This window comes from Bufo bufo, chromosome 1, assembly GCF_905171765.1.
Source record: "Bufo bufo chromosome 1, aBufBuf1.1, whole genome shotgun sequence".
In the NCBI taxonomy this organism is placed as follows: Eukaryota; Metazoa; Chordata; class Amphibia; order Anura; family Bufonidae; genus Bufo; species Bufo bufo.
This window is the reverse complement of record NC_053389.1, coordinates 145,065,017-145,137,105: the sequence shown is the minus strand read 5'-3', so window position 1 is coordinate 145,137,105 and position 72,089 is coordinate 145,065,017. Positions and strand designations below refer to the sequence as shown.

Here is a 72,089-nt window from a genome sequence, read left to right as displayed (position 1 = left end):
GTGGCAGCTTGTGCTGGCGCACCACAAAATGGCCGCCGGTCACCCCAGAAAAAAGTGACAGAAAAACGCTCTGGGCAGCCTAAAAACAGTGAGCAATTAACTAGCAGAAGTTGAATGATTCACAGCTGTAGATCGATCACTTCATTAAGTGTTTTTGCTGAGTTAATCCCTGACTAATCTCGCCCTAACAGCAGCTGCATCCTCTCCATACACTAATCAGAGCAGAGTGACGTGCGGCGCTATGTGACTCCAGCTTAAATAGAGGCTGGGTCACATGCTGCACTGGCCAATCACAGCCATGCCAATAGTAGGCATGGCTGTGATGTCCTCTTGGGGCAAGTAGTATGGCGCTTGTTGATTGGCTCCTTTGCAGGCTTTCAAAATGTGCCATAGAAATCGCTGAACAACGAACCCGAATTTTTACGTAAATGTTCGGGTCCGTGTCACGAACACCCCAAAATTCGGTACGAACCCGAACTATACAGTTCGGGTTCGCTCATCCCTACACTTGAATTCTCTAAAGACAGGAAAAGGATGCACCAGGCTTATTGAACATGTCCGCAATGCGCATGGTGGAAATCCGCAATGTATTTCCTTTTCTGAGATAGAGCAGGTGCCATTTATGCCCCGAAGTGGGGACAGGCACTGGGCTCTCCTGCAAAGGGAATCAAGATGGATAATGAGAGCCGATGCCTTAGGTCCTTTGGGACTAAATGATAGAAATGATCTGAGTGTTTTCATTTGACATATTCAATTCGCAACCTACTGGCCGCATAGATGCGATTTTATTCAGCTGTGATAGCGCATACTTATGGTTACAAGGGAGATTAGAGTCTGGGTTGCCTAGGTAACCGGACGCTTTGACGTGTATAAAGTGTGCTTGATAGCGCAATGAGGTCATTGGCCTGACGAAGCGCAAGTTAGCGCGAAACGGCCGTCGCCGCCAACTTCATCCGGGTATATCTGCACTGTATGCTCTAGCCCGAAGATTTTACACATGAAAGAATAAAGCATCGTTTTATCTACACTGGTGAGTGCCGCCTTTTTCTCGGTTGTTATACCTATTATTGAGGCTGTGCACCACTGTATGTGTTTTTAAAGAGACATGTAGTTGAGGACTTGGTGTATATGTCAGTGACGTCCGGCAGTGCCGCCTCATTTCTTGTTTCCTCTACAATTGGTGTTCCAATTACTAATGTATTGTTATTGTCCATATTGCCTCCTTTTCTCGCTAGACTGATTTTTCCATTACATTATACTCCTCATTTCCATGGTTACATGGTGACAAGCCCAAGATTATAGCACGAAGGGCAACTAACTTAAAAGATACACTAGTATGCAGTCGTTTCCAACGCCCGGTTACATCTACGGGCAGAGGTGTTGCTCTCAAAGTTACATATTCCTTTTGGGGATTGCAACATATGTCAATTTATGTTGAATTCCAACACTCTCCCCTACGGAGACAATTCCAGATTGTACTTAAAACATTACATTAACTGCCGTTCCAGGAACGTAGTATATGCCCTTCTTTGCCCCTGTGAGAAGATTTATGTGGGCCAGACCATGCAGGAGCTGAGGAAGAGAGTCCAGCAGCATACATCAAATATTCGGCTGGCAGCAAGAGATAGAAGCAAGGGTGAAAAACCACTTACATCAGTGGCAGCTCATTTCTTGGATTACCATAATGGCAGGTACGATGATCTACGGGTGGTGGGATTGGATCTGATTCGGGGCAACATCAGGGGTACACACATCTCCAGGTGTTTGCTCCGTTCTGAATCAAGGTGGATATTCAAACTTGGTTCACAATCCCCGGGGGGGCTTAATGAGGAACTCACTTTCACTGGTTTTTATATGTAGGCCCATTCTCAAATTTTATGGGCCTATGTATCACTTTGTTTGTTTTTCCTCACTTTTCCTTCTTTTTTCACAATAGCATACACTCATTGTATCTTTATTTTTAGGACCACAGGATTGGTGTTCACTGGGATACAGGACTTACCGCATCACGGATCTTCCCCTCCTGGATCTTCTCGTCTCCACGATTTTAAATACAGGGATGACTTATTAAAATGGTATTTTTAGCACTTTCACTGACCTCGGATCATTGGACTCGGTATGATTTTTATCGTGTGACTCCAATAACCCCGGGCCATGAATTCCCCAAAAAACACCCCCCAAACCCCCCCTCCCCCAAAACCCCCCCTCTCCCCCCCCCCCTCCCCTCCTTTTTTTGGTCCATCTTACGCCCTCTCTTTTTTGGGTGGCTAACCTGGCCTTCGTCTAATCATATATTTTTATATGTATGTTGTGGCTCACTCTTGCTAGTGTATGTATTGCTTGAGATTGGTTTTGATGTACAAACTACAGGACCTAACAATCTCTAATTGAGAATGTATCTATTGTTCACTTATAAGTGTCCTTGGTTTGCTCTCTTCCTTATATATGCGCCTGCGTTCTTCTGGCCGCTTGTCCCGGTGCATGGTCCACACCCTCTGGTTTGCAGAATGTATATGCGATTACTTTTTTACTATGAGATAGTCTTTATCTATAATATATATAATCTTTGTACATCTATCATGCAGAGTGATCATTGGTGGGTTTTTAGGTGTTATTGATTTACTGCTTAATACACTTCTTTTATATATTTTTTAATATATTTTTTATTTTTTATTTATTATAGTTTTATGCATGGGTGAAACACTAATATTGAAGATGATCCTTATATATGTACTGAAACAAATTTACTATTCCTTCCTTTTTTCACTTTTTTAGTATGGTTCATCTTATCTATATATTATTATTATATTTTTTCTATGAGAAAGCACTGACTCAGCACTTTATTAGATTATATTATGTCAATGGATATTATATATATGAATTGTGATCCCCCTTTTCTTGATCATGCATGAGAGGGTATATATTTTTAGGATTTATAAATTATACTGTTTATTGGACATGAATTGTGTTTTTGGGGTTTCATGATATCCGCAAATGTACTGTATTGGAATTGTATTATTATGCATATATATATATTTATTGTGGTATACAACAATCATGGAATTGGAATTGTATCCGCAAATGTACTGTATTTTAATTGTATTATTATGTAGATATATATATTTATTGTGGCATGCAACAATCATGGAATTAATCATGTTCAATAATGTGTACCCTCTGATCTAATACTCATTTTTGCTGCGCCTGTCTTTATTTACATTCTGCGCTCCATTGGGACTCAGCTGCGATGTGGCTCGTGGATATGACGTCGGACGCCTCACTGCGCTTCCGCTGTTTGGAACGCATCGTGGCGCTGGTGTCTGTTCCGGGAGCCATCTTGCGCATGCGCACCTGTTTAGTCAACACGCCGAAACATGTCGGGATGCAGGGTGTGTGAGAGTTAGCGTTTTTAGGCAGTGATACGCGGAAAAGCTCTAATAATAGCGTTAATAAAGATAACTTTATAGCAGCAGCGAACCATAGGGCTTAGACTTGAATGGATGCAGTCAGCCTAGAAGGCAGTAGCTACAAGGAGGGTATAGGAGATGGAGAGAGATTGAGTGTATATAGGCATATGATATGAAGTGAGAGGAGGAAGGTACATAGGAGATAGAGAGAGACTGACATGAAGTGAAAGGAGGAACGTATCAATAAGAAAAATAATAGGTGTTACTACCATTGCACCAGTGCACCAGCACGATATATGTCCCTATGTATAAGGGAATGGAAATAGTTAATAGATTGTGACGCTCCCATAACATATTGTCTCTCCAGTGAGGGTAATAAATAATGGAATAATTTCCCCTCACCCTCCCTCCTCTCCCCCCTTTTTCCCCCCCACTCCCTCCTCCTGTTCTCAATAGGTGCCACACATGAATAGGAGAAAAAGAGCCATACAATAAAAAGGTAAATGCTATATACTACTATAAGAATATATATTACTAAAAGCAAAGTATCTAGAGCCATCCCGCATCACTGATAGTTTTAAACACGTCTGTAGCATAGTAATAACACGAATATATGAATAAAAGGACAGTATTTATTAAAAAATAAAATAAAAGTGAAGTTTTAAAAGAAAAAACAGTACTTGATCCAAGAACGTAAATAGGTCCTTTGGGACCACCAGTTAGCAAATGTAAAGTCTAAAACGTTGACAAGTACTGTGAGGTCAAAAGCTCTAAAAATTTGACCATGCACTGGGACACATCTAGGTGACATTCATCGGCGGTTTCCCTCTGGCCTCCTTACCTAATGAGAGTTTTTTAACAGGTATGACCACAGCTGATCTATATTTACTTAATTAAATATTTGATTCTACTGACTACCGTATATAGGATGAGTTCCTAGGATTAAAATGTACATGGACCTCTGAGGAAGCTAGTCCAGGCACTAGCGATACGCGTCAGGCTTGAGTGCACTCCTCTTGGATGGGTTTTGTATGCTCTGTGTGTTACCACCACAGGATTGAGGGAGGTTTTTTTGCAGGGATTTGATTGTTCATCCGTTTATGCATTGCTCTCCCTGTGGGACACTACCACACACATATATAATTATTGCCATACTTCCATTGTACCATCCTTGGGGTTTGCCCCATGTAAATGTTGTTTTTAACCTTTGTATTTCAATAAATTGCATACTTTTTTGAGGTGCGGCCACTGTATGGTATTTCTTTGTCTAGCTTTATTCATTTCCATTGTTACGATCACCTTTCAATCCAGCATCGGTGCCCGTGCTTGTACACTATAGAAAAAATTGCCTATGTGCACTGCTATGGTCCTGGCCACCAGAGAGGCCAGTGCTTTATTTTATAGTGTGCAAGCACAGCCACCGATGCTGGATTGCAGGGTGGTCATAACCATTGAGATGAAAGGTGTATAATGTGATGTCTAGCCCTCAAAGGAAGCAAAATGGATAATAACAATACATTAGTAAGTGCCTTGTACTAACTTTCTCTATATAATAAATGCCACTTGCTGAAGTGAGACAACCCCTTTAATACGGACAAAGGAACATTACATAATTATCTGACTCCTTATGATTCCTTTGTCAATGGAGATAATGAATATTTTTGCTTAATGAAATCATCATCATCAAACAATGACTGTATTTGACGATCAGAAGAACAGATAAATTGCCAACAGCAAAGTAAACCTATAAAACAGTCACACGGTAAAGTACTTTTTATTTAAAGTCTGTCATTCTTGTTTTTTTTGTATTGAGTAGGGGCAGTGTTTCGGGCTATTTTTGTAATATACTTTATTACTGAAATCATACATTTCTATTAGAAAAATAGCTCTGAAAAGGCCCATTTCTTTAGAATTAGCATGAACTATGGAGACACACTCCACACTGACTACTACTGCCCTCATTGCCACTCTCCCACGTATATAGTCAGGTCCATAAATATTGTGACATCGACACAATTCTAATATTTTTGGCTCTATACACCACCACAATGGATTGGAAATGAAACAAACAAGATGTGCTTTAACTGCAGACTGTCAGCTTTAATTTGAGGGTATTTACATCCAAATCAGGACGTACAACAGTTTGCATATGTGCCTCCCACTTGTTAAGGGACGAAAAGTAATGGGACAGAATAATAATAATAAATCAAACTTTCACTTTTTTATACTTGGTTTCAAATCCTTTGCAGTCAATTACAGCCTGAAGTCTGGAACACATAGACATCACCAGACGCTGGGTTTCATCACTGGTGATGCTCTGCCAGGCCTCTACTGCAACTGTCTTCAGTTCCTGCTTGTTCTTGGGGCATTTTCCCTTCAGTTTTGTCTTCAGCAAGTGAAATGCATGCTCAATCGGATTCAGGTCAGGTGATTGACTTGGCCATTGCATAACATTCCACTTCTTTCCCTTAAAAAACTCTTTCGTTGCTTTTGCAGTATGCTTTGGGTCATTGTCCATCTGCACTATGAAGCGCCGTCCAATGAGTTCTGAAGCATTTGGCTGAATATAAGCAGATAATGTTGCCCGAAACACTTCAGAATTCATCCTGCTGCTTTTGTCAGCAGTCACATCATTAATAAATACAAGAGAACTAGTTCCATTGACAGTCATACATGCCCATGCCATGACACTACCACCACCATGCTTCACTGATGTGGTGGTATGCTTAGGATCAGGAGCAGTTCCTTTCCTTCTCCATACTCTTCTCTTCCCATCACTCTGGTACAAGTTGATTTTGGTCTCCTCTGTCCATAGGATGTTGTTCCAGAACTGTGAAGGCTTTTTTAGATGTTGTTTGGCAAACTCTAATCTGGCCTTCCTGTTTTTGAGGCTCACCAATGGATTACATCTTGTGGTGAACCCTCTGTATTCACTCTGGTGAAGTCTTCTCTTGATTGTTGACTTTGACACACATACACCTACCTCCTGGAGAGTGTTCTTGATCTGGCCAACTGTTGTGAAGGGTGTTTTCTTCACCAGGGAAAGAATTCTTCGGTCATCCACCACAGTTGTTTTGCGTGGTCTTCCGGGTCTTTTGGAGTTGCTGAGCTGACTGTTGCGTTCCTTCTTTTTAAGAATGTTCCAAACAGTTGTTTTGGCCACGCCTAATGTTTTTGCTATCTCTCTGATGGGTTTGTTTTGTTTTTTTCAGCCTAATGTTGGCTTGCTTCACTGATAGTGACAGCTCCTTGAATCTTATCTTGAGAGTTGACAGCAACAGATTCCAAATACAAATAGCACACTTGAAATGAACTCTGGACCTTTTATCTGCTTATTATAATTGGGATAACGAGGGAATAACACACACCTGGCCATGGAACAGCTAAGAAGCCAATCGTCCCATTTCTTTTGGTCCCTTAACAAGTGAGAGGCACATATGCAAACTGTTGTAATTCCTAAACCGTTCATCTGATTTAGATGTAAATACCCTCAAATTAAAGCTGACAGTCTGCAGTTAAAGCACATCTTGTTAGTTTTATTTCAAATCCATTGTGGTGGTGTATAGAGCCAACAATGTTAGAATTGTGTCAATGTCCCAATATTTATGGACCTGACTGTACATAGTTCCCTGCTTACTTCCATTTCTGTATTGTTGCTAAATAAAGCCTGTATGCCAGGAGCGATGTGTAACAAGTAGGCAACTACACTACACTGCGTGCAGAATTATTAGGCAAATGAGTATTTTGACCACATCATCCTCTTTATGCATGACTTGACCAGCTCAGAAAAGTCAAAAATAGTGAGATATCTTGCAGAGGGATGCAGCACTCTTAAAATTGCAAAGCTTCTGAAGCGTGATCATCGAACAATCAATCGTTTCATTCAAAATAGTCAACAGGGTCGCAAGAAGCGTGTGGAAAATCCAAGGCGCAAAATAACTGCCCATGAACTGAGAAAAGTCAAGCGTGCAGCTGCTAAGATGCCACTTGCCACCAGTTTGGCCATATTTCAGAGCTGCAACATCACTGGAGTGCCCAAAAGCACAAGGTGTGCAATACTCAGAGACATGGCTAAGGTAAGAAAGGCTGAAAGACGACCACCACTGAACAAGACACACAAGCTGAAACGTCAAGACTGATTTTTCTAAGGTTTTATGGACTGATGAAATGAGAGTGAGTCTTGATGGGCCAGATGGATGGGCCCGTGGCTGGATTGGTAAAGGGCAGAGAGCTCCAGTCCGACTCAGACGCCAGCAAGGTGGAGGTGGAGTACTGGTTTGGGCTGGTATCATCAAAGATGAGCTTGTGGGGCCTTTTCGGGTTGAGGATGGAGTCAAGCTCAACTCCCAGTCCTACTGCCAGTTTCTGGAAGACACCTTCTTCAAGCAGTGGTACAGGAAGAAGTCTGCATCCTTCAAGAAAAACATGATTTTCATGCAGGACAATGCGCCATCACACGCGTCCAAGTACTCCACAGCGTGGCTGGCAAGAAAGGGTATAAAAGAAGAAAATCTAATGACATGGCCTCCTTGTTCACCTGATCTGAACCCCATTGAGAACCTGTGGTCCATCATCAAATGTGAGATTTACAAGGAGGGAAAACAGTACACCTCTCTGAACAGTGTCTGGGAGGCTGTGGTTGCTGCTGCACGCAATGTTGATGGTGAACAGATCAAAAAACTGACAGAATCCATGGATGGCAGGCTTTTGAGTGTCCTTGCAAAGAAAGGTGGCTATATTGGTCACTGATTTGTTTTTGTTTTGTTTTTGTATGTCAGAAATGTATATTTGTGAATGTTGAGATGTTATATTGGTTTCACTGGTAAAAATAAATAATTGAAATGGGTATATATTTGTTTTTTGTTAAGTTGCCTAATAATTATGCACAGTAATAGTCACCTGCACACACAGATATCCCCCTAAAATAGCTAAAACTAAAAACAAACTAAAAACTACTTCCAAAAATATTCAGCTTTGATATTAATGAGTTTTTTCGGTTCATTGAGAACATGGTTGTTGTTCAATAATAAAATTAATCCTCAAAAATACAACTTGCCTAATAATTCTGCACTCCCTGTATTGCCTACTTGCATTACTACTGCTGCCCATAAGTTACTTACTCAGCCCACCCAAGACCTCTTTCCCCTAAATGCAGAATTCAGACTAGGTGAAAAAAATAAAAATACCCGCCTATCCGTCACACCGCAAGGTGCCACCACTCCAGCTCTTCCTGCACTGCAAGCCACTACTCTGTGCCCTGGTGCCAAGATTTGGTGAGGACTGCGGGCAGATTAAGTGTCCCAAAGGCCCTGGGCTGTTCCTCAAGCTGGGCCCACCAGTAAAAAACAAACAAACAAAAAAGACATATTTAGATGAACATTACATACAGTGCTATCACACATTCCGGGTAAAACCACACCACATACCTTTTACATTGTCTTTCCTCATCTTCTCCATTGAAGGCAGGCTGCCCTAATGACATCTGTCATCCACATCTCATCTCTGCAGAATTTGTCACACAGACGTGTTAGACTCCTCACTTTTCTATCCTCCTCCCCATCTTGGTGCCCCAATAGTCTGCCGCTGTGCCCCCAAATACTATACTGCAAAAATCATAGTGCCAGATAGATAGACTCTGATAGTAATTGTGCTCCCCAAAATCCCATCCATAGTAATAAGTATGTTCCACTCAGAGGGATGCATTGCACCCAGTCACAAGCAGAGCATTGCACCCAAATTACATATGCAGAGCATTATATTGCAGTTTACCCAGTCTACATGCAGAGCATTGCACCCAAAATCCACATGCAGAACATTATATTGCAGTTCAACAAGTTCACATGCAGACCTTTGCACCCACAGCTCACCTAAAAAGCACTGCATCCAGCATATCACAGTCCACACACACCATTACATCCCAGTGCACCCATTCCACATGCATAGCACTGTATAGCAGTGCACCCATAGTCCACATGCAGAGCATTGTAACTAGCCACAAGCAGAACACAGTCCCCATGCAGATCATTATACTTCACCTGACTGTACCACAGTCCATATCTGCAGTGATTGGGACCTCAGAGGCAATGTGTGAGTGTCGGGCATTTTTGACTGAGCAGCCCAATCACATGACCCGCAACAGGCCCCACCCCCTTGCAGTCTAGGGGCGGAGCCAAAATCGGAAGCATAATTGAGAGGCAGGGCCAGCCACTAGGAATGAGCGAACCCGAACTGTATAGTTCGGGTTCGTACCGAATTTTGGGGTGTCCGTGACACGGACCCGAACCCGAACATTTTCGTAAAAGTCGGGTTCGGTGTTCGGCGCTTTCTTGGCGCTTTTTGAAAGGCTGCAAAGCAGCCAATCAACAAGCGTCATACTACTTGGCCCAAGAGGCCATCACAGCCATGCCTACTATTGGCATGGCTGTGATTGGCCAGTGCACCATGTGACCCAGCCTCTATTTAAGCTGGAGTCACGTAGCGCCGCACGTCACTCTGCTATGATCAGTATAGGGAGAGGTTGCAGCTGCGACGTTAGGGCGAGATTAGGCAGATTAACTCCTCCAAAAGACTTCATTCTGTGATCGATTTGCAGCTATGGATCATTGAAGTGCTATTATTGACTTGCTCACTTTTTTGAGGCTGCCCAGAGCGTTTTTAGATCACTTTTTTTCTGGGTTGATCCGCGGCCATTTTGTGACTTGTGGTGCGCCAGCACGAGCTATCACCAAGTGTATTTAACCATCGATAGTGTGGTTATTTTGTGCTATATCCTACATCAGCTGCAGGCTGAGCCTGTGTCACCCAAGTGCATTTAACCATCAACAGTCTGATTATTTTTTGGCCATATACTACATCAGCTGCAGGCTGAGCCTGTGTCACCCAAGTGTATTAACCATCGATAGTGTGGTTATTTTGTGCTATATCCTACATCAGCTGCAGGCTGAGCCTGTGTCACCCAAGTGCATTTAACCATCAACAGTCTGATTATTTTTTGGCCATATACTACATCTGGTGCAGGCTGAGCCTGTGTCACCCAAGTGCATTTAACCATCAACAGTCTGATTATTTTTTGGCCATATACTACATCTGGTGCAGGCTGAGCCTGTGTCACCCAAGTGCATTTAACCATCAACAGTGTGGTTATTTTTTGGCCATATATTACATCAGGGGCAAGTTGAGCCTGTCACCCAGCGCCTAAAAAATAGACCTGACATTTCTATTCAACCAAATCTGCACAGTTTTAGCTGGTCAAGTTATTTGTAGTGACCGTAAAAGCAGACTTTTTGTTCTGGTTGAAAAAGCATTCCCAAATTTGCCATTCAGAAAATAACTAGTTTGTGGTATTTGAGGCCTACTTGAAATCTATCCCAAAAGAAAATCTTACATTGAAGGTATTGATAGTGTGATTCAGAAAAACCTAAGACACACGCTAGCGTGCTGATAGAAGTGTCATTCTGTGATTAAACCTATAACTGTCACACAGCGCAAAAAAAACAGGTCTCACATCTCTATTCAACCAAATCTGCACAGTTTTAGCTGGTCAAGTTATTTGTAGTGACCGTAAAAGCAGACTTTTTGTTCTGGGTTGAAAAAGCATTCCCAAATTTGCCATTCTCAAAATTGTTGTGAACGGGAACAATGAGGAAAACATCTAATAAGGGACGCGGACGTGGACATGGTCGTGGTGGTGTTAGTGGACCCTCTGGTGCTGGGAGAGGACGTGGCCGTTCTGCCACAGCGACACGTCCTAGTGAACCAACTACCTCAGGTCCCAGTAGCCAGCAGAATTTACAGCGATATTTGGTGGGGCCCAATGCCGTTCTAAGGATGGTAAGGCCTGAGCAGGTGCAGGCATTAGTCAATTGGGTGGCCGACAGTGGATCCAGCACGTTCACATTATCTCCCACCCAGTCTTCAGTAAGCGCACAGATGGCGCATGAAAACCAAGCCCATCGGTCTGTCACATCACACCCATGCATATCAGGGAAACTGTCTGAGCCTCAAGTTATGCAGCAGTCTCTTATGCTGTTTAAAGACTCTGCTGCCAGGGTTTCCCAAGGGCATCCACCTAGCCCTTCCCCAGGGGTGGAAGAGATAGAATGCACTAACGCACAACCACTTATTTTTCCTGATGATGAGGACATGGTAATACCACCTCAGCACGTCTCTGATGATGACGAAACACAGGTGCCAACTGCTGCGTCTTTCTGCAGTGTGCAGACTGAACAGGAGGTCAGGGGTCAAGACTGGGTGGAAGACGATGCAGGGGACGATGAGGTCCTAGACCCCACATGGAATGAAGGTCGTGCCACTGACTTTCACAGTTCGGAGGAAGAGGCAGTTGTGAGACCGAGCCAACAGCGTAGCAAAAGAGGGAGCAGTGGGCAAAATCAGAACACCCGCCGCCAAGAGACTTCGCCTGCTACTGATCGTCCCCATCTGGGACCGAGCACCCCAAAGGCAGCTTCAAGGAGTTCCCTGGCATGGCACTTCTTCAAACAATGTGCTGACGACAAGACCCGAGTGGTTTGCACGCTTTGCCATCAGAGCCTGAAGCGAGGCATTAACGTTCTGAACCTTAGCACAACCTGCATGACCAGGCACCTGCATGCAAAGCATGAACTGCAGTGAAGTAAACACCTTAAAAAACAAGGAAGTCACTCAGGCTCCCCCTGCTGCCTCTTCTGCTGCTGCCGCCTCGGCCTCTTCTGCTGCTGCCTCGGCCTCTTCTGCTGCTGCTGCCGCCGCCTCGGCCTCTTCCTCTGCCTCTGGAGGAACGTTGGCACCTGCCGCCCAGCAAACATGGGATGTACCACCAACACCACCACCTGCGTCACCAAGCATCTCAACCATGTCACACGGCAGCGTTCAGCTCTCCATCTCACAAACATTTTGAGAGAAAGCGTAAATTCCCACCTAGCCACCCTCGATCCCTGGCCCTGAATGCCAGCATTTCTAAACTAACTGGCCTATGAAATGCTGTCATTTAGGCTGGTGGACACACACAGCTTCAAACAGCTCATGTCACTTGCTGTCCCACAGTATGTTTGTTCCCAGCCGCCACTACTTCTCCAAGAGAGCCGTGCCTTCCCTGCACAACCAAGTGTCCGATAAAATCAAGTGTGCACTGCGCAACGCCATCTGTGGCAAGGTCCACCTAACCACAGATACGTGGACCAGTAAGCACGGCCAGGGACGCTATATCTCCCTAACTGCACACTGGGTAAATGTATGGCGCTGGGCCCCAGGCGGAGAGCTGTTTTGGCGCACGTCCCTTTCCGCCGCCAAGGATCGCAGGGCAACATTCTTGCCTCCTGTCTCCTCCTCCTCCTACTCAGCTTCCTCCTCCTCTTCTTCCACCTGCTCATCCAGTCAGCCACACACCTCACCACCAACTTCAGCACAGCCCGGGGTAAACGTCAGCAGGCCATTCTGAAACTCATATGTTTGGGGGACAGGCCCCACACCGCACAGGAGTTGTGGCGGGGTATAGAACAACAGACCGACGAGTGGTTGCTGGCGGTGAGCCTCAAGCCCGGCCTGGTGGTGTGCGATAATGGGCGAAATCTCGTTGCAGCTCTGGGACTAGCCGGTTTGACGCACATCCCTTGCCTGGCGCATGTGCTGAATTTGGTGGTGCAGAAGTTCATTCGCAACTACCCCGACATGTCAGAGCTGCTGCATAAAGTGCGGGCCGTCTGTTCGCGCTTCCGGCGTTCACACCCTGCCGCTGCTCGCCTGTCTGCGCTACAGCGCAACTTCGGCCTTCCCGCTCACCGCCTCATATGCGACGTACCCACAAGGTGGAACTCCACCTTGCATATGCTGGACAGACTGTGCGAGCAGCAGCAGGCCATAGTGGAGTTTCAGCTGCAGCACGCACGGGTCAGTCGCACTGCGGATCAGACACACTTCACCACCAATGACTGGGCCTCCATGCGAGACCTGTGTGCCCTGTTGCGCTGTTTCGAGTACTCCACCAACATGGCCAGTGGCGATGACGCCGTTATCAGCGTTACAATACCACTTCTATGTCTCCTTGAGAAAACACTTAGGGCGATGATGGAAGAGGAGGTGGCCCAGGAGGAAGAGGAGGAAGAGGGGTCATTTTTAGCACTTTCAGGCCAGTCTCTTCAAAGTGACTCAGAGGGAGGTTTTTTGCAACACCAGAGGCCAGGTACAAATGTGGCCAGACAGGGCCCACTACTGGAGGACGAGGAGGACGAGGATGAGGAGGAGGTGGAAGAGGATGAGGATGAAGCATGTTCACAGCGGGGTGGCACCCAAAGCAGCTCGGGCCCATCACTGGTGCGTGGCTGGGGGGAAACACAGGACGATGACGATACGCCTCCCACAGAGGACAGCTTGTCCTTACCTCTGGGCAGCCTGGCACACATGAGCGACTACATGCTGCAGTGCCTGCGCAACGACAGCAGAGTTGCCCACATTTTAACGTGTGCGGACTACTGGGTTGCCACCTTGCTGGATCCCCGGTACAAAGACAATGTGCCCACCTTACTTCCTACACTGGAGCGTGATAGGAAGATGCGCGAGCACAAACGCACGTTGGTAGACACGCTACTGAGAGCATTCCCAAATGTCACAGGGGAACAAGTGGAAGCCCAAGGCGAAGGCAGAGGAGGAGCAAGAGGTCGCCAACGCAGCTGTGTCACGGCCAGCTCCTCTGAGGGCAGGGTTAGCATGGCAGAGATGTGGAAAAGTTTTGTCACCACGCCACAGCTAAGTGCACCACCACCTGATACGGAACGTGTTAGCAGGAGGCAACATTTCACTAACATGGTGGAACAGTACCTGTGCACACCCCTCCACGTACTGACTGATGGTTCGGCCCCATTCAACTTCTGGGTCTCCAAATTGTCCACGTGGCCAGAGCTAGCTTTTTATGCCTTGAAGGGGCTGACCTGCCCGGCGGCCAGCGTTTTGTCTGAACGTGTATTTAGCACGGCAGGGGGCGTCATTACAGACAAACGCAGCCGCCTGTCTACAGCCAATGTGGACAAGCTGACGTTCATAAAAATGAACCAGGCATGGATCCCACAGGACCTGTCCATCCCTTGTGCAGATTAGATATTAACTACCTCCCCTTAACAATATATTATTCTACTCCAGGGCACTTCCTCATTCAATACTATTTTTAATTTCATTTTACCATTATATTGCGGGGCAACCCAAAGTTGAATGAACCTCTCCTCTGTCTGGGTGCCGGGTCCTAAATGTGTGACATTGGCCTGTTCCAGTGGTGGGTGACGTGAAGCCTGATTCTCTGCTATGACATGAAGACAGATTCTGCGCTGACATAAGGCCAGATTCTCTGTTACGGGACCTCTCTCCTCTGCCTGGGTACCTGGGCCTAAATGTGTGACAGTGGCCTGTTCCAGTGGTGGGTGACGTGAAGCCTGATTCTCTGCTATGACATGAATACAGATTCTGCGCTGACATAAGGCCAGATTCTCTGTTACGGGACCTCTCTCCTCTGCCTGGGTGCCGGGGCCTAAATATGTGACAGTGGCCTGTTCCAGTGGTGGGTGACGTGAAGCCTGATTCTCTGCTATGACATGAAGACAGATTCTGTGCTGACATAAGGCCAGATTCTCTGTTACGGGACCTCTCTCCTCTGCCTGGGTGCCTGGGCCTAAATGTGTGACAGTGGCCTGTTCCAGTGGTGGGTGACGTGAAGCTTGATTCTCTGCTATGACATGAATACAGATTCTATGCTGACATAAGGCCAGATTCTCTGTTACAGGACCTCTCTCCTCTGTCTGGGTGCCGTGGCCTAAATGTGTGACAGTGGCCTGTTCCAGTGGTGGGTGACGTGAAGCCTGATTCTCTGCTATGACATGAAGACAGATTCTGCGCTAACATAAGGCCAGATTCTCTGTTACGGACCTCTCTCCTCTGCCTGGGTGCCTGGGCCTAAATGTGTGACAGTGGCCTGTTCCAGTGGTGGGTGACGTGAAGCCTGATTCTCTGCTATGACATGAATACAGATTCTGCGCTGACATGAGGCCAGATTCTCTGTTACGGACCGCTCTCCTCTGTCTGGGTGTCGGGCCTAAATGTGTGACAGTGGCCTGTTCCAGTGGTGGGTGACGTGAAGCCTGATTCTCTGCTATGACATGAAGACAGATTCTGCGCTGACATAAGGCCAGATTCTCTGTTACAGGACCTCTCTCCTCTGTCTGGGTGCCGGGGCCTAAATGTATGACAGTGGCCTGTTCCAGTGGTGGGTGACGTGAAGCCTGATTCTCTGCTATGACATGAAGACAGATTCTGCGCTGACATAAGGCCAGATTCTCTGTTACGGGACCTCTCTCCTCTGCCTGGGCCTAAATGTGTGACAGTGGCCTGTTCCAGTGGTGGGTGACGTGAAGCCTGATTCTCTGCTATGACATGAATACAGATTCTGCGCTGACATAAGGCCAGATTCTCTGTTACGGGACCTCTCTCCTCTGTCTGGGTGCCGGGGCCTAAATGTGTGACAGTGGCCTGTTCCAGTGGTGGGTGACGTGAAGCCTGATTATCTGCTATGACATGAAGACTGATTCTGCGCTGACATAAGGCCAGATTCTCTGTTACGGGACCTCTCTCCTCTGCCTGGGTGCCTGGGCCTAAATGTGTGACAGTGGCCTGTTCCAGTGGTGGGTGACATGAAGCCTGATTCTCTGCTATGACATGAATACAGATTCTGTGCTGACATAAAGCCAGATTCTCTGTTACGGGCCCTCTCTCCTCTGACTGGGTGCCTGGGCCTAAATGTGTGACAGTGGCCTGTTCCAGTGGTGGGTGACGTGAAGCCTGATTCTCTGCTATGACATGAAGACTGATTCTGCGCTGACATAAGGCCAGATTTGCTGTTACGGGACCTCTCTTCTCTGCCTGGGTGCCTGGGCCTAAATGTGTGACAGTGGCCTGTTCCAGTGGTGGATGACGTAATGCCTGATTCTCTGCTATGACATGAAGACAGATTCTGTGCTGACATAAGGCCAGATTCTCTGTTACAGGACCTCTCTCCTCTGTCTGGGTTCCGAGGCCTAAATGTGTGACAGTGGCCTGTTCCAGTGGTGGGTGACGTGAAGCCTGATTCTCTGCTATGACATGAATACAGATTCTGCGCTGACATAAGGCCAGATTCTCTGTTACGGGACCGCTCTCCTCTGTCTGGGTGCCGGGGCCTAAATGTATGACAGTGTCCTGTTCCAGTGGTGGGTGACGTGAAGCCTGATTCTCTGCTATGACATGAAGACTGATTCTGCGCTGACATAAGGCCAGATTCTCTGTTACGGGACCTCTCTCCTCTGTCTGGGTGCCAGGGCCTAAATGTGTGACAGTGGCCTGTTCCAGTGGTGGGTGACGTGAAGCCTGATTCTCTGCTATGACATGAAGACAGATTCTGTGCTGACATAAGGCCAGATTCTCTGTTACGGGACCTCTCTCCTCTGCCTGGGTGCCTGGGCCTAAATGTGTGACAGTGGCCTGTTCCAGTGGTGGGTGACGTGAAGCTTGATTCTCTGCTATGACATGAATACAGATTCTATGCTGACATAAGGCCAGATTCTCTGTTACAGGACCTCTCTCCTCTGTCTGGGTGCCGTCGCCTAAATGTGTGACAGTGGCCTGTTCCAGTGGTGGGTGACGTGAAGCCTGATTCTCTGCTATGACATGAAGACAGATTCTGCGCTAACATAAGGCCAGATTCTCTGTTACGGGACCTCTCTCCTCTGCCTGGGTGCCTGGGCCTAAATGTGTGACAGTGGCCTGTTCCAGTGGTGGGTGACGTGAAGCCTGATTCTCTGCTATGACATGAATACAGATTCTGCGCTGACATAAGGCCAGATTCTCTGTTACGGGACCGCTCTCCTCTGTCTGGGTGCCAGGGCCTAAATGTGTGACAGTGGCCTGTTCCAGTGGTGGGTGACGTGAAGCCTGATTATCTGCTATGACATGAAGACTGATTCTGCGCTGACATAAGGCCAGATTCTCTGTTACGGGACCTCTCTCCTCTGCCTGGGTGCCTGGGCCTAAATGTGTGACAGTGGCCTGTTCCAGTGGTGGGTGACATGAAGCCTGATTCTCTGCTATGACATGAAGACAGATTCTGTGCTGACATAAAGCCAGATTCTCTGTTACGGGCCCTCTCTCCTCTGACTGGGTGCCTGGGCCTAAATGTGTGACAGTGGCCTGTTCCAGTGGTGGGTGACGTGAAGCCTGATTCTCTGCTATGACATGAAGACTGATTCTGCGCTGACATAAGGCCAGATTTGCTGTTACGGGACCTCTCTTCTCTGCCTGGGTGCCTGGGCCTAAATGTGTGACAGTGGCCTGTTCCAGTGGTGGGTGACGTAATGCCTGATTCTTTGCTATGACATGAAGACAGATTCTGTGCTGACATAAGGCCAGATTCTCTGTTACAGGACCTCTCTCCTCTGTCTGGGTTCCGAGGCCTAAATGTGTGACAGTGGCCTGTTCCAGTGGTGGGTGACGTGAAGCCTGATTCTCTGCTATGACATGAATACAGATTCTGCGCTGACATAAGGCCAGATTCTCTGTTACGGGACCGCTCTCCTCTGTCTGGGTGCCGGGGGCCTAAATGTGTGACAGTGTCCTGTTCCAGTGGTGGGTGACGTGAAGCCTGATTCTCTGCTATGACATGAAGACTGATTCTGCGCTGACATAAGGCCAGATTCTCTGTTACGGGACCTCTCTCCTCTGCCTGGGTGCCTGGGCCTAAATGTGTGACAGTGGCCTGTTCCAGTGGTGGGTGACATGAAGCCTGATTCTCTGCTATGACATGAAGACAGATTCTGTGCTGACATCAAGCCAGATTCTCTGTTACGGGACCTTTCTCCTCTGACTGGGTGCCTGGGCCTAAATGTGTGACAGTGGCCTGTTCCAGTGGTGGGTGACGTGAAGCCTGATTCTCTGCTATGACATGAAGACTGATTCTGCACTGACATAAGGCCAGATTTGCTGTTACGGGACCTCTCTCCTCTGCCTGGGTGCCTGGGCCTAAATGTGTGACAGTGGCCTGTTCAAGTGGTGGGTGACGTAATGCCTGATTCTCTGCTATGACATGAAGACAGATTCTGTGCTGACATAAGGCCAGATTCTCTGTTACAGGACCTCTCTCCTCTGTCTGGGTTCCGGGGCCTAAATGTGTGACAGTGGCCTGTTCCAGTGGTGGGTGACGTGAAGCCTGATTCTCTGCTATGACATGAAGACAGATTCTGTGCTGACATCAAGCCAGATTCTCTGTTACGGGACCTCTCTCCTCTGACTGGGTGCCTGGGCCTAAATGTGTGACAGTGGCCTGTTACAGTGGTGGGTGACGTGAAGCTTGATTCTCTGCTATGACATGAAGACAGATTCTGCGCTGACATAAGGCCAGATTCTCTGTTACGGGACCGCTCTCCTCTGTCTGGGTGCCGGGGCCTAAATGTGTGACAGTGGCCTTTTCCAGTGGTGGGTGACGTGAAGCCTGATTCTCTGCTATGACATGAAGACAGATTCTGTGCTGACATGAAGCCAGATTCTCTGCTATGGCATGAAGAGACTGATTCTGTGCTGACATGAAGCCAGATTCTTTGCTATGGCATGAAGAGACTGATTCTCTGCTGACGTGAAACCAGATTCTCTGCTATGGGACCTCTGTCCAATTGATATTGGGTCATTTTTTTATTTTTTTTATTTTAATTCATTTCCCTATCCACATTTGTTTGCAGGGGATTTACCTACATGTTGCTGCCTTTTGCAGCCCTCTAGCTCTTTCCTGGGCTGTTTTACAGCCTTTTTAGTGCCGAAAAGTTCGGGTCCCCATTGACTTCAATGGGGTTCGGGTTCGGGACGAAGTCCGGATCGGGTTCGGATCCCGAACCCGAACATTTCCGGGAAGTTCGGCCGAACTTCTCGAACCCGAACATCCAGGTGTTCGCTCAACTCTACCAGCCACCAGTAAGATATTAAGGCTTCAGCCAACACACAAGCTTCTTTGGGGGTCCCCAGGTGAGATTAGGGGTCTTAGTACAATCCGACCACCTAATCTGGCAGAAAATGCAAGGAATCGACTGGACACAAAGCACAAAGGTTTATGTCCCGCTGATTCTCTGCATTTTTCCCAGATTGTGGCCGGATCTCTGCCGTACCCCATTATAGTTAATGGGGCTGGCGGGCATTCTGTCTGCATACAGCAGTGCCGGATCCAGTGAATTCTCAGCTGGAACAGCCTGCCAGGATCACTAACGCAGATGTGAAAGTAGCCTCATACAGCGCCCCATACCTCTTATATCCAGTGACGTCTCAGTGACGATGTAGATGTTCTCTTTCTTCATCTTCTCCATTCAGACCAGACCACCGTGATAATTTCTTTCAGCCATCTCACGTCTCTGCAGAGTTTGACAGACATCTTAGTTTCCTACTTTTCCATCATCCTCCAATTAACATCCCATCATGCACCCCAATACTGAGAAGCTGTGCTCCCCAAAACTATACTGCAAAAAGAACTGTGCTAAGCTGATGCTGTGCCAGGGTGCCCCCAAAGTAATGGGTCTCCCAAAGTCCCAACAATAGTAATTATTTCTTTGCCAGAGTGCATTTAGTAGTAATAGTGCTCCTACAGTGCCCCCAACAGTAATTGTGTCCCACAAGTAATAATGCTCCCATAGTCCCCCAGTTGTAATAAAGCCCACCATAATGCCCCGATAGTAATAATTCTCTTTATAATGTGTGACAGTAGAACCCCCCCCCCCCCTTATAATGTGCACCAGTACAAAAAATGCCCTGTTGAGTGGCAGTAAAAAAAGAAATACCTCCTCTTAGTGCCCCCAGTAGAGCCAATGTCCCCAGAGTGCCCTCATGTGTTCCAATGACCCGTACTGTGTGCCACTACAAAAAACACTTAGTGCCACCAGTTGAGCTTAGGTGCCCATAGTGACCTTATAATTTGTGCCAGTATAAAATACTCCTATATAGTCCCCCCAGAAGATGCCCCCATAGTGCTCCTTCCCCGTCTCCATAGTGCCCTCCATAATGTGGCACTATAAAAAAAAATGCCCCTATAGACTGCCCCACATAGATACCCCCATAATGCTCCTTTCCTCCCCTAATGTGCCAGTATATAGGGCCCCCATAGTGCTTCCCCTCTTCTCCATAGTGCCCCCGTATTGTGCCTGTATATAGGCCCCCCATATTGTGCCAGTATATATGGCCCCATAGTGCTTCCCCTCTTCTCCATAGTATCGACCCCCCCATATTGTGCCAGTATATAGGGCCCCATAGTGCTTCCCCTCTTCTGCATAGTGTCCCCCCATATTGTGCCAGTATATAGGGCCCATAGTGCCCCCCCCATATTGTGCCAGTATATAGGGCCCCATAGTGCTTCCCCTCTTCTCCATAGTGCCCCCCCCCCATGTTGTGCCAGTATATAGGGCCCCATAGTGCCTGTAGCCTATCAGAGGAATGGGCAAGGGAGACGCATCTCCCCTGCTCCATTCATCTGTATCGCTGTCCTGAGGCTCCACTCCTGCCCGGCTGCTGCCACATTAATAAAAAATTAAAAAAAAAACTCAGCCGGCGGCCCAGCTGATTTTGTTCGGCCCGGCCCACCGGGCAAATGCCTGGTCTGCCCTATGGCCAGTCCGGCCCTGGTCTAGGTGTTGGTATGAACCATGCACCTGAGAGAAGAAGGTGTAGTCCCTGGAATCAGGGTGGAGAGTCCGCCAGACGTCTATAAGGTGGCATCGGGCCAGGTTATGTAGTAGAGAGCGGAGGGCTTTCTGGGACTGAGCTGATTTATCTGAGGAAGAATCCAAAAACGGATTCAGGACTAGATTGAAATCCCCTCCAAAGATGGTAATTCCCTCCCTGAAAGAGTCGGCTATCTGTATAACATTTTTCAGCCATCGTGTTTGATTGTTGTTAGGAGCGTACACATTTATAAAGGTATACAGATGTTGTTCTATCATGCCCTTTATCATAATATACCTTCCGTCTGTATCACAAAGTTGGTCTGCTAAAAGAAAAAGGGACTTTTTTGTGGAAACCAATGTTCACTCCTCTTGAATTAGATCTGGGGGAGCCACTATGGAACCATTTGGGGTATAAAGAAAAGGAAAGATTAGGGAAGTGGTTGAGTTTAAAATGAGTTTACTGAAAGAAGACAACATTCGCTTTGTCTCTCTTGAGGACCCCAAAAATATGACTCCTCTTTGACGGTGAGTTACAACCCCTCACATTAAATGAGGCAACCTTACGAGCCATCATAGGGACTCCTAGAGGTGACAACTGTATTAAGACCCTGACGAGACAAACATGTTGGAAGAACCCCTGGTGATACTCATCCCTCAGAGGACCAAGACGAAGCTCACAACGTCGGCGCCAGAGAAGACGACCCGCCTCAGATGAAGACAGTATGACCTGTTGGTAGACCAAAAAATAAAGAACATAAGAAAATCACAATAAACAAAGGTAACATGAAAACAAGAATGGAAAAGTGGCACAGAAATGCCCATAAAGGAAGGAAGGGGGGAGATTGTGTGTCACCAGCAAGTGACAGCGACTCTACTAGAAGAGTGGTTTATTAGGCCTATGGGAAATAATGTGAAAGATAACAACTATCTATTGGCCTAAGTCGGACAAATATGGGCCAATGGGAGTACAAGGAGAGAGAAGGGGGGGGTTGACAGGGTGGGGGGGGGTTAGCAGAGGAGGGGGGGGAGTATCAGGAAGCATGTAAAGAGGGGGAGGATAGGTGGAGGAGGTAGGGTGGGGAAAAAGTACAGGCACAGTTCTCAATTTAAAATAACCAAGAGGAAGGGTCTAAAGAAAACCCATTAAACTGGAGTTGTGTGACAAGGGGCGTTGTAAATGTCCTAGAGGAGTCTCGTCTGTTCCTGAAGTTTAGGAGACATATGGGATATAGAAACTATCTGGGCGTCCGGGCGGTAGTTCAGAAGGCGACTGGAACATTCCGTCTCGTGGGTACATGGAATGGTTGGTCTAAGTGTTCCGTGAGTTTCCTTCCCAGACCTAGGGTCCCCAAAAAAGGATGAGATATAGAAGACTTGGGGTATCTAGGTCGCAGATCAGAGGGCCTCCGAGGCAATACGTCTTGGAGTCAGAGGCTGGTTCTTCCTTTTTTGGTGTCGGGCCCTAGGGGTGTCCCTGGTTTCAAAGGGCACATTCCTGGGTATCTCCGGTAGTGACGCCAGATCTTGGATAGTGTCCCAATCCTCAATGACCAGAGGTGGAATGTCCAGAAAATCATATATTGGGCCCAGATCGGTGTGGGTTTTTATGGTAATTCTCCTGCCGTTGAAAGAGAAAGATAAGCCAAACGGAAAGTTCCATCTATATAGGATTTTATGGTTTCTGAGCCAATCCGTTAGGGGCTTTAGAGCTTTCCTTTTTTGGAGGGTGATAGGGGCCAGATCTTGAAAAACGCTTATGTCCACCCCTTTGTATTTCACACCACCGGGTCTGCGAGCCTTATTTAGGACAGCTTCTTTGTCTTGAAAATGGAGGAAGCGACATATTATGTCCCTGGGAGGATCGTTGGCACTCGGTTTCGGACGGAGAGTGCGGTGGGCTCTTTCAATGATTATGGGATCGGAGCGATCTGGGCCTAGAATATCTGTACATATGGCCCCGACCATGTCTGAAATCTCATGTGCGGGGTCCGATTCAGGGACGCCTCTGAACCGCAAGTTATTTCTTCTGCTGTGGTTTTCTTGATCTTCCAAGGAGATAAACACAGCGTTTAAGTGGGTCTGGCATTTCTGTAGGCTAATAGAAGCCGAGGCCTGAAAGTCCAGCATGGCGGCCTGCGTGTCTTCCAAGGCCTCTACCCTGCCCCCCACGTGTCTAACGTCCTGTCTTAAGGAAGAGATCTCACCCACCAGTGGATCCAGTGCTTTCTGGAGAGCTGAGTCCAGGTACTTCCTCGGTATCGGGAGGTGTTTACAGCCTCTGGCACCCTCAGTATCACTTGTGTTCTCCTGTATGTCCGGATCGTTTTGTCGGGGACCGGCGCCATCTTGGGCTCCTTGGCTGCTCATATAGCGGCTGTCTTCTTGATGAAGCGATCCATATCTCCGCTATTTGTGGAGGTCTTTTGGTGCAGGGACGAATCCCCAGTCTTTTTCTGTCCAATCTTGCCCATTTTCTAGTCCGGGAGCTGATGTAAGCTGCAGTAAAATTGCGTCTTTGTTACGGAGCTGAGGCGCACACTTCCATGTCGGTCTGGCGCTGGCTCCGCCTCCAAACAGATAAGTTTTAAAACTGCCTGCTGTTGTTTACCCCTGGCTGTGCTGAAGTTGATGGTGAAGGTGTTATGCTGACCGGATGAGGAGCTGGTAGAGGATGAGGAAGCAGAGTAGGAGCAGGAACCAACAGGAGGCAAACTGAAGCGGCATGCAATCCTCGGTGGTGGAAGGACATGCGCCAAACTGCTATCCGCCTCAGGCCCAGCCGCCACTGCATTTACCCAGTGTGCTGTTATGGAAATATAACATCCCTGACCGTGCTTACTGGTCCACGCATCCGTAGTCCTCCACTTGGTTGTGCAGGGAAGGGATGGCACGCCTTGAAAAATTGCGGCGGCTGGGCACGACGTACTGTGGGACAGCCACCGCCATAAGGCTTTTAAAACTCTCCGTCTCCACCAGACGGAATGCAAGCATTTCAAAGGCCAGTAATTTTGAAATGCTGGCATTCAGGGCCAGAGATTGCGGGTGGGTAGGGGGGTACTTCCTCTTCCGTTCCAGTGTTTGGGAGATGGAGAGCTAAAAGGGTTCTCCCCCCCAGTACACTATCCAGCCAGTTATATCAGGGCTTTCTATTTAATTTCCACTATCGACGATCTTGATTTAAACCGAACCGGATCTAGTACCCTTGACCTTTGCACTCCATGTGCATTCCACTTACAGGAAGTGGACGGCAACATGTCTATTTTGAAGATCATAGAAACTTTATTTTCGATATTATTGACCATAACCTCAACCTGTATTTAATATACATTGTTTATAATGATATTCCTCCATATTTTGATCATCTTTGGACATTTTTGGTGAGCACCCACAGGAAGTGACATCACCATTCAGTTCCTCCCCACCATGTGCAAGACTCAAACCATGGACTACCTGCATGTATGTATACCCTTTATGTTTGTCCTATGTTATTGCTCCTGAAGAAGGGGGTGCACAGTATAGCCCCAAAACGCGTTGAGCCTCGATTCCAATAAAAGGGAAGTTTCCTGATTTACCCACTTGGTGACTGAGGCCTCTTCCTGTGATTATACATGCGATCCTGGCGGAGGAGTTAAGCCTATGGGTGTCTTGAGTTTATCCCATAGACTATCTCCCCTCGTGAAGTGAGTCATAACACTGATTCTCTTGTTTTTACCTTGTTTTTATCTTTTGATATGTTTTAAGGTGTTATCTGATGCCCACTATGTATTTGGATTCTTATTAGACAATACAATATTCTCCTATTTAGTTTTATTTATATACTACGTCACAGGGTTGGCTCCCGCGACCCGTGCGTTATATGCATTTTAAACAACATGGATTACTAGTTGTTCACCCTTCTCGACCCCCACTACAAAGAGAACTTCTCATCTCTCATTCCTCTGGTGGAGAGGACGAGCAAAATGGTGCAATACCAGAAGATTCTTGTTGAAAAATTGCTCCAAAATTTTCCATCTGACAACACTGGTGGCAGAGTCCGTACATTCTTGGCCAACCAAGGAGGGGAGACAAGAGGAACATACAGCAGTTTCAACAGAGGCAGGGCAACACTCTCCAAAGCCTGGGACAGTTTCATGACACCCCGCCAGCACCCTCACCCTGATGTGCGGCCTACTGCCACAAGGAGAGAAAATTTTTGGAAGATGGTTAAGGAGTACATAGCAGACCGTGTCAGTGTCCTCAATGATCCCTCAGTCCCTTACAACTACAGGATGTCCAAGCTGGACACGTGGCACGAACTGGCGCTCTACGCTTTGGAGGTGCTGGCCTGCCCTGCCGCCAGCGTTTTTTCTGAGCGTGTATTTAGTGCTGCTGGTGGCATTATAACAGATAAGCATATCCGCCTGTCAACTTAAAATGCTGACAGGTTGACTGATATAAAAATGAACAAGGTCTGGAGTGACCATGACTTCTCGACTCCACCAGACCAGAGGAATGCTGATGAACATAAAGGCACTTTACATGTGGTGTTTTTCATGTAGTTAATAGACTGTATTAACATGCACCCGTTCCACCACAAACAAGGGCATATGGTTGAATATTCCTTTTCTCATCCTCCTCCTCTTCTTCCGTCATATCAACATGCATTGCTTATTCATCACATATAATGCCCTCGCATATATGGCCTTCAAATATAATTCATTATAGGGTCTGCTCACTAGCAGGCCCTCACATCTAATTTTTTACAGGGTCCGCTCACAAGCAGGCCCTCACATCAAATTTTTTACAGAGTCCGCTCACCAACAGGCCCTCACATATAATTCTTTAGAGGGTCCGCTCACCAGCAGGCCCTCACATCTAATTTTTACAGGGTCCGCTCACCAGCAGGCCCTCACATATAATTTTTTACAGGGTCTGCTAACCAGCAGGCCCTCACATATAATTTTTTAGATGGTCCGCTCACCTGCAGGCCCGCAACTCAAATATTTTACAGGGTCAGCTCACCTGCAGGCCCAAACCAAAAATCTTTTACAGTGTCAGCTCACCTGCAGGCCCGCAACTCAAATCTTTTACAGGGTCAGCTCACTTTCAGGCCCGCAAATCAAATTTTTTACAGGGTAAGCTCACCTGAAGGCCCGTAACTCAATGTGAATGAGGCCCTCCTTTATGTGATATACAGGTTGTATCGGAGTGCGTATTCCTTGTAATTTTTGGCAGCACTTGTATATAAAGATACAGGAAAGAATGTTTTCAATAAATTTTTGCTATAAAATCGATTTTTTTACTTTGGTTTTGTGCGTAAAACCTTAATTAGATTGTTGGCCTGGTAATCAGTTTAAGGCCTTTTAAGCAGCATCAGCAGCAGCATGTGATAAAAATGAGTGGCAAGGTGACACGGTGTGGAGATGGCAGCATGAGGAGGCCACATAGTGGCACAATGACAGAGTCTGGATAAAAGACTGAGTCCACAGATTGTTAAGAAATATGCAGATGGCAATAAATTTGTAGAGCTGTATGATGGTCACCTGCAGATTAATGCAGCCATCAAAATCAAGTTGGGTTTGTCGGTTCCACCTCAGCTCACCAACAGGCCCGCACCTAAAATCTTTTACTGGGTAAGCTCACCTGCAGGCCCGCAACTCAAATCTTTTACAGGGTCAGCTCACATGCAGGCCCTCGCATAAAATTTTTAGGGGATCAGCTCAGCTACAGGCCTTCGCATATAATGTTTTACAGGGTCATCTCACCCACAGGCACTCGCATATAATGTTTTATAGAGTCAGCTCATCAGCAGGCCCGCACCTAAAATATGTCCCCTAAAATATTTTTACAGGGTCAGCTCACCTGCAGGCCCACAACTCAAATCTTTTACAGTTGTAGGCCCACAACTCATACTGCCTTGCTTTGATGTAGTAGCTGTAGGCGTTTATCAGGCTCCCTCTCCGAAATGTTAGGCGCATAAAAGAACATCAAAAGTTGATAGGGAAGTGTCACGGATGAAGTTAGCAGATAGCTGGAGCATATAAATAAACGAGCGACTAGCTTGATGCCAAACTAAGGAGCTTATAGGTGAGCCCTATAAAACCCTAAGAGCTCTCCCTGACTGCTATGCACATGCAAGGGTCTGTATGGTAGACGATTGCATGCCCGCGTACCTAATACTATGTGACACCTGAAAACCCTATAATAGTGAGGGGACACGACCACCGGCTCCCTGCACTTAATACGGACGGAGTCAGGGTCACCTAGAATCAAGCCAGCAAGGAAACACAATAAAGTAAATGACTTATCTGAACAAACAGCAGAAGCAGCCTCCAGCAGTGAACACCTCATCCAGGAAGTAGTATAAACCGCAAAGTGAGGCAGTATGGGAGGGATTATAAAGGAAGACGATTAGTCAAAATAAGTGACACCTGGCAGAAGGAAAGGAGATGAGAAAGTGAAGCCAAAACAAAGAACATCATACAAGAGGTAGAGAAGAACGTCTGCCAGATCTTCTCACAGAACTGGCGGTGACAGTACCCCTCCCTCTACTGGTGGACTCCGGACACTCAGAGCCAACCTTCTCAGGATGAGACCCATGGAAAGCCTTGATGAGACGAGTGGCCTTAATGTCCGCCACTGGGACCCACATCCTCTCCTCAGGACCATAACCCTCCCAATTAACGAGGTACTGAAGAGAACCACGGATAATGCGAGAATCCACAATCCTAGAGACCTGAAATTCAAGATTACCATCAACAATAATCGGAGGAGGAGGCAAAGAGGAGGGTACAGTGGGTTGGACATAAGGTTTTAATAGGGACTTGTGAAAAACATTATGGATCTTCCAAGTCTGAGGAAGATCAAGACGGAAGGCAACGGGATTGATGACGGACAAGATCTTGTAAGGCCCAATAAACTTAGGACCCAACTTCAAGGAGGGAACCTTCAGTTTGATATTCTTTGTAGACAACCACACCAGATGACCCACATTCAGGTCCGGACCAGGCACACGTCTCTTATCCGCCACACGCTTATATCTCTCACTCAACCTCTTCAGATTACCCTGAATCTTTTGCCAAAAAAATGACAAAGATGAGGAAAATCTCTCCTCATCAGGTAAACCAGAAGATCCCTCTCCAGAGAATGTCCCAAACTGCGGATGAAACCCATATGCACCAAAAAATGGTGACTTATCAGAGGACTCCTGGCGATGGTTATTTAAAGCAAACTCAGCAAGGGACAAAAAAGAATACCAATCCTCCTGATTCTCCGCCACAAAACAGCGCAGATATGTCTCCAGATTCTGATTGACGCGTTCGGTCTGACCATTCGACTGCCGATGAAAAGCAGAAGAGAACGACAACCGAACCCCCAAGCGAGAACAGAAGGCCTTCCAGAATCTGGAAAAAAATTGCGTGCCCCTATCAGAAACGATGTCTGAAGGAATGCCATGCAATTTAACAATATGATCAACAAACGCTTGCGCCAGCGTCTTAGCATTGGGTAACCCAGGAAAGGGAATGAAATTTACCATTTTGCTAAGACGATCCACTACCACCAGAATCACAGTCTTCCCCGAGGAACGAGGCAGGTCCGTAATGAATTCCATGGACAGATGCGTCCAAGGACGGGAAGGAATGGGTAATGGGAGAAGAGAACCCGATGGCACGAGCGCAGGTCTCACAGGCTGCCACAAAACCCTCAACCATCTTACGAATTGCCGGCCACCAGAATCTCCGAGCAATGAGATCCACTGTGGCTCTACTCCCCGGGTGCCCAGTAAGGACAGTATCGTGGTGCTCCTAAAAAACCTTGTGTCGTAAAACGAGAGGCACAAACAACCTCCCAGGAGGACAAAGATCAGGAGCCTCTGCCTGGGCTGCCTGAACCTTTGCCTCCAAATCAGGATAAAGAGCAGAGACGACCACCCCTTCAGCCAAAATGGGACCCGGGTCTTCAAAGTTCCCCCTTCCCGGAAAACAACGTGGCAGGGCATCCGCCTTCACATTTTTAACCCCAGGGCGGAACGTAACAACAAAATTAAACCTACGAAAGAACAAAGACCATCTGGCCTGTCTCGGGTTCAGACGCTTGGCCGATTCCAAGTAGGCCAGATTCTTATGGTCGGTAAACAAGGCAAAAGGGTGTCTGGCTCCCTCTAACCAATGGCGCCATTCCTCAAAAGCTTATTTGATGGCCAACAACTCCCTATCTCCCACATCGTAATTTCTCTCTGCAGAGGAGAGTTTCCTTGAGAAAAATGCACATGGTCACCATTTGGCAGAAGAGGGACCCTGAGATAAGACCGCACCCACACCCACCTCAGAAGCATCCAACTCAACAATAAAAGGTAGAGAGACATCAGTTTGTACCAAAATAGGAGCGGAAGCAAAACGCTCTTTAATACTAGAAAAGGCTTTAAGCGCATCTACCGACCACGAGGAAAAATCCACCCCTTTTTAGTCATATCAGTGAGTGGCTTAACAACAGAGGAATAATTCAAAATGAACTTTCTGTAATAATTGGCAAAACCCAAAAACAGCATCAGCGCCTTCTGATTCTCAAGAAGCTCCCAATCAAGCACAGCGCGGACCTTCTCAGGGTCCATCCGAAAACCAGAAGCGGAGAGAAGAAAGGCAAGAAATTGAATCTCCGGAACCGCAAACACACATTTTTCCAGTTTAGCGTATAATTTATTCTCCCGCAGAAACAGCAAGACCTGACATAGGTGGTCCCGATGAGTCTTGAAATTAGGAGAAAAAATCTAAATGTCATCTAGATACACCAGTACAAATTTCCCCATTAAATGATAAATAATGCTGTTCACAAAATGTTGGAAGACGGCCGGAGCATTCATCAAACCAAAGGGCATAACCAAATTCTCGAAATGACCCTCAAAGGTATTGAAGGCCGTCTTCCATTCGTCCCCTTCCCTGACCCTGACTAGGTTGTATGCCCCTCTTAAATCCAACTTAGAAAAAACTTTAGCCCCAACAATCTGATTAAATAGGTCCGGGATCAGAGGAAGCGGATATGGGTGATGAATCGTGATACGGTTCAGCTCCCTGAAATCCAGACAAGGTCTTAAAGAAACATCTTTTTTCTTAACAAAAAAAAAAACAGCTGCAACAGGTGACTTCGAGGGTTGGATGTGTCCCTTTCTCAGGCTCTCTCAGATATAAGTACGCATAGTGACGCTTTCAGGTTGGGAGAGATTGTATAGTCGTGATTTTGGCAGCTTGGCGTCTGGGATGAGAATAATAGGGCAGTCGTACTCCCGGTGAGGGGGCAACTCCTGGACACCACTCTCAGAAAACACATCCGAAAATTCAGAGAGAAAAGATGGCACAGTCTTGGTAGAAACCTCTGAAAGAGACGCCGTGAGGCAATTCTCTCTGCAAAACTCACTCCAACCATTTATTTGCCTTGCTTGCCAATCAATGGTGGGGTTATGTTTAGGGATGAGCGAACCCGAACTGTATAGTTCGGGTTCGTACCGAATTTTGGGGTGTCCGTGACACGGACCCGAACCCGAACATTTTCGTAAAAGTCTGGGTTCGGGTTCGGTGTTCGTCGCTTTCTTGGCGCTTTTTGAAAGGCTGCAAAGCAGCCAATCAACAAGCGTCATACTACTTGCCCCAAGAGGCCATCACAGCCATGCCTACTATTGGCATGGCTGTGATTGGCCAGTGCAGCATGTGACCCAGTCTCTATTTAAGCAAGAGTCACGTAGCGCCGCACGTCACTCTGCTATGATCAGTGTAGGGAGAGGTTGCAGCTGCTGTTAGGGCGAGATTAGGCAGTGATTAACTCAGCAAAAACACTTAATTCAGTGATCGATCTACAGCTGTGGATCATTGAACTGCTGCTATTTAATTGCTTGCTGTTTTTAGGCTGCCCAGAGCGTTTTTATGTCACTTTTTTCTTGGGTGATCGGTGGCCATTTTGTGTCTTGTGGTGCGCCAGCACAAACTACCACCAAGTCCATTTAACCATCATAGTGTGGTTATTTTTTTGCTATATCCTAAATCAGGGGCTTGGCTGAGCTTGCTATTTTATTGAGGGGTAAAATACAATTGCCAAAATAGCAGTACCCTAAATCTGGTGTTTCAGCTGTGGCTAGCCAATTGTAATACTGTCTGCTGTCTGCCGAAGCACAGTTTTTGTTCTGGTTTGAAATACAATTCCCAACTTAGCAATTCCCTAAATCAGTGGTTTCTGCTGTATCAGGCCAACTTTAAATCTATCCATAAAAGTGTATATTAGATTGAAGGTGCGGATAGGGTCATCCTCAATAACTTCACACGCTACCGTGCATTTCCAAGTTTAATTCTGTCCGTAAACGTATACCTGTCATCCAGGGCCTAAATACTAGGCCTACAATTTATATTCAGCTAAATCTGTCGTTACTGCTGTGCCTGTATTAGTGTAATACGGTGCCTAAATAGATAGCCAGATAGTGTTAGGTGTCTGTAAAAAAAGGCCTGAATTTGAATTCAATACATTGGGCCAAATAATTTTTTTCTTATTGTGGTGAACAGTAAAAATGAGGAAAACATCTAGTAAGGGACGCGGACATGGTCGTGGTGGTGTTAGTGGACCCTCTGGTGCTGGGAGAGGACGTGGCCGTTCTGCCACAGCCACATGTCGTAGTGAACCAACTACCTCAGGTCCCAGTAGCCGCCAGAATTTACAGCGATATTTGGTGGGGCCCAATGCCGTTCTAAGGATGGTAAGGCCTGAGCAGGTACAGGCATTAGTCAATTGGGTGTCCGACAGTGGATCCAGCACGTTCACATTATCTCCCACCCAGTCTTCTGCAGAAAGCGCACAGATGGCGCCTGAAAACCAAGCCCATCACTCTGTCACATCACCACCATGCATATCAGGGAAACTGTCTGAGCCTCAAGTTATGCAGCAGTCTCTTATGCTGTTTGAAGACTCTGCTGGCAGGGTTTCCCAAGGGCATCCACCTAGCCCTTACCCAGCAGTGGAAGACATAGAATGCACTGACGTACAACCACTTATGTTTGCTGATGATGAGGACATGGGAATACCACCTCAGCACGTCTCTGATGATGACGAAACACAGGTGCCAACTGCTGTGTCTTTCTGCAGTGTGCAGACTGAACAGGAGGTCAGGGAGGAGAACTGGGTGGAAGACGATGCAGGGGACGATGAGGTCCTAGACCCCACATGGAATGAAGGTCGTGCCACTGACTTTCACAGTTCAGAGGAAGAGGCAGTGGTGAGACCGAGCCAACAGCGTAGCAAAAGAGGGAGCAGTGGGCAAAAGCAGAACACCCGCCGCCAAGAGACTCCGCCTGCTACTGACCGCCGCCATCTGGGACCGAGCACCCCAAAGGCAGCTTCAAGGAGTTCCCTGGCATGGCACTTCTTCAAACAATGTGCTGACAACAAGACCCGAGTGGTTTGCACGCTGTGCCATCAGAGCCTGAAGTGAGGCATTAACGTTCTGAACCTTAGCACAACCTGCATGACCAGGCACCTGCATGCAAAGCATGAACTGCAGTGGAGTAAACACCTTAAAAACAAAGAAGTCACTCAGGCTCCCCCTGCTACCTCTTCTGCTGCTGCCGCCTCGGCCTCTTCTGCTGCTGCCGCCGCCTCTGCCTCTTCCTCCGCCTCTGGAGGAACATTGGCACCTGCCGCCCAGCAAACATGGGATGTACCACCAACACCACCACCTGCGTCACCAAGCATCTCAACCATGTCACACGGCAGCGTTCAGCTCTCCATCTCACAAACATTTGAGAGAAAGCGTAAATTCCCACCTAGCCACCCTCGATCCCTGGCCCTGAATGCCAGCATTTCTAAACTACTGGCCTATGAAATGCTGTCATTTAGGCTGGTGGACACAGACAGCTTCAAACAGCTCATGTCGCTTGCTGTCCCACAGTATGTTGTTCCCAGCCGCCACTACTTCTCCAAGAGAGCCGTGCCTTCCCTGCACAACCAAGTGTCCGATAAAATCAAGTGTGCACTGCGCAACACCATCTGTGGCAAGGTCCACCTAACCACAGATACGTGGACCAGTAAGCACGGCCAGGGATGCTATATCTCCCTAACTGCACACTGGGTAAATGTAGTGGCGGCTTGGCCCCAGGCGGAGAGCTGTTTGGCGCACGTCCTTCCGCTGCCAAGGATCGCAGGGCAACATTCTTTGCCTCCTGTCTCCTCCTCCTCCTACTCAGCTTCCTCCTCCTCTTCTTCCACCTGCTCATCCAGTCAGCCACACACCTTCACCACCAACTTCAGCACAGCCCGGGGTAAACGTCAGCAGGCCGTTCTGAAACTCATATGTTTGGGGGACAGGCCCCACACCGCACAGGAGTTGTGGCGGGGTATAGAACAACAGACCGACGAGTGGTTGCTGCCGGTGAGCCTCAAGCCCGCCCTGGTGGTGTGCGATAATGGGCGAAATCTCGTTGCAGCTCTGGGACTAGCCGGTTTGACGCACATCCCTTGCCTGGTGCCTGTGCTGAATTTGGTGGTGCAGAAGTTCATTCGCAACTACCCCGACATGTCAGAGCTGCTGCATAATATGCGGGCCGTCTGTTCGCGCTTCCGGCGTTCACACCCTGCCGCTGCTCGCCTGTCTGCGCTACAGCGTAACTTCGGCCTTCCCGGTCACCGCCTCATATGCGACGTGCCCACCAGGTGGAGCTCCACCTTGCATATGCTGGACAGACTGTGCGAGCAGCAGCAGGCCATAGTGGAGTTTCAGCTGCAGCACGCACGGGTCAGTCGCACTGCGGATCAGCCCCACTTCACCACCAATGACAGGGCCTCCATGCGAGACCTGTGTGCCCTGTTGCGCTGTTTCGAGTACTCCACCAACATGGCCAGTGGCGATGACGCCGTTATCAGCGTTACAATACCACTTCTATGTCTCCTTGAGAAAACACTTAGGGCGATGATGGAAGAGGAGGTGGCCCAGGAGGAAGAGGAGGAAGAGGGCTCATTTTTAGCACTTTCAGGTCAGTCTCTTCGAAGTGACTCAGAGGGAGGTTTTTTGCAACAGCAGAGGTCAGGTACAAATGTGGCCAGACAGGGCCCACTACTGGAGGACGAGGAGGACGAGGATAAGGAGGAGGTGGAGGAGGATGAGGATGAAGCATGTTCACAGCGGGGTGGCACCCAAAGCAGCTCGGGCCCATCACTGGTGCGTGGCTGGGGGGAAACACAGGACGATGACGATACGCCTCCCACAGAGGACAGCTTGTCCTTACCTCTGGGCAGCCTGGCACACGAGAGCGACTACATGCTGCAGTGCCTGCGCAACGACAGCAGAGTTGCCCACATTATAACGTGTGCGGACTACTGGGTTGCCACCCTGCTGGATCCCCAGTACAAAGACAATGTGCACACCTTACTTCCTACACTGGAGCGTGATAGGAAGATGCGCGAGTACAAGCGCACATTGGTAGACGCGCTACTGAGAGCATTCCCAAATGTCACAGGGGAATCAGTGGAAGCCCAAGGCGAAGGCAGAGGAGGAGCAAGAGGTCGCCAATGCAGCTGTGTCACGGTTAGCTCCTCTGAGGGCAGGGTTAGCATGGCAGAGTTGTGGAAAAGTTTTGTTACCACGCCACAGCTAACTGCACCACCACCTGATACGGAACGTGTTAGCAGGAGGCAACATTTCACTAACATGGTGGAACAGTACCTGTGCACACCCCTCCACGTACTGACTGATGGTTCGGCCCCATTCAACTTCTGGGTCTCCAAATTGTCCACGTGGACAGAGATAGCCTTTTATGCCTTGGAGGTGCTGGCCTGCATGGCGGCCAGCGTTTTGTCTGAACGTGTATTCAGCACGGCAGGGGGCGTCATTACAGACAAACGCAGCCGCCTGTCTACAGCCAATATGGACAAGCTGACGTTCATAAAAATGAACCAGGCATGGATCCCACAGGACCTGTCCATCCCTTGTGAAGATTAGACATTAACTACCTCCCCTTAACCATATATTATTGTACTCCCGGGCACTTCCTCATTCAATCCTATTTTTTTTTTCATTTTACCATTATATTGCGGGGCAACGCAAAGTTGAATGAACCTCTCCTCTGTCTGGGTGCCGGGGCCTAAATATGTGACAGTGGACTGTTCCAGTGGTGGGTGACGTGAAGCCTGATTCTCTGCTATAACATGTAGACTGATTCTGTGCTGACATGAAGCCAGATTCTCTGTTACGGGACCTCCCTCCTCTGCCTGGCTGCCTGGGCCTAAATATGTGACAGTGGCCTGTTCCAGTTGTGGGTGACGTGAAGCCTGATTCTCTGCTATAACATGAAGACTGATTCTGTGCTGACATGAAGCCAGATTCTCTGTTACGGGACCTCTCTCCTCTGTCTGGGTGCCAGGGACTAAATGTGTTAAATTAGCCTGTTCCAGTGGTGGGTGACGTGAAGCCTGATTCTCTGCTATGACATGAAGACTGATTCTGTGCTGACATGGAGCCAGAATCTCTGTTACGGGACCTCTCTCCTTTGTCTGGGTGCCGGGGCCTAAATGTGTGACAGTGGCCTGTTCCAGTGGTGGGTTACGTGAAGCCTGATTCTCTGCTATGACATGAAGACTGATTCTGTGCTGACATGAAGCCAGATTCTCTGTTACGGGACCTCTCTCCTCTGTCTGGGTGCCAGGGCCTAAATGTGTGACAGTGGCCTGTTCCAGTGGTGGGTGACGTGAAGCCTGATTCTCTGCTATGACATGAAGACTGATTCTGTGCTGACATGAAGCCAGATTCTCTGTTACGGGACCTCTCTCCTCTGTCTGGGTGCCAGGGCCTAAATGTGTGACAGTGGCCTGTTCCAGTGGTGGGTGACGTGAAGCCTGATTCTCTGCTATGACATGAAAACTGATTCTGTGCTGACATGAAGCCAGATTCTCTGTTACAGGACCTCTCTCCTCTGTCTGGGTGCCGGGGCCTAAATATGTGACAGTGGCCTGTTCCAGTGGTGGGTGACGTGAAGCCTGATTCTCTGCTATGACATGAAGACTGATTCTGTGCTGACATGAAGCCAGATTCTCTGTTACAGGACCTCTCTCCTCTGTCTGGGTGCCGGGGCCTAAATATGTGACAGTGGCCTGTTCCAGTGGTGGGTGACGTGAAGCCTGATTTTCTGCTATGACATGAAGACTGATTCTGTGCTGACATGAAGCCAGATTCTCTGTTACGGGACCTCTCTCCTCTGTCTGGGTGCCGGGGCCTAAATATGTGACAGTGGCCTGTTCCAGTGGTGGGTGACGTGAAGCCTGATTCTCTGCTATGACATGAAGATTGATTCTGTGCTGACATGAAGCCAGATTCTCTGTTACGGGACCTCTCTCCTCTGTCTGGGTGCCAGGGCCTAAATGTGTGACAGTGGCCTGTTCCAGTGGTGGGTGACGTGAAGCCTGATTCTCTGCTATGACATGAATACTGATTCTGTGCTGACATGAAGCCAGATTCTCTGTTACGGGACCTCTCTCCTCTGTCTGGGTGCCAGGGCCTAAATTTGTGACAGTGGCCTGTTCCAGTGGTGGGTGACGTGAAGCCTGATTCTCTGCTATGACATGAAGACTGATTCTGTGCTGACATGAAGCCAGATTCTCTGTTACGGGACCTCTCTCCTCTTTCTGGGTGCCAGGGCCTAAATGTGTGACAGTGGCCTGTTCCAGTGGTGGGTGACGTGAAGCCTGATTCTCTGCTATGACATGAAGACTGATTCTGTGCTGACATGAAGCCAGGTTCTCTGTTACGGGACCTCTCTCCTCTGTCTGGGTGCCAGGGCCTAAATGTGTGACAGTGGCCTGTTCCAGTGGTGGGTGACGTGAAGCCTGATTCTCTGCTATGACATGAAGACTGATTCTGTGCTGACATGAAGCCAGATTCTCTGTTACGGGACCTCTCTCCTCTGTCTGGGTGCCGGGGCCTAAATATGTGACAGTGGCCTGTTCCAGTGGTGGGTGACGTGAAGCCTGATTCTCTGCTATGACATGAAGACTGATTCTGTGCTGACATAAAGCCAGATTCTCTGTTACGGGACCTCTCTCCTCTGTCTGGGTGCCAGGGCCTAAATTTGTGACAGTGGCCTGTTCCAGTGGTGGGTGACGTGAAGCCTGATTCTCTGCTATGACATGAAGACTGATTCTGTGCTGACATGAAGCCAGATTCTCTGTTACGGGACCTCTCTCCTCTTTCTGGGTGCCAGGGCCTAAATGTGTGACAGTGGCCTGTTCCAGTGGTGGGTGACGTGAAGCCTGATTCTCTGCTATGACATGAAGACTGATTCTGTGCTGACATGAAGCCAGGTTCTCTGTTACGGGACCTCTCTCCTCTGTCTGGGTGCCAGGGCCTAAATGTGTGACAGTGGCCTGTTCCAGTGGTGGGTGACGTGAAGCCTGATTCTCTGCTATGACATGAAGACTGATTCTGTGCTGACATGAAGCCAGATTCTCTGTTACGGGACCTCTCTCCTCTGTCTGGGTGCCAGGGCCTAAATGTGTGACAGTTGCCTGTTCCAGTGGTGGGTGACGTGAAGCCTGATTCTCTGCTATGACATGAAAACTGATTCTGTGCTGACATGAAGCCAGATTCTCTGTTACAGGACCTCTCTCCTCTGTCTGAGTGCCGGGGCCTAAATGTGTGACAGTGGCCTGTTCCAGTGGTGGGTGACGTGAAGCCTGATTCTCTGCTATGACATGAAGACTGATTCTGTGCTGACATGAAGCCAGGTTCTCTGTTACGGGACCTCTCTCCTCTGTCTGGGTGCCAGGGCCTAAATGTGTGACAGTGGCCACTTCCAGTGGTGGGTGACGTGAAGCCTGATTCTCTGCTATGACATGAAGATTGATTCTGTGCTGACATGAAGCCAGATTCTCTGTTACGGGACCTCTCTCCTCTGTCTGGGTGCCAGGGCCTAAATGTGTGACAGTGGCCTGTTCCAGTGGTGGGTGACGTGAAGCCTGATTTTCTGCTATGACATGAAGACTGATTCTGTGCTGACATGAAGCCAGATTCTCTGTTACGGGACCTCTCTCCTCTGTCTGGGTGCCGGGGCCTAAATATGTGACAGTGGCCTGTTCCAGTGGTGGGTGACGTGAAGCCTGATTCTCTGCTATGACATGAAGACTGATTCTGTGCTGACATGAAGCCAGATTCTCTGTTACGGGACCTCTCTCCTCTGTCTGGGTGCCAGGGCCTAAATGTGTGACAGTGGCCTGTTCCAGTGGTGGGTGACGTGAAGCCTGATTCTCTGCTATGACATGAATACTGATTCTGTGCTGACATGAAGCCAGATTCTCTGTTACGGGACCTCTCTCCTCTGTCTGGGTGCCAGGGCCTAAATGTGTGACAGTGGCCTGTTCCAGTGGTGGGTGACGTGAAGCCTGATTCTCTGCTATGACATGAAGACTGATTCTGTGCTGACATGAAGCCAGGTTCTCTGTTACAGGACCTCTCTCCTCTGTCTGGGTGCCAGGGCCTAAATGTGTGACAGTGGCCTGTTCCAGTGGTGGGTGACGTGAAGCCTGATTCTCTGCTATGACATGAAGACTGATTCTGTGCTGACATGAAGCCAGATTCTCTGTTACGGGACCTCTCTCCTCTGTCTGGGTGCCAGGGCCTAAATGTGTGACAGTGGCCTGTTCCAGTGGTGGGTGACGTGAAGCCTGATTCTCTGCTATGACATGAAAACTGATTCTGTGCTGACATGAAGCCAGATTCTCTGTTACAGGACCTCTCTCCTCTGTCTGGGTGCCGGGGCCTAAATATGTGACAGTGGCCTGTTCCAGTGGTGGGTGACGTGAAGCCTGATTCTCTGCTATGACATGAAGACTGATTCTGTGCTGACATGAAGCCAGATTCTCTGTTACGGGACCTCTCTCATCTGTCTGGGTGCCAGGGTCTAAATGTGTGACAGTGGCCACTTCCAGTGGTGGGTGACGTGAAGCCTGATTCTCTGCTATGACATGAAGATTGATTCTGTGCTGACATGAAGCCAGATTCTCTGTTACGGGACCTCTCTCCTCTGTCTGGGTGCCAGGGCCTAAATGTGTGACAGTGGCCTGTTCCAGTGGTGGGTGACGTGAAGCCTGATTTTCTGCTATGACATGAAGACTGATTCTGTGCTGACATGAAGCCAGATTCTCTGTTACGGGACCTCTCTCCTCTGTCTGGGTGCCGGGGCCTAAATATGTGACAGTGGCCTGTTCCAGTGGTGGGTGACGTGAAGCCTGATTCTCTGCTATGACATGAAGACTGATTCTGTGCTGACATGAAGCCAGATTCTCTGTTACGGGACCTCTCTCCTCTGTCTGGGTGCCAGGGCCTAAATGTGTGACAGTGGCCTGTTCCAGTGGTGGGTGACGTGAAGCCTGATTCTCTGCTATGACATGAATACTGATTCTGTGCTGACATGAAGCCAGATTCTCTGTTACGGGACCTCTCTCCTCTGTCTGGGTGCCAGGGCCTAAATGTGTGACAGTGGCCTGTTCCAGTGGTGGGTGACGTGAAGCCTGATTCTCTGCTATGACATGAATACTGATTCTGTGCTGACATGAAGCCAGATTCTCTGTTACGGGACCTCTCTCCTCTGTCTGGGTGCCAGGGCCTAAATTTGTGACAGTGGCCTGTTCCAGTGGTGGGTGACGTGAAGCCTGATTCTCTGCTATGACATGAAGACTGATTCTGTGCTGACATGAAGCCAGATTCTCTGTTACGGGACCTCTCTCCTCTTTCTGGGTGCCAGGGCCTAAATGTGTGACAGTGGCCTGTTCCAGTGGTGGGTGACGTGAAGCCTGATTCTCTGCTATGACATGAAGACTGATTCTGTGCTGACATGAAGCCAGATTCTCTGTTACGGGACCTCTCTCCTCTGTCTGGGTGCCGGGGCCTAAATATGTGACAGTGGCCTGTTCCAGTGGTGGGTGACGTGAAGCCTGATTCTCTGCTATGACATGAAGACTGATTCTGTGCTGACATGAAGATAGATTCTCTGTTACGGGACCTCTGTCTGGGTGCCAGGGCCTAAATGTGTGACAGTGGCCTGTTCCAGTGGTGGGTGACGTGAAGCCTGATTCTCTGCTATGACATGAAGACTGATTCTGTGCTGACATGAAGCCAGATTCTCTGTTACGGGACCTCTGTCTGGGTGCCAGGGCCTAAATGTGTGATAGTGGCCTGTTCCAGTGGTGGGTGACGTGAAGCCTGATTCTCTGCTATGACATGAAGACTGATTCTGTGCTGACATGAAGCCAGATTCTCTGTTACGGGACCTCTCTCCTCTGTCTGGGTGCCGGGGCCTAAATATGTGACAGTGGCCTGTTCCAGTGGTGGGTGACGTGAAGCCTGATTCTCTGCTATGACATGAAGACTGATTCTGTGCTGACATGAAGCCAGATTGTCTGTTACGGGACCTCTCTCCTCTGTCTGGGTGCCAGGGCCTAAATGTGTGACAGTGGCCTGTTCCAGTGGTGGGTGACGTGAAGCCTGATTCTCTGCTATGACATGAAGACTGATTCTGTGCTGACATGAAGCCAGATTCTCTGTTACGGGACCTCTCTCCTCTGTCTGGGTACCAGGGCCTAAATGTGTGACAGTGGCCTGTTCCAGTGGTGGGTGACATGAAGCCTGATTCTCTGCTATGACATGAAGACTGATTCTGTGCTGACATGAAGCCAGATTCTCTGTTACGGGACCTCTCTCCTCTGTCTGGGTGCCAGGGCCTAAATGTGTGACAGTGGCCTGTTCCAGTGGTGGGTGACGTGAAGCCTGATTCTCTGCTATGACATGAAGACTGATTCTGTGCTGACATGAAGCCAGATTGTCTGTTACGGGACCTCTCTCCTCTGTCTGGGTGCCAGGGCCTAAATGTGTGACAGTGGCCTCTTCCAGTGGTGGGTGACGTAAAGCCTGATTCTCTGCTATGACATGAAGACTGATTCTGTGCTGACATGAAGCCGGATTCTCTGTTACGGGACCTCTCTCCTCTGTCTGGGTGCCGGGGCCTAAATATGTGACAGTGGCCTGTTCCAGTGGTGGGTGACGTGAAGCCTGATTCTCTGCTATGACATGAAGACTGATTCTGTGCTGACATGAAGCCAGATTCTCTGTTACGGGACCTCTCTCCTTTGTCTGGGTGCCAGGGCCTAAATGTGTGACAGTGGCCTGTTCCAGTGGTGGGTGACGTGAAGCCTGATTCTCTGCTATGACATGAATACTGATTCTGTGCTGACATGAAGCCAGATTCTCTGTTACGGGACCTGTCTCCTCTGTCTGGGTGCCAGGGCCTAAATGTGTGACAGTGGCCTGTTCCAGTGGTGGGTGACGTGAAGCCTGATTCTCTGCTATGACATGAATACTGATTCTGTGCTGACATGAAGCCAGATTCTCTGTTACGGGACCTCTCTCCTCTGTCTGGGTGCCAGGGCCTAAATGTGTGACAGTGGCCTGTTCCAGTGGTGGGTGACGTGAAGCCTGATTCTCTGCTATGACATGAAGACTGATTCTGTGCTGACATGAAGCCAGATTCTCTGTTACGGGACCTCTCTCCTCTGTCTCGGTACCAGGGCCTAAATGTGTGACAGTGGCCTGTTCCAGTGGTGGGTGACGTGAAGCCTGATTCTCTGCTATGACATGAATACTGATTCTGTGCTGACATGAAGCTAGATTCTCTGTTACTGGTCCTCTCTCCTCTGTCTGGGTGCCAGGGCCTAAATGTGTGACAGTGGCCTGTTCCAGTGGTGGGTGACGTGAAGCCTGATTCTCTACTATGACATGAAGACTGATTCTGTGCTGATATGAAGCCAGATTCTCTGTTACGGGACCTCTCTCCTCTGTCTGGGTGCCAGGGCCTAAATGTGTGACAGTGGCCTGTTCCAGTGGTAAGTGACGTGAAGCCTGATTCTCTGCTATGACATGAAGACTGATTCTGTGCTGACATGAAGCCAGATTCTCTGTTACGGGACCTCTCGCCTCTGTCTGGGTGCCAGGGCCTAAATGTGTGACAGTGGCCTGTTCCAGTGGTGGGTGACGTGAAGCCTGATTCTCTGCTATGACATGAAGACTGATTCTCTGCTGACATGAAGCCAGATTCTCTGCTATGGCATGAAGAGACTGATTCTCTGCTGACATGAAGCCAGATTCTCTGCTATGGCATGAAGAGACTGATTCTCTGCTGACGTGAAGCCAGATTCTCTGCTATGGGACCTCTGTCCAATTGATATTGGTTAATTTTTATTTTTTTAATTTTTATTTTAATTCATTTCCCTATACACATTTGTTTGGAGGGGATTTACCTACATGTTGCTGCCTTTTGCAGCCCTCTAGCTCTTTCCTGGGCTGTTTTACAGCCTTTTTAGTGCCGAAAAGTTTGGGTCCCCATTGACTTCAATGGGGTTCGGGACGAAGTTCGGGTCGGGTTCGGATCCCGAACCCGAACATTTCCGGGAAGTTCGGCCGAACTTCTCGAACCCGAACATCCTGGTGTTCGCTCAACTCTACTCATGATCCTAAGCATACCACCTCATCAGTGAAGCATGGTGGTGGTAGTGTCATGGCGTGGGCATGTATTGCTGCCAATTGAACTGGTTCTCTTGTATTTATTGATGATGTGACTGCTGACAAACGCAGCAGGATGAATTCTGAAGTGTTTTGGGATATATTATCTGCTTATATTCAGCCAAATGCTTCAGAACTCATTGGACGGTGATTCACAGTGCAGATGGACAATGACCCAAATCATACTGTAAAAGCAACCAAATAGTTTTTTAAGGGAAAGAAGTGGAATGTTATGCAATGGCCAAGTCAATCACCTGACCTGAATCCGATTGAGCATGCATTTCACTTGCTGAAGACAAAACTGAAGGGAAAAAGCCCCAAGAACAAGCAGGAACTGAAGACAGTTGCAGTAGAGGCTTGGCAGAGAATCACCAGGGATGAAAACTAGCGTCTGGTGTTGTCTATGTGTTCCAGACTTCAGGCTGTAATTGACTGCAAAGGATTTGCAACCAGGTATTAAAAAGTGAAAGTTTGAGTTATGACTATTATTCTGTCCCATTACTTTTGGTCCCTTAACAAGTGGGAGGCACATATGCAATCTTTTGTAATTCCTACACCGTTCACCTGATTCTGATGTAAATACCCTCAAATTAAAGCTGACAGTCTGCAGTTAAAGCACATCTTGTTTATTTCATTTCAAATCCATTGTGGTGGTATATAGAGCCAAAAATGGACCTGACTGTATTTCACTTACTGCATTGTTGAGCATATGGGGGCACATTATTAAGACCTGCATTTATAAGCTGGTCTTAATAAAGCCATAAGCTGGCGGTGATTTCGTCGAAGTTATGAAGAGGCGCCAGCCTCTTTATTACTTCGGCGCATCCAGCGCCAGTTCTAAATGTAAGAGAGCTTCTTAGCTGTCTTACATTTAGACCATTTTCTATACCTGAAACAGGCGTAGCAAATGGTAAATTAGAGGGGCCTGCTGGCCCATCCCCTTCCCCACTGATGTGACGCCCACAATTTTAGACCTGGCATGAGCGGGGTGAAGTCGCAGATAGCGGTGGAACTAACTATTGCGCCACTATTTTCTCCTGAAATACACTTGATATAGGCCTGTCAGTATAATAAATGACCCCCATGATCTTTTGAAAGTCACACCTTTTACGCAAAAAAAGACAAACAAAAAACATCTGTTCATTTGAAGATCATTAACAATTCATGTACGTTTATAGTCACACAGTCTCCTGACTGCCTCGTGGAGAAAACAACTCATTATCTGATAATTAATTCTATTATATAGAGACTATATAAACACCATTGTGGAGAGAGTCACCATCTGTGACACAAGAGTTGACAATGGATTCCAGAACCTACAAGCTCTATCACAAAGACTGCTTTGATTCCAGAGAACATCTGGACACTTACTTCTCAAATGAAGATGAAATGGCCTTTGGGGAGGATACCTTGCTATTTCCAATTGAAAATCTTAGAAAAACTTTTGCATTGGGTATGTATTTTTGTGTTTATTTGTATTTGTTGCTACACTTTTACTATAAAACAGTGTTGATCCCTACAACACAGTATCTCATTATTAATATCAACCCAGCACCCTACTGTCCATGAAGAGACATGTACCTACAGCTTCAGAGGAATTTTTAGAATATGATATATGTGTAGATGATTATACTATTATATAGTATTTTGACCATTATATTTAGAGATGAGCGAATCAAAGCTGACGAAGTGGAATTCTATCCGAATTTATGGAAAAATTTGATTCGCACCGAAGCCAAATTTCCTCACGCTTTGTGGTTACGATTACGAATCATATTTTTTCCTAAAATGACTGTTGCACGTGTGTGGAGTTAAGGACATGGAGCAAGGAACTCTGAGAAGGCGGGATCACCCATAATACCATGCATGCAGCCAATCAGCAGCCAGCCAGCCCTGTGATGTCACAGCCCTATAAATAGCCTCAGCCATCTTGGATTCTGCCATTTTCCAGTGTACTTTGTGCAGGGAGAGACGTCAGCAGGCGCTAGGGAAAGTGGTAGAAAAAACTTCATTGTGCTAAAACAATGATTTACAAGTGCAGGGAAAGATTATTCAAGGTGTAGGGAAAGGATAGGGAGGAATCATTCCACAGCATTTCTGTTGAACGGGGTTCAGTAGGGGAGGTTACAGCCTGGGTAATAGGAACAATCCTATTACACCTTGCTGCACTGACTGGGGATCCAAAATCCCATTATACATCTCTGTAATTCCAGCAAACTGTTCTTATTAGGGTGCAAGTGCTGTTTGATACATTCATTAACAGGGTTTATTACAAGTAAATATTTCTACATCTTATTTGCCCTTGTGCGGTGCAGTTATATGTTTTAAAGCATATTTTGGCTTGTATTAGTGGGAAAAAAGGGCTTATTAGCTGTTGTGTGGTAAAGTGCTAAAATTACAGTCCTTTTTGTCGTGTATTAGTGGTAAAAGAAAAAATATATTTGCTGCTCAGTGGTGCAGTTATATGTTCTAAAGCCTTTTGTGGCATGTATTAGTGGAAAAAGAAAAAATATATTTGTCGGTCAGCGGTGCAGTTATATGTTGTAAAGCCCTTTTAATCGTGTATTAGTGGAAAAAGAAAAAATATATTTGCCGGTCAGCGGTGCAGTTATATGTTGTAAAGCCCTTTTTTGTGTGTATTAGTGGGGAAAGAAAGGGCTTATTAGCTGTTGTGTGGTGAAGTGAGAAAATTATAGACTTTTTTGGGGTGTTTTAATTTCCTTTTTATTTATTTATTTGATCTAACAGTATGTAAGACCGAGAAGTTTCAGGTCCTGCACAGGGGAGTGGCAGAGGCCTAAATTTTTCTGCCGCAAACACAGGTCGCAGAAGAGTAAGGGGGCGTGGCAGCAGGAGTCGAGAGGCCTGAGCTGCCGGTGTCATCTAGCGGTCGTGTCTTGACCAGCAATCCAGAGGTACTTGAATGGTTGACTCAGTCATCTCTGTTTTGGATCCACTCCTGTTTTTTTGGGCATTAGCAATACTGATGGATTACAGACCAAATGCCTACAGAGTGAAGGCAGATGCTCAACATACAGGATATCTTTTTTGTGGGTTATTGTTGTGACGGATCAGAGGAAGGGCAAAATAAACAGTGACGTCAACACAAACTTACTGCTGACACCCTCTCCACTCTGTCGGGGGGCTCTACTTGTATAAGCGTTTAATAGAACAGGTTCTGTAGGCATCTTTGTGGAATCAGCTGACGACGGTATAAAAGGAGTGCGCTTCTTGACACTAACATCGACCAGTAAGCCCGAGTTCATACTTGGTCAGTTTTGGCCCCGTGACGGCCCAAATAAGTGAAGTGTGCAGTGATTCTAAGAGCAACGACTGTCATACTGACTCACAGTATAATTTCACTACCACAGCAGACTCCCTATGCGTGTTACAGTGTTCTACACCACTATAAAGGCTCTCTGCAGCCAGGAAATAGCTGTTTTGAAAAAAAAAAATCAAACCGGCCAAATCGAATTATTGAAAAATTTGCTCATCTCTAATTATATTACTTGTATCCTGCATGAGAAGCAGTTTTCACCTTTTTCTTACACTCCACCCTTTCCTAATTCTTAGTTCTTCCTGAGATAATTTGTGGAGACTAGCTGCCATAAGGTCTCCCATTTACAGCTCACAGAAGCTAGAGGAAATTCTGCTTCACTTTTACTATCTTTATTATGCAAAGAAGCAGAGGCATGCTGAAAACATTATAGAGAATTAATTCTTAAGCAGTTAAGAAAATCAATAGCTGCTGAAGTATGACTTTGTTCCCCATAATAGATATTCATTACTCATCCACCTCTACTGTCCATTTTTTTTTTTTTTTTTATGCGTCTGTGATGGATTTAGCAAATAATTCAGAGAAAATGCTAATTTAGGAAGTGGGTGGGGGGAGCCTGTTAATTGTTGTAAGCAGCATTTTTTTAACTGATGATTTATGTTAAACGGTTTCTAATACAGTCTGTGCTGTGGTTCTATTGATTTTGCATAATTATGTGAAAGGTCGGTCAGTACTGACCATATAAATGAATTGATTTTAATAAATAGTAGATAACTAAACGCAAACTGGACAAACATTTTTAGGAGTATGGAATATAAGTGGGGAAAAAATCCACAGTTCAGCCATATCAACTAAAGGGAACAAGTCAAAACCTTGGTCCTAGTAGGGGATGAAGAATATCTTTTACTAGAGTTATTTTTCCTACTCTCTAATCTTCAGAGACTTGGAAAACTTGTGTAGGACAATGAAGGATTAAACTAAGCCTTTCAATTTTAGGGGATGTTACTTTTAAATTTTCTATCATCTAGCAATTGGTGGTTTGCTGCTTTGTTACATACTGTATTTTTCGCCCTATAAGACGCACCGGCCCATAAGACGCACCTAGGTTTTTGGGGAAGAAAATAATAAAAAAAATATTTTTAACCAAAAGGTGTGCTTTTGGTGGGTTTGGAACTAATGGTGGTCTGTGGATGGCACTATTACTGGGGATCTGTGGATGACAGACACTGTTATGGGGGGTTCTGTGGATGACGGACACTGTTACGGGGGGATCTGTGGCTGGCACTGTTACAGGGGGATCTGTGGCTGGCACTGTTACAGGGGGGATCTGTGGCCAGCACTGTTACAGGGCGGATCTGTATAAGGCACTGTTATATATGTGCCATCCACAGACCCCCCACCCCATAACAGTGCCATCCACAGAGAATGTTATCCAGAGAACCCCCCCCCCCCCCGCCGCCGCTGCCCCAGTATACAAATATAAAATGTCTTATTCAATTCAAAATTATTACACATGCCCCCTCACTCCTAATAGTACCGTACATCTTAATAGCTTCTGTACAATGCCGACAGGCAGGCCGGTCGGCCGGCGGGTCACTCACTGACGTCACTTGCCTGCGCCGCCTGCTTCATTCATAAAGTAGGCGGCGCAGGCACGTGACATCAGGGAGTTACGCTGCCGCCCGCCCGGCCTGCCTGCCGGCATTGTACAGAAGCTATTAGGATGTACGGTACTATTAGGAGTTGGGGGGTATGTGTAATAACTTTTAATTGAATAACTGTACTATAGCCCCTGGAGCGGCGGGGCTATAGTACAGTGACTGCACCGCCCCGCCGCAATTGCCGGCCCCCAGCTCCTCCTCCCAGGCCCTCCCCCGCTCGCTCGTACATCGCAAACTGCGATGTTAAACTGTCAGCATTCGCCTGTAATGATCGGCGTCATGCAGAGGGAGGGAAATGGGAAGGCCCTGTCCAAGGGAGAGGGAAAGGTGGTGACCCCTGACTCACCTTGCGGCTGGCACCTGACTGCCCTGACGTCCCTAGACAGGTTCCTCACCCGTACGCCGATCACGTGCCTAAACCCTGGCTTTCCCTAAGATGAGCCCTATGTATTGAACGGAGCGGTGGGATCACTAGTCCGCACCACTGACGCTAATAGGAAAACACCAAGGAGAGGACAGACAATACAGACAAACATATAATCCCAGGTGGGCGACCACAGCAGACCACAAAGGCCCAACAGGGATCTGGAGGGTAACGTTTCTGGAACAACAACCAGGGAACACAGCTACACAGCTCCAGTGGGTCAGTATAGAAGTCCAGGCAGGAAGCTCTATATCTGGCAACCAGAGAAGTGGGAGAGGGGAATATAAGGAGGTTGGGATTGCTGGACAAGAAACAGCTGAGGAAAAGGAGCTACGGATCCCTGAGTGAGCCAAAAAGGGTTGCAAGGCAAACCCAGAAAGCTACCATAAAGAAACAGCTCTATCTTACTACATAGAGCGCGCAGCCACCCGCTGCGACTTCCTGACCCCGGGTATAACGGAGTCAGGCGTGGCTCTTGACACCCTCGTGACATCGCCCCATAAGACACAGGGGCATTTTCCCCCCATTTTTTGGGGGGAAAAAGTGCGTCTTATGGGGCGAGAAATACGGTAGTTACATAGTTAATACAATTGAAAAAAAAGACATAAGTCCATCAAGTTCAACCAAGGGATAGGTGGGGACGCGAATCCCAGAAGGAAGTGAGACTCAGATTTCTAGACATTTTCATAAGTGTAACACCCCGCTAGGGGGCATTACCACCTTTTGTGCCCCTTCACTATATTTAATGGTTGATCCTGTGTCATCATGTGTATTCCATGTCCTGCACAATGTATGCTTATATTTTCCTTGCAAATTACTGTTTAAGTGTAATGTGCCTGGCTTTCCAGCAGATGGCGGCAATCTTGGCAGAGTTAGAGCACCGTGACAAGTGCTTACACCATTCTGGCATTCCTACACCTGGGTACCACCACTACCATCTACTTAGGGGGACCTAGTCCCTTGTTGCTGAAATGCAACTGGTGTCACAACAAACTTTTAACCCTTATAACATCTATATATTTTTTTTAAGTCTATATTTATTATTCTCACTAAATGTATTACAAATGTACCTGCCCCGACGACATGAAGTCTATTGAAATATATGAACATTTTAAAGGGACCCTCTGGCCAACTCGTCTTACCCATGGTGTGCTGCATAAGCAATAATGTCATTTACTTTTAAGAATTCATCTAAACCCTTTTTAAAACTGTCCACTGTTCCTGCTGTGACCACGTCCTGAGTAAGTCTATTTCACAGATTCACAGTTCTTACAGTAAAGAAGTTTTGACACTTCTGGAGACTGAACTTATTCTTCTCCAGTCGGAGGCAGTGCCCCCTTGTCTTTTAAAGGGCAGTTTTTCACCAAATTTTTTGTATGGCCCATTTATACACTGCTCAAAAAAAGAAAGGGAACACAAAAATAACACATCCTAGATCTGAGTTAATTAAATATTCTTCTGAAATACTTTGTTCTTTACATAGTTGAATGTGCTGACAACAAAATCACACAAAAATTAAAAAATGGAAATCAAATTTTTTAACCCATGGAAGTCTGGATTTGGAGTGACACTCAAAATTAAAGTGGAAAAACACACTACAGGCTGATCCAACTTTGATGTAATGTCCTTAAAACAAGTCAAAATGAGGCTCAGTAGCGTGTGTGGCCTCCACGTGCCTGTATGACCTCCCTACAACGCCTGTGCATGCTCCTGATGAGGTGGCGGACGGTCTCCTGAGGGATCTCCTCCCAGACCTGGACTAAAGCATCTGCCAACTCCTGGACAGTCTGTGGTGCAACGTGACGTTGGTGGATAGAGCGAGACATGATGTCCCAGATGTGCTCAATTGGATTCAGGTCTGGGGAACGGGCGGGCCAGTCCATAGCATCAATGCCTTCATCTTGCAGGAACTGCTGACACACTCCAGCCACATGAGGTCTAGCATTGTCTTGCATTAGGAGGAACCCAAGGCCAACCACACCCGCATATGGTCTCACAAGGGGTCTGAGGATCTCATCTCGGTACCTAATGGCAGTCAGGCAACCTCTGGCGAGCACATGGAGGGCTGTGCGGCCCTCCAAAGAAATGCCACCCCACACCATTACTGACCCAATGCCAAACCGGTCATGCTGGAGGATGTTTCAGGCAGCAGAACGTTCTCCACGCATCTCCAGACTCTGTCACGTCTGCCACATGTGCTCAGTGTGAACCTGCTTTCATCTGCGAAGAGCACAGGGCGCCAGTGGCGAATTTGCCAATCTTGGTGTTCTCTGGCAAATGCCAAACATCTTGCAAGGTGTTGTGCTGTAAGCACAACCCCCACCTTTGGACGTCGAGCCCTCATATCACCCTCATGGAGTCTGTTTCTGACCGTTTGAGCAGACACATGCACATTTGTGGCCTGCTGGAGGTCATTTTGCAGGGCACTGGCAGTGATCCTCCTGTTCCTCCTTGCACAAAGGCGGAGGTAGCAGTCCTGCTGCTGGGTTGTTGCCCTCCTACGGCCTCCTCCACATCTCCTGATGTACTGGCCTGTCTCCTGGTAGCGCTTCCATGCTCTGGACACTACGCTGACAGACACAGCAAACCTTCTTGCCACAGCTCGCATTGATGTGCCATCCTGGATAATGCTGCACTACCTGAGCCACTTGTGTGGGTTGTAGACTCCGTCTCATGCTACCACTAGAGTGAAACCACCGCCAGCATTCAAAAGTGACCAAAACATCAGCCAGGAAGCATAGGAACTGAGAAGTAGTCTGTGGTCACCACCTGCAGAACCACTCCTTTATTGGGGGTGTCTTGCTAATTGCCTATAATTTCCACCTGTTGTCTATCCCATTTGCACAACAGCATGTGAAATTGATTGTCACTCAGTGTTGCTTCCTAAGTGGACAGTTTGATTTCACAGAAGTGTGATTGACTTAATTTTTTTGAGCAGTGTATATTTTTATAGGTTAATCATGTCCTACCTTAGACGTCTCTTCTCAAGACTAAATAAATTTAATTCCTTTAATCTTTCTTCATAACTAAGACCCTCCATGCCCCTTATTAGTTTAGTCGCTCTCCTCTGTACTTTTTCCAGCTGCAGTGCGTCCTTTCTATGGACTGGTGCCAAGAACTGAACTGCATATTTCAGATGAGGTCGCAGCAATGCTTTTTAAAGTGGTAATATTACATCTCTGCCCCGCGAGTCCATGTCTTGTTTAATGCATGACAATATCCTGGTAGCCTTAGAAGCAGCTGATTGACATTGTATACTGTTGTTATTGAATCTACCTTCTACAAGGACAGCCAAATCCTTCTCTATAAGTAACTCTCCCAGTGTTACATCCCCTAGGACAGTGATGGTGAACCTTTTAGAGACAGAGTGCCCAAACTGCAACCCAAAACCCACTTATTTATTGCATAGTGCCAACACAGCAATTTATCCAGAATATTACCATGCAATATAGTATAACTTCCATGTACTTTAACACTTAGCTATAATAGCGCTGCCTGTGCCGTTCATTGCGTTCATTGCGTTCCCAGTCTAAGGCATATTGGTACACCATAGATTTTTTTCAGCTTGCTAGTGCCCACAGAGAGGGCTCTGAGTGCCGCCTCTGGCACCCGTGCCATAGGTTCGCCACCACTGCCCTAGGACATATGATGCACGGAGATTATTACTACCAAGATGCATAACTTTACATAGAGGGGTTTGAACCTCCTTTGCCAAGTTGATGCCAAATCACTCAGAGTGTTAATGTCAGCTTGTAGTTTATGGACATCTTCCATAGATTGTACAGTTCTACACAGCTTAGTGTCATCTGCAAAAATAGAAATTGTGCTATTAATACTGTCCTCAATATCATTTATAAATAAATTAAATAATAGAGTATCCTGATTTTACAAGCACTGCTTTTGATAAACTAGAACTTATTTTCCAGCATCTACTGTTCACTGAAAGACATCTGTTCTTAAAAACAAAATGAACCAACAATTACTTTACTCTCTGGTTACCACTAATGACAAGTACTGTATATTAATATTTTTCAACTAAATACATATGTCCAGTGGCGTCTCTAGCTTTCAAATTTTGGGGGGGCACACTGGGGGCCAGGACAAAAGTAGGGGGGCAGCTATAACAACTTTACATTTACACAAGTACGCTTAGAAATGCTGCAATACTTTACCCAATACCTAAAACCGCAACAGGGAAGAAAAGTCCTGCTGTCTGTTGATGACACTTTTATAGAGAGGGGGATCTGTGGATGCCACTGCTATGGGGGAGGATCTGTGGATGCCACATACCGTATATAGCATCTTATGCTATATGTGTCATCCACAGATCCACCCCATGACAGTGTCATCCCCATTTCCCCCTCCATAACAGTGTCATCCACAGATCTCCCTCCCCGCCTCTCACAGGAGTGTACATATATAAAATAAACATATTTCACATGAACACTTACAGTTACTTGGCTTGGCCCTTGGGGATCTCGGACGCCACTTCAACACTTTGGCCGGGGGCTTGGCGGAGCTGATGTTGTGTTTTATCCTAATGAGAAAGATTTCATAAGGATTTGGAGAAGGGGCAGAGGGATAGCAGAGCAGAGAGAGGCTGGTGCTGCTACTAGGGGGTCATACCATGGGGGAGTAATAAAACCCACCATAATGCCCCCCAGTAGAAATAATTCTCCTTACAATGTGCAAAACATACCCCCTTATGCCCCCAGTTTAGCTAATGTCCCCCATAATGTGCCAGTATAAAATACCCCTATATAGTGCCCCAGTAAATGCCTCCATAGTGCTCCTCTCCCCCCTCCCTGCTAGTGCCCCCCATAATGTACCAGTATAAAATGCCCCATATATCGTGCCCCAGTAGATGCCCTCAGTGTCCCCCATAATTTGCAAGTATAAAATACCCCTTCTTAGTGCCCCCCGTAGATGACTCCATAGTACTCCTGTCTCCCCTTCTCCATAGTACCCACCATAGTACCCACCATAATGTGTCCCAGTATAAAATGCTACTGTACAGAGCCCCCATATAAAACACCCCTTCTTTGTGGCCTCAGTAGATGCCCCTATAGTGCCCACCAATAATGTGCCAGTAATAAGTGCCCTCAATAACGTGCCACTGCCAGTAACAAGAGCCCCCCAATGTGCCAGTAATAAGCCCCCATCACGTGCCAGTAACAAGAGCCCCTATCACGTGCCAGTAATAAGCCCACCATCACGTGCCAGTAATAAGCCCCCCATCACGTGCCAGTAACAAGAGCCCCCATCACGTGCCAGTAATAAGCCCCCCATCACGTGCCAGTAATAAGCCCCCCATCACGTGCCAGTAATAAGCCCCCATCACGTGCCAGTAATAATCCCCCCAATGTGCCAGTAATAAGCCCTCCATCACGTGCTAGTAATAAGCCCCCCATTACGTGCCAGTAATAAGCCCCCCCATTACGTGCCAGTATTAAGCCCCCCCATTACGTGCCAGTATTAAGCCCCCCATCATGTGCCAGTATGAAGCCCCCCCATGTTCTAGTATTAAGCCCCCCCATCATGTGCCAGTATTAAGCCCCCCATCGTGCCAGTTATAAGCCCCCCCATCATGTGCCAGTATTAAGCCCCCCCATCATGTGCCAGTATTAAGTCCCCCCCATCATCATGTGCCAGTATTAAGTCCCCCCATCATGTGCCAGTATTAAGTCCCCCCATCATCATGTGCCAGTATTAAGTCCCCCATCATCATGTGCCAGTATTAAGTCCCCCCATCATCATGTGCAAGTATTAAGTCCCCCCATCATCATGTGCCAGTATTAAGTCCCCCCCCATCATGTGCCAGTATTAAGTCCCCCCATCATCATGTGCCAGTTTTAAGTCCCCCACCCATCATGTGCCAGTATTAAGTCTCCCCCATTGTAATAAGCCCCCCCTAATGTGCCAGTAACACTACTGTAAAAAAAAAAAAAAAAAAGAACACTTATACTTACCTCAGTGTCAGCGATGCGATGCAGACTCTTCCTGTGTCCCGCGCTGTAAGGCCTCTGCGCCGGCCTCTGATAGGCTACCGGCCTAGTGCCTGCAGCCTATCAGAGGAAGGAGAAGGGACACGCCTCTCCCTCCCCTGCACCTCCGCTGGCACAGGCAGGTTACAATGGAGATGAGCGCAATGGAAGCGCTCATCTCCCTGTGCCTGGCGGCAGCGGCGGCTCACTTGGGGGGGGCATTTTAGTTGGGGGGGCACATGGTGGGGCACAGCATGATGTAGGGGGGGCCGTGGCCCCCTCTGGTCCCCCCCTGGCGACGCCACTGCATATGTCTAAAGGCCAATTATAGAAATTATACCATAGCCAGTTGAATCTGCCATCTTTTATGGGACTGATAAACTGTCTAACGTTTATGGGGAGCTCTTGACTTTCCCCTAATATATAAAGTTGGGGCAAAAAAGGAAAAATTTTAAAAGCTCAATACCCTATAAGTAGGGTTGAGCGAACCCGAACTGTAAAGTTCGGGTTCGTACCAAACTTTAGGATTTTTGGACCCCGGACCCGAACATTTCAGTAAAAGTTTGGGTTCGGTGTTCGGCGCTTTCTTGGCACTTTTTGAAAGGCTGCAGAGCAGCCAATCAACAAGCGGTTAACTGACCTTAGAAGCCATCACAGCCATGCCTACTAATGGCATGGCTGTGATTGGCCAGTGTAGCATGTGACCCAGCCTCTATATAAGCTAGAGTCACGTAGCGCTGCACGTCACTCTGCTGTGCTTAGTGTAGGGAGAGGATGCTGCTGGTGATTTCAGGGAGAGAAAAGGAGAGACTCTTTGCTCAAAATCAGAATCTAAGTCAGCGATCTACATACATTGTGTTTTGTGAGTGCAGAGCACAATTTTTTTATCCTTCCCTGAGCCCAGTGACCAAAAAAAATAACTTTAATAAGTCAGTTAGGTGGGCGGCGGCGGCCATTTTATGCAAGCTCAGTGCACCAGCACTGCATCTGAGCTTTTGGGACATTGAAAATCACCATTTTTTTGGCAATCTACAACATCTGGATTAGTCAGTGTGCAATTTAAGCTAGAACTACACCAATCATTTTCTGGGGTTTTAAAAACACACTTTATTTGCCAAAAAACACTATTTTCAGTCCTTGCAGCATCAGCACGTGTGAAATTACAGGCTTATATACTGCTGTCAAATTCAGTTGTTAAACAAACACTCATTTGGGCAAAAAATAATTAGTTGGCAGCCTTTGATGCAGATGTCATTGTGAGATACACCCTTAATACATTTGGGTTAGATTCAGAGATTTGAAATACCGCCATTTGGTGCACCAATATTTAATTCAGGCCTACAGTGGTTCAGGCCGTGTGAGATACACCCTTTACATACAGGGGTTTGATTCAGGCATTTGAAATACAGACATTTTGGGCAAAGAAATCTTTAATTGAGGCCTAGTCTGGTTCAGGCCGTGTGAGATACAACCTTTACATACTGTCGTTCTATTCTATTAATTAAACACCCATTTAGGGCAAGAACCTAAATTCGATAAATATGAGGAGAGCGTCAAATAAGGTACGTGGCCCAGGTCGTGGTGCTGCTGGTGGAGCTCATGTTGCAGGGAGAGGACGTGGTCAATCTGTGCCAGCTACACGCACAAGTGAAACCCCTTCCTCAGGTGCGAGTAGGCGACAGAACCAGCAGCGGAATTTGGTCGGGCCAAATGCGGCTCTACGAATGGTGATGCCTGAACAAGTACAGGCGATAGTAGATTGGGTTGTTGACAGTGGATCCAGTTCCTTCACATTGTCTCCCACCCAGTCTCCTGCTGAAAGACCACAGTTGGCACCTGCAGCCGATGTCCATCAGACTTTCACCTCACCCCCTTGCAAATCAGCCAAGCAGTCTGAGCCCCAAGTCATGCAGCAGTCTCTTCTGATTTTTGATGACTCTGTTAGCAGGGTTTCTCAGGGCCATCCACCTAGCCCTGCCCCAGAAGTGGAAGAGATTGAGTGCACCGATGCCCAACCACTTATTTTTCAAGATGAGTACATGGGAGGACAATCGCAGCACGTCTTGGATGATGACGAAACACAGGTGCCAACTGCTGGGGCTTTCAAAAGTGTGCAGACCGACAAGGAAGGCAGGGGTGAAGACTCGGTGGAAGATGATGTGAAGGACGATGAGGTCCTCGACCCCACATGGAATCAAGGTCATGCGAGTGACCTATGTAGTTCAGAGGAAGAGGCGGTGGTAGCACAGAGCCACCAGCACAGCAGAAGAGGGAGCAGGGTGCAAAAGCGGAGCCGCTGTCCTCTAGACAGTATGCCTGCTGCTGCCCACCGCAGCAAGGGATCGAGCACACCAAAGCCAGCTCCAAGGGGTTCCCTGACGTGGCAGTTCTTCAGACAATGTGCTGACGACAAGACACGAGTGGTTTGCATGCTGTGCAATCAGAGCCTGAAGTGAGGCATAAACGTTCTCATCCTGAGCACAACCTGCATGACCAGGCATTTAAGTGCAAAGCACGAGCAGCAGTGGAGTAGACACCTCAAAAACCAAGAAATGTCTCTGGCTCCTCCTGCTACCTCTTTTGCTGCAGTCTCGGCCTCTTCATCCACCTCTGGAGTGACAGTGCCACCTGCCACCCCGCAAACAGAGGATCTGCCAGCAACACCAACACCTGGGTCACCAAGCATCTCCACAATGTCCCACGGAAGCATTCAGCTCTCCATCTCCCAAATGCTGGAGAGGAAGAGGAAGTACCCCCCTACCCACCCTAGCGATCCCTAGCCCTGAATGCCAGCTTTTCTAAATTACTGGTCTTTGAAATGCTGTCATTCCGTCTGGTGGAGACGGATAGTTTTAAAGACCTTATGGCGGTGGCTGCCCCACAGTACGTCGTGCCCAGCCGCCACTACTTTTCAAGGCGAGCCATCCCTTCCCTGCACAACCAAGTAGGGGACAAAATCAGGTGTGCACTGCGCAACGCCATCTGTGGTAAGGTGCACCTGACTACAGATACGTTAACCAGTAAGCACGGTCAGGGCCGTTATATCTCCATAACAGCACACTAGGTAAATGCAGTGGCGGCTGGGCCTGAGGCGGATAGCAGTTTGGCGCATGTCCTTCCACCACCGAGGAATGCAGGGCGCTTCAGTTTGCCTCCTGTTGCTTCCTCCTCCTACTCTGCTTCCTCATCCTCTACCAGCTCCTCATCTGGTCAGCGTAACACCTTCACCACCAACTTCAGCACAGCCAAGGGTAAACGACAGCAGGCAGTTTTAAAACGTATCTGTTTGGGGGAAAAACCCCACACCGCGCAGGAGCTGTGGACGGCCTTGAACAACAGACCGATGAGTGGTTTGTGTCAGTCAGCCTCAAGCCCGGCCTGGTGGTGTGCGATAATGGGCGAAATCTCGTAGCAGCTTTGGGACTAGCCGGTTTGACACACATCCCTTGCCTGGCGCATGTGCTGAATTTGGTAGTGCAGAGATTCCTTAAAAATTACCCTGATATGTCAGAGCTGCTGCATAAAGTGTGGGCCGTCTGTGCGCGCTTCCAGCGTTCTCACCCTGCTGCTGCTCACCTGTCAACGCTGCAGTGTAACTTCGGCCTTCCCGCTCACCGCCTTATATGCGACGTGCCCACAAGGGTGAACTCCACCTTGCACAAGCTGGCCAGACTGTGCGAGCAGCAGCAGGCGATAGTGGAGTTTCACCGTCAGCACGCACGGGTGAATCGCTCTGCGGAACAGCACCACTTCACCACCAATGACTGGGCCTCCATGCGAGACCTGTGTTCCTTGTTGCGCTGTTTCGAGTACTCCAACAACATGGCCAGTGCCGATAACGCCATTCTCAGCTTTACTATCCCACTTCTTTGCCTACTTAAAAAAACGCTCCTGGCGATGATGGAAGAGGATGTGGCACAGGAGGAGGAGGAGGAAGAGGGATCATTTCGTAGAGTTTCCGGCCAGTCATTCCCAAGTGGCTCCGAGGGTGGGTTCCTGCACCCACAAACCCAAAGTACACAATTGTCCAGCCAGGGCACAGTTCTGGAGGATGACGAGGTGGAGGATGAGGAGATGGAGGAGGAGGAACCATGTTCACAGCAGGGTGGCACCCAGACCAGCCCATGGCCATCACTGATGCGTGGTTGGGGGGATACAGAGGACAAAGACGATACACCTCCCACAGAGGACAGCATTTCTTTGCCTCTTGGCAGCCTGGCACACATGAGCGATTACATGCTGCAGTGTCTCTTCAACGACCACCGAGTTGCCCACATTCTAACTTGTGCTGATTACTGGGTGGCCACGCTGCTGGATCCCCGTTACATGGACAACGTACCGTCCATAATTCTGTCACTGGAGCGTGATTGTAAGATGCACGAGTACAAGCGCATGCTGGTAGACGCGCTGCTGGTGGCATTCCCACCTGACAGCGGGGGCACAGTGGAAGCACAAGGAGAAGGCAGAGGACGAGGAAGAGGTCACCAACGCAGCTGGGGCACCACCAGCACCTCAGAAGGCAGGGTTAGCATGGCCGAAATGTGGAAAAGCTTTGTCAGCATACGACAACAACCAGCACCACCAGCTGATATGGAACGTCTTAGCAGGAGGCAGCATTTCACCAACATGGTGGAGCAGTATGTGTGCACATGCCTACATGTACTGAATGACGGGTCTGCCCCCTTCACCTTCTGGGTCTCCAAATTGGGCACATGGCCTGAGCTTGCCCTTTACGCCTTGGAGGTGCTGGCCACAGCAGACAAGCGCAGCCACCTGTCCACAGCCAATGTCGACAAGCTCACGTTCATGAAAATGAACCAGGCATGGATCCCTCAGGACTTGATTTGGATGTAAATACCCTCAAATTAAAGCTGACAGTCTGCAGTTAAAGCACATCTTGTCCGTTTCATTTTAAATCCATTGTGGTGGTGTATAGAGCCAAGAATGTTAGAATTGTGTTGATGTCCCACTATTTATGGACCTGACTGTATGCACCCATAATCCTAGATGTGCACTATATGAAACAGATGGTTTTTTTTCACCCCAGTATCCCCAGTATGAGAAAGTCGTATTTCTGGCCTAAATTTCACAGTCACTTATGCAGCTATAATCCTAGATGTGCACTATATGAAAGTTTTTTTTTAACCCCAGTGTCTCCAAGCAGTATTTCTTGACATGCAGATATCCTGTGCTGGTGCACTATCGTTGCATAAAATGGCTGCCGATTATGTATTGATATTGACTAACTGAATGGAAAAAAGTTAATTTTCAGTAGTAGTTGGCTCTGGGTAGGCTTAAAGCAATTGTGCACTGCACCCACAAAACACATTTGCTGTAGATCGCTGAGTAAAGAAGCAGTTCTTCATAAGATTCCTCCCTGATCTCTCCCTCACAGCAGCTGCAGCCTATCCCTACACTAATCCGAGCAGAGTGACGGGCGGCGCTTAGTGACTCCAGCTTAAATAGAGGCTGGGTCACATGCTGCAGTTGGCCAATCACAGCCATGCCAATAGTAGGCATGGCTGTGATGGCCTTTTGGGGCAAGTAGTATGACGCTTGTTGATTGGCTGCTTTGCAGCCTTTGAAAAAGCGACATAAAAATCGCCGAACCCGAACTTTTACGTAAATGTTCGGGTTCAGGTCCGGGTGCCGAAAAACCTAAAGTTCGGTACGAACCCGAACTTTACAGTTCGGGTTCGCTCAACTCTATTTTTGTAAAAAAAATTGTGAGGTGAAGTGACAAATAAATAGTGAATCAATGCCTTTGAAGACAGGACTTCTGCCATATATCTACAGCAGAGGTCCTGAAAGGGTTAACACTCAGCGCAGTAACAGTACGGTGCAGGGATGATACGGTGCTGGCTTAAGAGCAAGGAGTACAGCATTGCTTGCTAGGTGTATTATACAGCTTAGTATCTTTCTTTCTCTTCTGTTACGGTCCACTCTTTAATATGGCTTCCTAAACTGCTTTAGGAAACCTTGAAGAGTGGATGTACCCTTCGAGTTCCAAAGAGATTATAGATGATATTTAAGTGTCCCCGCAAAAGGTAACTTTGTGATCTGTGTATTTTTCAAGGGGGCCAAATGTGGAAAAACAACGTTAATAACAATAATAATAATAATAATAATAATAATAATAATAATAATAATAATAATAATAATAATAATAATATCACCAAATCTACAAGAACATTTAAAGATTTTGCTGCTGTCCTTATTTTTGGACATTTAGGAAATTCTTGTTTGTATATTTTCTGGAATATAGATGTAATGTAGACACATAGACAGTAAGTCATTGTTAATCCACAATATGTTTCAGGTTTTTACAGATATGTTACAAATTTCAATATTTAGATTTTTTTTTTTGCAGGTCATATTAAAGGAGATATCTTGATTGACATCAGCATTGGTTCTATACCTCATCATCTGTATTCATGCTGTGAGTTTTTCAAAGACATCATAGTGCTCAAGGCCAGTGACCGATGCATCATGGAGCTGAAAAGATGGGCGGACGCACGTACAGGAGCATTTGATTGGAACCATGCAGCAAAACTTCATGTAGACACAGAAGGAAACAGGTAAAGGATTTGTCCACATATTGGGGGAAACCTACTGTCATTCTCGTAATTTCTACTGCACTAAAGATATGAAGCAGATGTAGAAAATGTTTAGGCAGTATATCTTTATCTACTTTATTCTTGCACTGCTACTCTGTTTCAGTTCAAATTTAGTCAGTGGGGAAGATTTATCAAAGTGGTATAAAGTAGACCTGGCTTAGTTGCCCATAGCAACCAATCAGATTTTTCCTTTCATTTTTCACAGCTCCTTTGGAAAATAAAAGGTGGAATCTGATTGGTTGCTATTGGCTTTACACCACTTTGATAAACATCCCCCAGTATTCTCACCCATAGGTACCAGCATAACAATGGGTTCTGCTGAAGGGAAGCAATATAACTAGTGTTGAGCGAATCAAAGCATCCGAAGTGGAATTCAATCCGAAATTTAGGAAAAATTTGATTCGCCATGAATCCAAATTTCCTCTTGCTTCGTGTGCTGCGACAGAATCTGCAAATTCTTCCCCATTCACGCCAGGTCTCAAAAAGTGGGCATGGTGTGGGTAGGAAGGCCGGCCTGTCTAATTTATCATTTTCTATGCCTGGTTTAGTCATAGAAAATGGTTTAAATGCAAGACTGCAAGAAAACTGCCTTACATTTAGAATCAGGTGGTGGATAGGACGAAATTATGTAGAGGCTGTGCTCCTAATGCCTCATTCACGTTTCAGTGTTTTGGTCAGTGATTGTGAGCCAAAACCAGGTGCAGCTCTAAACACAGAGCAGGTGCAGATCTTTCCCTTAGGCCTCATTCAGATAACCATATGAATGGGTCGGCATCAGTTCCGCAATTTTATGGAAGGGGTGCGTACCCATACCCATTCATTTCAATGAGGCCACAAAAGATGGGGACAGCACCGTGTGCGGTCCACATCCGTAGTTCTGTTCCGCTCTCACGCAAAAATGATAGAGCATGTCCTACTGCAGACAAGAATAGGCATTTCTATCATAGTGTTGGCCATGTGGGGTCCGCAAAATTCGGAACGCACACGGCTGGTATCCTTGTTTTGCGAATCCGCAATTTGCGGAACACAAAACACTACGGCCGTATGAATAAGCCCTTATACCTTATATCTGTGGAGGATCCAATCCTTGTTTTGGTTCACATTCACTGATGGAGATCACTGATCGAAACACTGACGTGTGAATGAGGCTTAAGTCTTTATGTCAAGAGCATACAGTGTACGTAAAGCTTTAAACCAGGATTAAAAAGAATCTGTCACCAATTTTATGCTCGTCTTTCTGAGAGAAGCATTAACTGCCGACAGAGATGTTAGTTTAAATGATGGGGCACTTACTTGTTTTTAGCATGTGTTTTTCTTAAAATGTCTATAAGGCTGGGTTCACACGAGCGTGTCCGGATTAGGTCCGGATGCGTCCCGTAGTATAGCGGCAAACCCGCGTGAGTAGGAACGCAATTGCAGTCAGTTCTGACTGCGATTGCGTTCCGATGTTCAGTTTTTATCGGGCGGGTGCAATGTGTTTTGCACGCGCGTGATAAAAAACCGACTGTGGTACCCAGACCCGAACTTCTTCACAGAAGTTCAGGTTTGTGTTCGGTGTTGTGTAGATGTTATCATTTTCCCTTATAACATAGTTATAAGGGAAAATAATAGCATTCTGAAAACAGAATGCATAGTAGGTGATCAATTGAGGGTTAAAAAAATAAATAAAATTAACTCACCTTCTCATCTTCATCACATAGTTCCCGGTCTCTTCTTTACTTCTTTAATGATGAGCTGTGGGCTAAAGGACCTGTGGTGACGTCAGATCACATGCTCCAATCACATGGTCCATCACTTGCTTGCGGATGCTTGCGATTTTCACGCAACCCCATTCACTTTTATGGGGCCTGCATTGCGTGAAAAACGCTGAATATAGAGCATGCTGCGATTTTCACGCAACGCACAAGTTATTGAGTGAAAATCACTGCTCATCTGAACAGCCCCATAGAAATGAATGGGTCGGGATTCAGTGCGGGTGCAATACGTTCACCTACCGCATTGCATCCGCGCGGAAATCTCGCCCGTGTGAACGCAGCCTTAGACGTCTTCAGTGCAAGTCAAGTGATGAAGTCTCCTTTAGACAGTTTAAGGAGTCCTTGTATTCAGGAGGACCTCTCAGCTCTCCTCATCAACCACCACTAGTTGACAGCGTTTTTCCTATTCACACTATATAAAGAGAGCAATCAATTGTGTACAGGGGAGAGGCCAGACAGAGCAGAAGAATATCAAGTTTCCAGCACTTGTCACATATGGAGGTTCTTTTAATTTTAAGAAAATGATTTGGTTAAACATAGTAAATGACCAAACATTTTACCAGCTTTTTCTATTCCCAAATAGCAACAAGGTGACAGATTCCCTTTAATAATGAACCAGGATTTCTTCTATAATCTTATTTACCAAAATAATTTATAGAGAAACCTTTTGCTTGAGCAGAGTCTATGTTATCGAACCTTAATCAGGTTCCACTGATTATTATGTGAAATTCTAATTAGTAGAGTTACGAGCTCGGAGAATAACTTGAGGCATAATCAGTATGTGTCCAACAAGATGATTCCACTTTAATGAAGCAGGGTGTAAAATTACATAATACTTACAGATAACGTTGGCAGATACATGCCAACCTTTATAAACCATAAACATAACATTTGACATTTAGAGTCCATTCACACATCCGTGTGTGTTTTGCGGATCCACGGATACAGCGGCTATGTGTGTTCCGCATTTTGCAGACCGCACATTGCTGGCACTGATAGAATATGCCTATTCTTGTCCGCTATTGCGGACAAGAATAGGACATGTTCTATTTTTTTCAGGATCGGAATTGCGGACCCGGAAGTGTGGGTCCGCAATTCCGGATCGGGGCCGCACGCCGTGCGGCCCCATAGAAATGAATGGGTCCGCAATTCTGTTACGCAAAATGGAATTGCGGATGTGTGAATGGAGCCTTACACTGATTGGTAAAGAAGGGGGGAGATCCCTTGTACTCCCCTCATCCTCATCTATATTGTCTCCTTGTTCACTCTTTGGCTGCAGGTCCAGAACTGGTGTGCTTCCCAGAATCATGACTAGATAGTCTGCAGACTATCTCAAGGCTAAAGATGACAGATGAATATAATTTTAAAAGGAAGTTATTACTGAAACAACATATAATATGATGCACTTTTAACATTGTTGCACTCACAGTCTAGTTACTATAGATCCCAGAAGTTGTATTTCTTTGGAACTTTGCCTTTAAAATCCTCAGATGGTGCTACTGTGAGCACTTGGCCAGCACGCTAGTGTAGTAATGTCACCTCGCACAAGATTTTGAGCTATATCCTCAATCACTATTGCCTCAGCCTCTATGCAAACAAATGGAATGGATGAGGTGAGGATGTTTTTTTTTTTTACCACCATTTCAGGAAAAATAGATTCTTTACCATGAAGTGCGAGGAAATTCAGCTTCGCAGCAAATTGAATTTGTCCTGAAATTTGATTTGAAGTACGGTAAATTCAATTGGCTTTGATTTCCTAAACAGCAGCTACAAGTAAGGCTGGGTTCACACGTCAGTGTTTTGGTCAGTGATTTACAAAAGTAGATGTGACCTAAAACCAGGATTGGAGCCTCCATAGACATAAGGTATAAGGGAAAGATCTGCACCTGTTCTGTGTTCAGAGCCGCACATGGTTTTGGGTCAAAAATCACTGATGTAAATCACTAACTGAACGCTGTGTGAATAAGGCCTCATGCACATGGCCTTTGCTCAGCCATTCCGTACATTGGGGACCGCAATTTGCAGTCCCCAATGCACAGCCAACATCTGTGCGGATTCTTCAGGCGGATCCAGACTCATTCAACTCGAACGGGTCCGTGGTCCATTTATACCGCAAAAAAATACTGCATGCCCTACTTTTTTGTGGTGCGGAAGCATAGTGAGAAACCACTCGGAAGCATTCCGTAGTGCTTCTGTGGGGTTTCATGCCTCCGTTCCACACCAAACTTTCCAAATTGCAGACCCATTCAAGTGAATGGGTTCGCATCCATGATGCAGTTGAAAAACGGCAGGGAACCCGTATATTGCTGACCCACTGTATGCTGGCCACAATATGGGCCTGGCCGGCACACAGTGATGTGCATGAGCCCTAAGGCATAAAGGTGCCTTCACACTCTACAAATTTAGTAGCAAAAAAATCTGCAACTGAAAATTAGTTCTATTCATTTGAATGGGGCAGCAAGCACATGGATTTCTGCAAGCCCCATTAAGGTGAATGGAACTGATTTTCAGTTACAGAATTTTCTGCCACGTGTAAAAGCACTCTAATAGTTTCATAATTAACATTTATAAGAAAAGTGGATTCTTCATTTTCTTATTCAGAGCTTCAACCCTCTGCAGCCACCACTAGAGGGAGCTTAGGAGCTCAGATTATTTTATTGAATTCTATGATAGTTGTACACAAGCTTCTCCAGAATTTTGCCACTAAAATCCATGGCTAAAAATTGAATCAGTATAGCATTATGGACCTGTTGAGAATTAGTGATGAGCGGGAGGTGCCATATTCGATTTCGCAATATTTCGCGAATATTCGAATGAATATTCATATTATTTTCGTCGAAATCAAATATTCGTAATTATTTTATTTTTCACAAATAATATGCGATTAAATTAATCGTACGATTTTTTTTTTTTTTCCTGTATAAGGCAACGTTCCTATGACTATGGCTAGGCTAATATGTGTATTTTACGAAATTTCTTAATATTGCTCTAACTTCGTCTTTTAGAATATTCGTAATATTGCTCTAACTCCGTCTTTTAGAATATTACGAATATTCTAAAAGAAGAAGTTAGAGCAATATTAAGAAATTTCGTAAAATACGAAGTTAGAGCAATAATATTCCACTTTGGCATACTGCTCCCCGACAAGCGTCCCAGTCACCATGGGAACGCCTGTGGGTTAGAATATACCATCGGATCCGAGGTTTTACGATCTCAGGGAAAACTCAAATGCGATGGTATTTTCTAACCCACAGGCGTTCCCATAATGACGGGGACGCTTGTCGGGGTGTTTGTTGTATGCTGAAGTTGATTAAATAACGATTTTGTCATGGGCACACATATTAACCATTACGATTTTTTGGTTGTAATATTCGTGAACTCGAATATTATAACCGAGATTATTGGTTTCGATTAGAATAGGACGGATATTCTAAAATTGAATATACAGCAATATATTCTTTATTTCGAATATTCCGGTCCATCTGAAAACGTGATTCCTTCCAGCTTCAATTCAGTTGCTTGTGGGCCAATTGCTCATTGACCCACAAGCAAGAAGCAGGGAGGAATCATATATTTTCAGATGAAAAAATAAATAAAATAAAATAAATAAAAATATACGAATATTCGATTTCGCGAATATATGGAACTATATTCAAAATATTCGCGAAATCTCGAAATTGCGGTATTCGAGAAAAAAATTCGAAATTTGAATATTCGCGCTCAACACTAATGAGAATATAGAAAACAAAATGGTACAAGATTGCAAATTTCCTGCTCCTTAATGTGCACAAAATGACTTTGGTCACTGAAGCATATATTTTTTACTATGAAATATTAAATTAGTTGGTTAAGATTAATTTCTTTTTCACTCATTTTAGTTTTAAGGTTTTCTTTGGACTGTTAATAGTTTCAGGACCTGGTTTGATCACATGGTGCATTATGGTATATTATAAGGCCACTTGCATTATATAAATATTGCAATAAAAGGAATTATGTAGCATTAAACTGTGTGCTTTTCTTGGGTATTGTTGTTCCTTTCTTAATTTTTAGGGCTCATGCACACAACCGTTGTTTTTTTTGCGGATCGGACGCTTAAGCATTTACTTCAATGTCATATTGCGGACAAGGGTAAGAAAGTTCTATAGAGGGTTGGATGTTCCATTCTGCAAAATGCTGAATAAACATGGGTAGAGTTGAGCGAACACCTGGATGTTCGGGTTCGAGAAGTTCGGCCGAACTTCCCGGAAATGTTCGGGTTCGGGATCCGAACCCGATCCGAACTTCGTCCCGAACCCGAACCCCATTGAAGTCAATAGGGACCCGAACTTTTCGGCACTAAAAAGGCTGTAAAACAGCCCAGGAAAGAGCTAGAGGGCTGCAAAAGGCAGTAACATGTAGGTAAATCCCCTGCAAACAAATGTGGATAGGGAAATGAATTAAAATAAAAATAAAAAAAATAAAAATTAACCAATATCAATTGGACAGAGGTCCCATAGCAGAGAATCTGGCTTCACGTCAGCAGAGAATCAGTCTCTTCATGCCATAGCAAAGAATCTGGCTTCATGTCAGCAGAGAATCAGTCTCTTCATGCCATAGCAGAGAATCTGGCTTCATGTCAGCACAGAATCAGTCTTCATGTCATAGCAGAGAATCAGGCTTCACGTCACCCACCACTGGAACAGGCCACTGTCACATATTTAGGCCCCGGCACCCAGACAGAGGTGAGAGGTCCCGTAACAGAGAATCTGGCCTTATGTCAGCGCAGAATCTGTATTCATGTCATAGCAGAGAATCAGGCTTCACGTCACCCACCACTGGAACAGGCCACTGTCACACATTTAGGCCCCGGCACCCAGACAGAGGAGAGCGGTCCCGTAACAGAGAATCTGGCCTTATGTCAGCGCAGAATCTGTCTTCATGTCATAGCAGAGAATAAGGCTTCACGTCACCCACCACTGGAACAGGCCACTGTCACACATTTAGGCCCAGGCAGAGGAGAGAGGTCCCGTAACAGAGAATCTGGCCTTATGTCAGCACAGAATCTGTCTTCATGTAATAGCAGAGAATCAGGCTTCATGTCACCCACCACTGGAACAGGCCACTGTCACACATTTAGGCCCCGGCACCCAGACAGAGGAGAGCGGTCCCGTAACAGAGAATCTGGCCTTATGTCAGCGCAGAATCTGTCTTCATGTCATAGCAGAGAATCAGGCTTCACGTCACCCACCACTGGAACAGGCCACTGTCACACATTTAGGCCCAGGCACCCAGGCAGAGGAGAGAGGTCCCGTAACAGAGAATCTGGCCTTATGTCAGCACAGAATCAGTCTTCATGTCATAGCAGAGAATCAGGCTTCACGTCACCCACCACTGGAACAGGCCACTGTCACATATTTAGGCCCCGGCACCCAGACAGAGGTGAGAGGTCCCGTAACAGAGAATCTGGCCTTATGTCAGCACAGAATCTGTCTTCATGTCATAGCAGAGAATCAGGCTTCACGTCACCCACCACTGGAACAGGCCACTGTCACATATTTAGACCCCGGCACCCAGACAGAGGTGAGAGGTCCCGTAACAGAGAATCTGGCCTTATGTCAGCACAGAATCTGTCTTCATGTCATAGCAGAGAATCAGGCTTCACGTCACCCACCACTGGAACAGGCCACTGTCACACATTTAGGCCCAGGCACCCAGAAAGAGGAGAGCGGTCCCGTAACAGAGAATCTGGCCTTATGTCAGCGCAGAATCTGTCTTCATGTCATAGCAGAGAATCAGGCTTCACGTCACCCACCACTGGAACAGGCCACTGTCACACATTTAGGCCCAGGCACCCAGGCAGAGGAGAGAGGTCCCGTAACAGAGAATCTGGCCTTATGTCAGCACAGAATCTGTCTTCATGTCATAGCAGAGAATCAGGCTTCACGTCACCCACCACTGGAACAGGCCACTGTCACATATTTAGGCCCCGGCACCCAGACAGAGGTGAGAGGTCCCGTAACAGAGAATCTGGCCTTATGTCAGCACAGAATCTGTCTTCATGTCATAGCAGAGAATCAGGCTTCACGTCACCCACCACTGGAACAGGCCACTGTCACATATTTAGACCCCGGCACCCAGACAGAGGTGAGAGGTCCCGTAACAGAGAATCTGGCCTTATGTCAGCACAGAATCTGTCTTCATGTCATAGCAGAGAATCAGGCTTCACGTCACCCACCACTGGAACAGGCCACTGTCACACATTTAGGCCCAGGCACCCAGAAAGAGGAGAGCGGTCCCGTAACAGAGAATCTGGCCTTATGTCAGCGCAGAATCAGTCTTCATGTCATAGCAGAGAATCAGGCTTCACGTCACCCACCACTGGAACAGGCCACTGTCACATATTTAGGCCCTGGCACCCAGACAGAGGTGAGAGGTCCCGTAACAGTGAATCTGGCCTTATGTCAGCACAGAATCTGTCTTCATGTCATAGCAGAGAATCAGGCTTCACGTCACCCACCACTGGAACAGGCCACTGTCACATATTTAGGCCCCGGCACCCAGACAGAGGTGAGAGGTCCCGTAACAGAGAATCTGGCCTTATGTCAGCACAGAATCTGTCTTCATGTCATAGCAGAGAATCAGGCTTCATGTCACCCACCACTGGAACAGGCCACTGTCACACATTTAGGCCCAGGCACCCAGGCAGAGGAGAGCGGTCCCGTAACTGAGAATCTGGCCTTATGTCAGCGCAGAATCTGTATTCATGTCATAGCAGAGAATCAGGCTTCACGTCACCCACCACTGGAACAGGCCACTGTCACACATTTAGGCCCCGGCACCCAGACAGAGGAGAGCGGTCCCGTAACAGAGAATCTGGCCTTATGTCAGCACAGAATCTGTCTTCATGTCATAGCAGAGAATCAGGATTCACGTCACCCACCACTGGAACAGGCCACTGTCACACATTTAGGCCCCGGCACCCAGACAGAGGAGAGGTTCATTCAACTTTGGGTTGCCCCGCAATATAATGGTAAAATGAAATTAAAAATAGTATTGAATGAGGAAGTGCCCTGGAGTAGAATAATATATTGCTAAGGGGAGGTAGTTAATATCTAATCTGCACAAGGGATGGACAGGTCCTGTGGGATCCATGCCTTGTTCATTTTTATGAACGTCAGCTTGTCCACATTGGCTGTAGACAGGCGGCTGCGTTTGTCTGTAATGACGCCCCCTGCCGTGCTGAATACACGTTCAGACAAAACGCTGGCCGCCGGGCAGGCCAGCACCTCCAAGGCATAAAAGGCTAGCTCTGGCCACGTGGACAATTTGGAGACCCAGAAGTTGAATGGGGCCGAACCATCAGTCAGTATGTGGAAGGGTGTGCACAGGTACTGTTCCACCATGTTAGTGAAATGTTGCCTCCTGCTAACACGTTCCGTATCAGGTGGTGGTGCACTTAGCTGTGGCGTGTTGACAAAACTTTTCCACATCTCTGCCATGCTAACCCTGCCCTCAGAGGAGCTGGCCGTGACACTGCTGCGTTGGCGACCTCTTGCTCCTCCTCTGCCTTCGCCTTGGGCTTCCACTGGTTCCCCTGTGACATTTGGGAATGCTCTCAGTAGCGCGTCTACCAACGTGCGCTTGTACTCGCGCATCTTCCTATCACGCTCCAGTGTAGGAAGTAAGGTGGGCACATTGTCTTTGTACCGGGGATCCAGCAGGGTGGCAACCCAGTAGTCTGCACACGTTAAAATGTGGGCAACTCTGCTGTCGTTGCGCAGGCACTGCAGCATGTAGTCGCTCATGTGTGCCAGGCCGCCCAGAGGTAAGGACAAGCTGTCCTCTGTGGGAGGCGTATCGTCATCGTCCTGTATTTCCCCCCAGCCACGCACCAGTGATGGGCCCGAGCTGCTTTGGGTGCCATCCCGCTGTGAACATGCTTCATCCTCATCCTCCTCCACCTCCTCCTCATCCTCGTCCTCCTCGTCCTCCAGTAGTGGGCCCTGTCTGGCCACATTTGTACCTGGCCTCTGGTGTTGCAAAAAACCTCCCTCTGAGTCACTTCGAAGAGACTGGCCTGAAAGTGCTAAAAATGACCCCTCTTCCTCCTCTTCCTCCTGGGCCACCTCCTCTTCCATCATCGCCCTAAGTGTTTTCTCAAGGAGACATAGAAGTGGTATTGTAACGCTGATAACGGCGTCATCGCCACTGGCCATGTTGGTGGAGTACTCGAAACAGCGCAACAGGGCACACAGGTCTCGCATGGAGGCCCAGTCATTGGTGGTGAAGTGGGTCTGATCCGCAGTGCGACTGACCCGTGCGTGCTGCAGCTGAAACTCCACTATGGCCTGCTGCTGCTCGCACAGTCTGTCCAGCATATGCAAGGTGGAGTTCCACCTGGTGGGCACGTCGCATATGAGGCGAGGCGGTGAGCGGGAAGGCCGAAGTTACGCTGTAGCGCAGACAGGCGAGCAGCGGCAGGGTGTGACCGCCGGAAGCGCGAACAGACGGCCTGCACTTTATGCAGCAGCTCTGACATGTCGGGGTAGTTGCGAATGAACTTCTGCACCACCAAATTCAGCACATGCGCCAGGCAAGGGATGTGCGTCAAACCGGCTAGTCCCAGAGCTGCAACGAGATTTCGCCCATTATCGCACACCACCAGGCCGGGCTTGAGGCTCACTGGCAGCAACCACTCGTCGGTCTGTTGTTCTATACCCCGCCACAACTCCTGTGCGGTGTGCGGCCTGTCCCCCAAACATATGAGCTTCAGAATGGCCTGCTGACGTTTACCCCGTGCTGTGCTGAAGTTGGTGGTTAAGGTGTGTGGCTGACTGAATGAGCAGGTGGAAGAAGAGGAGGAGGAAGCTGAGTAGGAGGAGGAGGAGACAGGAGGCAAAGAATGTTGCCCTGCGATCCTTGGCGGCAGAAGGACGTGCGCCAAATAGCTCTCCGCCTGGGGCCCAGCCGCCACTACATTTACCCAGTGTGCAGTTAGGGAGATATAGCGTCCCTGGCCGTGCTTACTGGTCCACGTATCTGTGGTTAGGTGGACATTGCCACAGATGGCGTTGCGCAGTGCACACTTGATTTTATCGGACACTTGTTTGTGCAGGGAAGGCACGGCTCTCTTAGAGAAGTAGTGGCGGCTGGGAACAACATACTGTGGGACAGCAAGTGACATGAGCTGTTTGAAGCTGTGTGTGTCCACCAGCCTAAATGACAGCATTTCATAGGCCAGTAGTTTAGAAATGCTGGCATTCAGGGCCAGGGATCGAGGGTGGCTAGGTGAGAATTTACGCTTTCTCTCAAATGTTTGTGAGATGGAGAGCTGAACGCTGCCGTGTGACATGGTTGAGATGCTTGGTGACGCAGGTGGTGGTGTTGGTGGTACATCCCATGTTTGCTGGGCGGCAGGTGCCAACGTTCCTCCAGAGGCGGAGGAAGAGGCCGAGGCGGCGGCAGCAGCAGCAGAAGAGGCCGAGGCGGCGGCAGCAGCAGAAGAGGCCGAGGCCGCAGCAGCAGAAGAGGTAGCAGGGGGAGCCTGAGTGACTTCCTTGTTTTTAAGGTGTTAACTCCACTGCAGTTCATGCTTTGCATGCAGGTGCCTGGTCATGCAGGTTGTGCTAAGGTTCAGAACGTTAATGCCTCGCTTCAGGCTCTGATGGCACAGCGTGCAAACCACTCGGGTCTTGTCGTCAGCACATTGTTTGAAGAAGTGCCATGCCAGGGAA

At 47.4% G+C, this 72,089-nt stretch overlaps 1 protein-coding gene and 1 long non-coding RNA gene across 2 annotated transcripts; one reads left to right on the top strand and one right to left on the bottom strand.

Moving 5' to 3' along the window:
- The first annotated feature begins 43,923 nt into the window (after positions 1-43,923).
- Positions 43,924-60,587, top strand: LOC120996109 (nicotinamide N-methyltransferase-like). The gene is made up of 2 exons (XM_040425866.1): positions 43,924-44,112; positions 60,376-60,587. Exons 1-2 carry the CDS (start codon positions 43,962-43,964, stop codon positions 60,585-60,587), a joined length of 363 nt encoding a protein of 120 aa, XP_040281800.1. The 5' UTR covers positions 43,924-43,961.
- A 709-nt stretch (positions 60,588-61,296) lies between these two features.
- On the bottom strand, positions 61,297-65,115 carry LOC120999319. The gene is made up of 2 exons (XR_005778521.1): positions 64,919-65,115; positions 61,297-61,770 (listed from the first exon to the last, which is right to left on the bottom strand). It is a non-coding gene; the product is annotated as an uncharacterized LOC120999319 (long non-coding RNA).
- Positions 65,116-72,089: the final 6,974 nt, after the last annotated feature.

Bases quoted from the DNA above. Each gene is read 5' to 3' on its own strand.
- LOC120996109 (XM_040425866.1), top strand. From the start codon at position 43,962: ATGGATTCCAGAACCTACAAGCTCTATCACAAAGACTGCTTTGATTCC. The intron at 44,113-60,375 runs GTATGTATTTTT...TTTTTTTTGCAG, and splicing joins TAGAAAAACTTTTGCATTGG to GTCATATTAAAGGAGATATC.